Source organism: Polyodon spathula, chromosome 24 (genome assembly GCF_017654505.1).
Source record: "Polyodon spathula isolate WHYD16114869_AA chromosome 24, ASM1765450v1, whole genome shotgun sequence".
NCBI lineage: Eukaryota > Metazoa > Chordata > Actinopteri > Acipenseriformes > Polyodontidae > Polyodon > Polyodon spathula.
This window is the reverse complement of record NC_054557.1, coordinates 2,445,189-2,517,277: the sequence shown is the minus strand read 5'-3', so window position 1 is coordinate 2,517,277 and position 72,089 is coordinate 2,445,189. Positions and strand designations below refer to the sequence as shown.

The window sequence follows — 72,089 nt, the reverse complement described above, 5'->3', positions numbered from 1 at the left end:
GGGCAGACACATGGCAAATGACATTTAATAGAGAAAAGTGTAAGGTACTGCACGCAGGAAATAAAAATGTACATTATAAATATCATATGGGAGATATTGAAATTGGAGAAGGAATCTATGAAAAAGGCCTAGGAGTTTTTGTTGACTCAGAAATGTCTTCATCTAGACAATGTGGGGAAGCTATAAAAAAGGCTAACAAGATGCTCGGATACATTGTGAAAAGTGTTGAATTTAAATCAAGGGAAGTAATGTTAAAACTGTACAATGCACTAGTAAAACCTCATCTTGAATATTGTGTTCAGTTCTGGTCACCTCGCTATAAAAAAGATATTGCTGCTCTAGAAAGAGTGCAAAGAAGAGCGACCAGAATTATTCCGGGCTTAAAAAGGCATGTCATATGCAGACAGGCTAAAAGAATTGAATCTGTTCAGTCTTGAACAAAGAAGACTACGTGGCGACCTAATTCAAGCATTCAAAATTCTAAAAGGTATTGACAGTGTCAACCCAAGGGACTTTTTCAGCCTGAAAAAAGAAACAAAGACCAGGGGTCACAAATGGAGTTTAGAAAAAGGGGCATTCAGAACAGAAAATAGGAGACACTTTTTTACACAGAGAATTGTGAGGGTCTGGAATCAACTCCCCAGTAATGTTGTTGAAGCTGACACCCTGGGATCCTTCAAGAAGCTGCTTGATGAGATTTTGGGATCAATAAGCTACTAACAACCAAACGAGCAAGATCGGCCGAATGGCCTCCTCTCGTTTGTAAACTTTCTTATGTTCTTATGTTCTAATCGAGATTCAGCTCACACATTATCCCGGTAAAACTCGTTTAAACAGATCAATGTTTTTCATTGGTAAAGGTTGAGTGATTTTCGGAGTGACGTACACGTACACATTGCTTGTGACCAAATCCCGCGTGGATTGCCCCGTGTAACACCCCTGACAAATCAAGCAATCCTATCTAGCCAGCGCGATGGTATGTCATGTGACTGTGTCTGCGCACTGAAAGGAAGGGTAAAATAGACACTACGACAGCCAAAGTGTATACTTTTATATTGAAGGCTATTGTTTTTTAAACAAAGTTACAGAGTGGAATTACAAGCTCCTGTACTCTGCTCACCATGATTCACATTTTGTTATCTTGTTGTTTTTATTAAGTCATTAAAGTTATTTCCCAACCTAGAGGGGGAAAAAAATAAAATCAAATAGTAGTTATTATCACTGACTCAGAATTGTTTACAACGCTTTCTTTCATTTCTTTAAAGTGATTAATAAATTGTACAGCTAATTTTATTTTAAATGTATGATGCTTGCTTGTAACTTATTGTATCGAGTGCAGCAACAGTCGGGTCCAAACCGTCAGCCCAGTTAGATATACTATTTACATCCTTGATTTATGGCCTTAATTATACGACAAAATACTGATTAAAAAAAAAAAAAATCAAACTGCCTCTGATGTTGGCTCGTACAGATTACACTTGTACTAAAAGATTTGTCAAATCCATCAGACAACCATAATTGTCATAATTAACTTTGTTTTTGTTTTGAATAGGGACTGATCAATAACTACGCGTTTTTTTTTTTTGGGGGGGGGGGGGGGGGGGGGGGGGGGGGGTACTGTGTTCTTCAACAAATAGGATATAGCCAGAATACTGGATGCAGCATGCCACAAATAGGTACTGTACTTGGAATTCTACTTTTATTCACAGTCTCATTGCTATTATTATTATTATTATTATTATTATTATTATTATTATTATTATTATTATTATTATTATTATGTACTATTAGTGACAATACAGTAATAATAAAGAAAATCAAAGAATACAACTGTACTAATATTATGATTAATAAATCAGCTAATGCCTTTATCCACGGTGACATCCTTAACTTACTCCAGCAGTTTATATTGTTCGTTTTGGGTTATCCTTTTACTATAGCGAACAAAAGTCTTTGGACCCAAACAGGGTTGTTATAGCTAGGGTGTACTATATTAAGTTGACATATATGCTTAATAGATGACACTTGCACATTTTAATATATAATGTGTGGACATTTGTTATTTCATTTTTTTGTTATTTTTCACCACCCATAGTGTTCAACATTTAACAGAGGGTATAAAGAAGTTTGGATCAGAATCCAATATCATCCCTTACAAAAAAGTAACATACTAAAAGTATACTTGTGCCAAAATCGTCTGTTTTTAGTATACTATTGGTACCATTATACTATCCTATTTTGGCACAAGTATACTTGCAGTATACAACTTTGTATATTCTTTTTGTAAATAATGCAACGTAGTTCTCAGATATTGGACATTTCTTAGATTGTATCTTACTTCTCTTTTGCATACCTGCATTGTCTCTTGCTAGATCTGCACCTCCAGATTCTGACAAATACTTTTAGAAAGCCAGGAGCAACTTCTGTTTTGGTTCAAAAAGTTTTAATGCTTTGTAGCTGCCCGCCTATGTGGATAACTATCAAAAGTAGAAACTAACTAAAACACAAGTCTGGGAAAAACAAATGGAAATCTGGAAAATGTATGGAATTTTGATGTTGAAAAAGTATATAATAAAATAAGAACACAAGAAAGTTTATAAACGAGAGGAGGCCAATTGGCCCATCTTGCTCGTTTGGTTGTTAGTAGCTTATTGATCTCAGAATCTCATTAAATAGCTTCTTGAAGGATCCCAAGGTGTCAGCTTCAATAACATTACTGGGGAGTTGGTTCTAGACCCTCACAATTCTCTGTGTAAAAAAGCGCCTCCTATTTTCTGTTCTGAATGCCCCTTTGTCTAATCTCCATTAGTGACCCTTGGTCCTTGTTTCTTTTTCCAGGTCGAGAAAGTCCCTTGGGTCGACGTTGTCAATACCTTTTAGAATTTTGAATGCTTGGATTAGGTCCTGCGTAGTGCATATGACATGCCTTTTAAACCCGGAATAATTCTGGTCGCTCTTCTTTGCACTCTTTCTAAAGCAGCAATATGCTTTTTGTAGCGAGGTGACCAGAACTGAACACAATAGTCAAGATGAGGTCTTACTAATGCATTGTACGGTTTTAACATTACTTCCCTTGATTTAAATTCAACACTTTTCATAATATATCCAAGCATCTTGTTAGCCTTTTTTTATAACTTCACCACATTGTCTAGATGAAGATATTTCTGAGTCAACATAAACTCCTAGGTCTTTTTCATAGATTCCTTCTTCAATTTCAGTATCTCCCATATGATATTTATAATGCACTGTGGCAGAGCAGAGCTCTGCCCTATATAGATTGGCAGGGATGGGGTTAAATTCCACTACTTGCCTGGGTTTATTGTGTTCAGGTGGCTGGGGTTGATTGGAGTAATTAACGATCAATCAGCACCCAGCCACCTGACATAAAAGGAGGCCTCCTCTTCCCATTAGGAGAGGAGGGAGCTGAGGAACCTAGCAGAGGATTGTGTTTGCTGTTTTTGGTTTTATGATTTTTGAATTTTCTAATCCAGTAAAGGCATTGCCCAGCCTGGAAACCTTTATTTTTGTAGGTTTTGCTTTGTGTTTTGTTATTTGTGTTTTAATCCCTTTGTTTTTGCCCTTGTGCCCTTTTTTTGTTTATTTATAATTAAAGTATTATTTTTTTGAACTGCAGTCTGTCTCTGGGCCTCTATCCACTCGCTAGCCTGTCACATCCACATTTTTATTGCCTGCATACAGCACCTTACACTTTTCTCTATTAAATGTCATTTGCCATGTGTCTGCCCAGTTCAGAATCTTGTCTAGATCATTTTGAATGGCCTTTGCTGCTGCAACAGTGTTTGCCACTCCTATTTTAACAAGTTTGTTTACTATACCAGAATCTAAATCATTAATGTAGATTAGGAATAGCAGAGGACCTAATACTGATCCCGGTGGTACTCCACTGGTTACCTCAGTCTATTCTGAGGTTTCTGCTCTAATCAGTACTTTCTGTTTTCTACATGTTGTCCACTCCCTAATTCATGTACATGCATTTACTTGGTGTGAGATACCCTGAGATACTGTACCTATATTGAGCACAGTGTACTTTGTACAAATCACAGTCCATAGGTAAATTATGGGCAACTTGACATTATTTTGGACAACCAAATGTCGACAATGGACTGCCCGAATGGCAAGTACCATTACCAAAATTTTGTGAGCCCTGGGGTGGGTCCAGTGGCAGCAGACCGAAGAACAGACAGCGGGAGCAACGGCAACAAAACATCTTTTAACCCCAAAGTCTCTTTTAAAAGGGACCCAAATCTTTTGTGAATCTGAAAGTTTAAGAGATATTTTTAAGAAACTATTTTTTTTCAAAATGGTATAGGGCAGTGTTGTAGTACAGGGAGAAGGAACAGCGATCAGAATGGCAAGTTTTTAATTTATTTGAATACTTTTGCTTTTTTTTCACTAATTAATCATTGGTGTCCGATTCAGATTCATTCACTATCTTATGTATACTTCAGTTTCCCAAAAGTTCAACATTTACATAAATCTTGTCAGTCATGTTACATTGCAATAAATTCCAACGTTTTTGTTTTTAAATTCTAGTGTATGGATATCTGCTGGTGATTTGCCAGTTTCTGGAAAAAAGTGCCGACCCATGGTGATATTCTTTAATAGCAACACCTCCATATGACCTATTTTGACCAATCAACATAGAGTATTTAAAATACCCATTTTATAAGTATACATATACACAAGTGTTGAAAGATCTACCATTGAATAACTAACCAGATAATCTAACTTTCGAATCAACCTTTCACTCATTCAAATCCAACGACAGAATGACAGGGTGAATCGGACTGTTCCAAAGTCCGACTTGTCTCTGTATGAGGCGAATTTCTTTTGGAGCCCCATAACAGGATGTGGCACCCCAAACAAAGAAGAAAATAGTATAGTGCCGCTGGGTGAAGCAATCAAGAAAAATTGTACTGAATGTTGTTTCGTTTACCCGAAGGCTGCACAGGAAGAGGATTTAATTGTGCGGTGATAGGCCTCTAGGCTCTGCAGGTGAGTGTGCCTTGTGGTAATGGTTGCTAGGTAAGAAGGCCTCTAGGATACTAACAGAGCAGCAGAATGTTTCTGCCCCAGCCTCTCAGGGACCTGCTCAGTACCTGGTGGGCTTATTGGACTGGTTACAGCACCTGCCAGTCTAGACTATGTGCTACTGTAGGTTCACCAAGGACTCCAGAAATGCCTCCTCCAATATAGACAATTAGCAGGAGCCTTGAGCGGTGGGACTGGTTAGATGATGCAACAATAGCTAGAAATTAAGGTATGTTTTTACATGTATCTTTAAACACTGCTGTCCCCATAACCTTTATTATATCACCAAAGGGACCCCCCCCCCCCCACACACACACTCATACAAGGTCATAGAAATTGTTGTTGAGCACTATCTCATTAAAACTAGTTTTGCAAACCAGGTTCTCAAAATGGCTTTCAGTCAATCAGCCCATCAATTACACCTACACTGGTCACTTACATGGTTGGGTTGCTCTACCAAGCAGTAACACAGATAAACAAAAGCAGGATCACAACACCACCCCCCTGTCCTGACCCTACATTGACCAGACCTCATGGTAACAAGCTCTGCAACACCCTTGTGAGAGGTGTTATGCAAACCTTCACTCTTTCCTCAAAGTCCATGAGATAAGCAGTGAGAAAAACACCTTAGGAAGTCCTCTCCTCAAGTACTGCATACAGGATTGTGAGCACTATTTATTTCAGTGCATTTTTGTGATGTGCATTAAATTGTTAAATTTAGTGGCCACTAAATTCAAATCTACTGTACCACATACAATATAGCCTTCAAATTTTGTGAATCACTAAAAACAAGAGGCATTTGATATAAATGGGTTTACATTATCTCTTTGAAATCCTTAAAATTTAATATGAAAAGGGTTTTTGATGATATCTTTTTAATAGGATCGGTTCATTTAATATTCCACTTTGAGTTTCTGATAATTTCTTTGCCTATATATATATATATATATGAGCTCTTCTTAATAAAAAGGTATTACTGACAGCAAGAAGCTTTGTATTTAGTCTTGCCATTTTTTATTTGCTATGCAGAGTGTGCTATAAACTGAGCCAGGATGTGCAAAGGAAAGACATGAATAGTACAATCATCCATTGTTGAAAGAAATGCTTTGGACTCTTGCATTCATAAGGTTGGATTCTTGTTGTGAACAAGTGTTTATAGAGATGAAAAGCTGCTTGTGGTATCTTCTCTCTTCTTACACCCAGGGGAAGCATGGGTAAAGCACCGCACAGGTTGCACTGATGTGTGAAATGCTGTTTAGAAGTTTGACTGGAAAGTGATAGCAATGTATTCCCTCAATGACAATAACTGTATATATGCTCTTCAAATTTAGCTGAAAATCAAGCCTGTTTCAAAGTGCTATGCATACAAAAGGAGAATTATAAGTCATAACTGTTAACTCAGGCCAATCTGCATCATTTTATTCAACCTACCAGATAACATTATGATATGTTTAATGTATATTTCTTTTGGTCTACAATAATTAAAACGTTTTGGAAGTTGCATAATACTAAACGGAAAATGCATAGCCCTGAATCTGTTTATTTTGGTATTATTTATGTTTTTAATCATCTATTGCCATTTCTGAACTCTTCTGGTTAAGCATCCAGGGCAACAAACTGATCAATTGCAATGAACTGGAATTTAGTTCTTAGTTCTACACTAAGTACCAGCTAGTATGATAGTGTTGGATTTTGTTTTTAGTTTACATTTTCATTACATGAGAGTAGCTGTTATCTGCTTCATGCTAATATTGGACTCGGCTTTCGCCAAAATAAAATGAGATAGTAGTGGTGGGGATCAGCCAAGACGTAGCTTGTCTATAATATATAAGGCTTCAGTGTTTTTCCTCCAGGTAATGTGGATTTTCTATTGGTTCGGTGTTGATGGCTGAATTGTAATGCTGGCTTTAGCAATTTGTGGCTTCCCTTGTGCTGGCTCCAGGGATCAACCAAGGTGTGGCCTCCCTAGCGTCTAAGCATGGCAATTGTCTGAAATGGGCTGTGGAGTACTTTGCAGAGGTTATCAGATGGGCACCTCCCATCTTCAGTGTTTCATCGAGTAGCCCACGACACCTCAGAAAGTTTAAAGAGTAGTAGCGGGGTTCCGAAAAATGTAGTGTTACACAACCCCCCTGTGTTGCTACAAATGATGTACCTGTAATTTCCAGACAACTTTTTACACTTATAACTTTAAACTCTGTTTCAAAGCTCTTTCCAAAATGGCCACTCTAGTGCACTCAGCGGTCCAGATAAGCTGCGTTCCTGCCATTTTTATGAATTCAAAAATCTGAAGTATGCATTCAATTTAAATTTAATGCATAAAAATATACATAGCAATTTTGCTGCACAGCTGGTCTGCCTCCCCTCCCACCTCCTCTAAAACTTCCACTAACAACTACACCTCCCAGAATACAATGTCTTCAGTTACTAGGAAACTGTACACACAAAAAAAAAAAAAAAAAAAAACAAAACAAACATTATGCAATCTCTGGCTAGCCCTGTTGCCTTTGCAGCCAATCATAGTAAGAATAAAAAAAATTAGAAGCTACACAGGTTGAACCGTAAACACCCAATTTGAACCATCAAAAATGTGCCTATAATATTAAATTAACTGTTTTATAACCTATTAATACATGTTCTTATTTTATTTATCTGTATGGCTTCATATTGAAGTTTTAACATGTTCACTGAGTTTAAGAATTTAATGTTAAAATATAAGTTACGTAATTAATTAGCACAGTCAGCATGATACCACAAACAAAATACGCTGAGATGATAAGGAGCCTTGTAGAACACATGAAGATTGTACAGGATTATCCAGATTACTCAGGACCTTGTAGAACACATGAAGATTGTACAGGATTATCCAGATTACTCAGGACCTTGTAGAACACATGAAGATTGTACAGGATTATCCAGATTACTCAGGACCTTGTAGAACACATGAAGATTGTACAGGATTATCCAGATTACTCAGGACCTTGTAGAACACATGAAGATTGTACAGGATTATCCAGATTACTCAGGACCTTGTAGAACACATGAAGATTGTACAGGATTATCCAGATTACTCAGGACCTTGTAGAACACATGAAGATTGTACAGGATTATCCAGATTACTCAGGACCTTGTAGAACACATGAAGATTGTACAGGATTATCCAGATTACTCGGGACCTTGTAGAACACATGAAGATTGTACAGGATTATCCAGATTACTCAGGACCTTGTAGAACACATGAAGATTGTACAGGATTATCCAGATTACTCAGGACCTTGTAGAACACATGAAGATTGTACAGGATTATCCAGATTACTCAGGACCTTGTAGAACACATGAAGATTGTACAGGTTTATCCAGATTACTCAGGACCTTGTAGAACACATGAAGATTGTACAGGATTATCCAGATTACTCGGGACCTTGTAGAACACATGAAGATTGTACAGGTTTATCCAGATTACTCAGGACCTTGTAGAACACATGAAGATTGTACAGGATTATCCAGATTACTCGGGACCTTGTAGAACACAAGATTGTACAGGATTATCCAGATTACTCAGGACCTTGTAGAACACATGAAGATTGTACAGGATTATCCAGATTACTCGGGACCTTGTAGAACACAAGATTGTACAGGATTATCCAGATTACTCAGGACCTTGTAGAACACATGAAGATTGTACAGGATTATCCAGATTACTCGGGACCTTGTAGAACACATGAAGATTGTACAGGTTTATCCAGATTACTCAGGACCTTGTAGAACACATGAAGATTGTACAGGATTATCCAGATTACTCAGGACCTTGTAGAACACATGAAGATTGTACAGGTTTATCCAGATTACTCAGGACCTTGTAGAACACATGAAGATTGTACAGGATTATCCAGATTACTCAGGACCTTGTAGAACACATGAAGATTGTACAGGATTATCCAGATTACTCGGGACCTTGTAGAACACAAGATTGTACAGTATTTATTGAAATTACTCAGGACTTCAAGATAATATTGCGTTTTACCCCCCTGAAAATTCATTTTACTCTCTATGTTAAAATTACAGGGTAAGTTACTCCAAGACTGAAACCCTTATCTGGCCCACATTATCAAACAAGTAACAGCTATATTTTTCAGAACCCTGCTACTTACTCTTTAAATTTAACTACTTTAATTCAGAGTTCTTATAATTCCTGGGAATAAAATAACACAGCCATGTAAACACTTATTTAATCCCAACACCGTGGTTTACAGGACTGCAGTGTACAGAAAGAAAACACAAACAGTTTATTTTATGCAATGACACAGAATATAAATGTATCAGTGGAGAGCGGAGACAGAGGAGACTGGAACCAACCTGGAACCAATCGCCCTTGCATTGCTTTTACCTTTGCCCCTTTTAAACTGCTACCCACTTTCTTATTGCTTCTTATATACCTTATCACGACTACTTTTCAGCTTACTTTATGACTTACTACATCTTATTTTTACAGCCTACTGTACAACCCTCCACCCTTTTCCCCCAGGAAACTGTTAATAGTTTATGTCATTAGCGATTCATTTTCCTGATGGTGCAATTGTTTCATATCCCACTCTAGCTATACTTACATTCCTTTATAGGGCGTTGGTTACAAGGCATTGTAATATCTACCTCATTTTGAGAACAGAGAACATAAGTGCAATAATATTAACCCATAACTTTTAACACCTTAAATTCACTATCTGCAGATACCAATTGCAATGAAAAAATACAGGCAGCAAAGTTCAGGATCAGCTGATCCCCAGCTTCAGTACAGACCTCAGGTTTAAACTGATAATTTGTACTTTGTGGCTGTACAGAGAAAACAGGAAGGGTCTCAGGACTGAGCCTTGGGGGACACCTGTCGATAGAGAGCAAGAGGCAGAGGGTGAGCCATGGCAGGACACCCAGTACGTGTGATAGGAGAGGTAGGAGAACTAGGCAAGAGCAGTGCTGGAGATTCCCAGATCAGCGAGGGCGGACACGAGAATAGAGTGGTTGATTGTGTCAGGCAGGTCGAGGAGAATTAGGACAGAGAAGAGGAAAGCGGCACAGGCAGAGAGTAGAATTAGTGATGGAGAGAACAGCAGTTTTAGTGGAGTGTGCCATGTGAAAACCAGATTGGAGGGGGTCGAGCAGAGAATGTGTTGAAAGGAACGCAGAGAGCTGGCGATGTACCGCTCGTGCAAGGGTTTTAGATAGGAACGGGAGAAGGGAGAGGACAGTAGTTCTGGAGGGATGAGGGAACCAGGAGGGTTTTATATATATATATATATATATATATATATATATATATATATATATATATATATATATATATATATATAATAGAGAGAGAGAGAATGTATGCATGTTTCCAGTAATATGCGGTTTTCACGATCACATCGCCTTCTTGCCAAAATTGTGCCATAACATTATGTTTTCGCATATTGTCGCTGATTTTCCCCATTTTATGCATCCAGGGCAGACCAAACAAATCCAAATTGTGCATCCCTTCCAGTGATTTAAATTGGGCGTTATGTGATGCCCAAGGGCGGCACAGTGGCGTGGTGGTTAGCGCTGCTGCCTCACAGCTCCAGGGTCCTGGGTTTAATTCTAACCTAGGGGTCTGTCTGTGAGGTGTTTGCATGTTCTCCCTGTGTCTGAGTGGGTTTTCTCCAGGTACTCTGGTTTCCTCCCACAGTCCAAAGACATGCTGTTCAGGTTGACTGGTCATTCTAAATTGCCCTAATAGGCTCCAGCTCACCACGACCCTGCAAAGGATTTAGCCATTAGTGATAATGGATGAATGGATTAAGTGATGCCCACTCGCAAAGATTTTTTTAGATCTCCTCCATTGTGATGTGACAGTCGCATCTGGCAGTGTTTTCCAGGGTTAATTCTTGATTTTTTTTTAAGCGTATTTCATGTCTGAAATGAAAAAGATGTTATCCCAAAGATGATTGGCTACTCTTGTAATTACACTGCATGCCTGGAAAATGCCCAGCCTCTATTTCCTGCAGGAAATAAAAATGTGCATTATAAATATCATATGGGAGATACTGAAATTGGAGAAGGAATCTATGAAAAAGACCTAGGAGTTTTTGTTGACTCAGAAATGTCTTCATCTAGACAATGTGGGGAAGCTATAAAAAAGGCTAACAAGATGCTCGGATACATTGTGAAAAGTGTTGAATTTAAATCAAGGGAAGTAATGTTAAAACCGTACAATACATTAGTAAGACCTCATCTTGAATATTGTGTTCTGTTCTGGTCACCTCGCTATAAAAAAGATATTGCTGCTCTAGAAAGAGTACAAAGAAAAGCGACCAGAATTATTCCGGGTTTAAAAGGTATGTCATATGCAGACAGGCTAAAAGAATTGAATCTGTTTAGTCTTGAACAAAGAAGACTACGTGGCAATCTAATTCAAGCATTCAAAATTCTAAAAGGTATTGACAATGTCGACCCAAGGGACTTTTTCGACCTGAAAAAAGAAACAAGGACCAGGGGTCACAAATGGAGATTAGACAAAGGGGCAACAGAAAATAGGAGGCACTTTTTTACACAGAGAATTGTGAAGGTCTGGAATCAACTCCCAGCAGTGTTGTTGAAGCTGACACCCTGGGATCCTTCAAGAAGTTGCTTGATGAGATTCTGGGATCAATAAGCTACTAACAACCAAACGAGCAAGATGGGCCGAATGGCCTCCTCTCGCTTGTAAACTTTCTTATGTTCTTATGTACATAGGTACTACTGTAAAATGGCCAGCCCCTATGTAGGTACTACTGCAAAATGACCAGTCCCTATGTAGAAAATGTGTAATTAATTTACATTTATTTAGAATGCATAGTTTTTTATGTATTCTGATTGGTTGATATATTTATACTAAATTATGTGTTTTTGGCCTGGATGGCCTTCCATACACTATCCCCTTTTGCTCTGTACACAAATAACATGTGCTCTCCCACTAAAGGTTTTTGAAATGACTTTATGTGTCAACAACTAATACACAAGCTTTACGCAATCTTCTCAATGCCAAAGGAATTAGTCACCAGAAACCACCTCAGAAGAACCTGTTGTTGTTTCTGTTGGGATTGTGTATGTTTAGCAGCGGTTGTGTGGTAACGGAACATAAATATCAGAGTGGGCTGAACTGCCCTGTACTGCAAGTTAGGGCACTTTAAAATATGTACATTCTATGCTAGGGTTATTCTTGAGGCAAAAATACACATCCTACAAGGTTATGTTATCAAGGAGGTTATGTGCAATTACTTTTCCTGAGTGTTTTTTATTTATTTTATAATTTATTTAGAAGCGTAGCTTGCTATTATTAGAAGCGTAGCTTGCTATTGCCTTTTAGTTATCGAGAAAAATAATATAAAACATGTTTAATAACAACAATAACTACATTTGCATGGTGATCTATTTTTACCAGAGGCTTTCCAACAGTTTTGTAGTTTGTGTATTTTATCTACCCCACTGTAAATTGGACAAATCACACCTTGACTGGGTGTTTATATAAAATCTGGGGTGAAATGTATACTATACACACTTTATGTATTTTGGTTTTACTTGTATTGTGGGAGTGGCTGCTTCTTAACGAATGTGGCACTATCAATATTAAGGGGTGGATTTGCTCAACCAACACACTGCTGGGAAAAACCACCCTGGATTCTGTTTACAGCATTGGACAATCACCCTAGATTTCATTAACCACCTGTCTGTGGTTTTTCTGGCATTCAACCCTAAAATAGGTAGTTGACAACCAGTGCTGTAAAATTCTCTAATAAAATATGGTATATGAATATACTGTATTAAACCTTAAATCAGTACAATTGTAAAATTAATCCATTAAAATACATGAAAGGCAAGCAACAGTGTAGAGTATAAGTGAATTTGCATTTTTCCATTGCAGAGAAAAAGCAAAAGGAATACATACAGTGCCTGCCCACTTTATTAGGTTTTTTACCCATTTGCATTGGACCCCATCCACCATTGCATATGCAAACTGGGCTTGGTCCTAGTTCAGCGCCCCATGTGTACATGAACATGTATCTGCTGATCAACCCCTCAATGCGGGATTTCCTGACTGGCAGGGCACCTGAGAAGATGACTGTGCCAAAATTCACAGGGCTGGTATTGATATTGCCACACAGACTCCAGGGCATCATTGCAGCAAAATGCAGATGAAGCCTATATTAGGCTGATCCGTCTTTCCACAAACTTGCTTGTATGGAGCAGAGAAGGCGGCCAGGGTCCCTGGTGAACCCGGCTAGCATTTGGCAGTGACTTTATGGATGGTCGGTTTTACAACTCTCAAACCTGCCAGCATTTATATTGCAGGAAATGTTACAAATTGAAGAGAAGAAAAAAAAGTGCGGTTACAGCTTCAGTAAGTAGATTGTTATAGATTTTTTTATGAATTCATTTTTTTGTTTTACAAATGAGTGGACCAAACTACTAACAGCTACTTGATAAACTCAATAAGTTAGTTTGAAAGAGTTTAATTGGCTTGCGAAAGTATTGACCCCCCCCTTGGCATTTTTCCTATTTTGTTGCCTTACAACGTGGAATTAAAATGGATTTTTATTTGGATTTCATGTAATGGACATACACAAAATAGTCCAAATTGATGAAGTGAAATGAAAAAAATAACTTGTTTCAAAAAATTCTAAAAAACAAATAACGGAAATGTGGTGCGTGTATATGTATTCACCCCCTTTGCTATTAAGCCTCTAAATAAGATCTGGTGCAACCAATTACCTTCAGAAGTCACATAATTAGTTAAATAAAGTCCACCTGTGTGCAATCTAAGTGTCACATGATCTCAGTATATATACACCTGTTCTGAAAGGCCCCAGAGTCTGCAACATCACTAAGCAAGGGGCACCACCAAGCAAACGGCACCATGAAGACCAAGGAGCTCTCCAAACAGGTCAGGGACAAAGTTGTGGAGAAGTACAGATCAGGGTTGTTTTATAAAAAAATATTCAAAACTTTGAACATCCCACAGAGCACCATTAAAGCCATTATTAAAAAATGGAAAGAATATGGCACCACAACAAACCTGGCAAGAGAGGGCCGCCCATCAAAACTCATGGACCAGGCAAGGAGGGAATTAATCAGAGAGGCAACAAAGAGACCAAAGATAACCCTGAAGGAGCTGCAAAGCTCCACAGTGGAGATTGGAGTATCTGTCCATAGACCACTTTAAGCCGTACACTCCACAGAGCTGGGCTTTATGGAAGAGTGGCCAGAAAAAAGCCATTGCTTAAAGAAAAAAATAAGCAAACATGTTTGGTGTTCGCCAAAAGGCATTTGGGAGACTCCTCAAACATATGGAAGCAAAACCCAACACCTCTCATCACCCCGAGAACACCATCAACACAGTGAAGCATGGTGGTGGCAGCATCATGCTGTGGTGATGTTTTTCATCAGCAGGGACTGGGAAACTGGTCAGAATTGAAGGAATGATGGATGGCGCTAAATACAGGGAAATTCTTGAGGGAAACCTGTTTCAGTCTTCCAGAGATTTGAGACTGGGACGGAGGTTTACCTTCCAGCAGGACAATGACCCTAAACATACTGCTAAAGCAACATTTGAGTGGTTTAAGGGGAAACATTTAAATGTCTTGGTTGGAATGGCCTAGTCAAAGCCCAGACCTCAATCCCATTGAGAATCTGTGGTATGACTTAAAGATTGCTGTACACCAGAGGAACCCATCCAACTTGAAGGAGCTGGAGCAGTTTTGCCTTGAAGAATGGGCAAAAATCCCAGTGGCTAGATGTGCCAAGCTTATAGATACATACCCCAAGAGACTTGCAGCTGTAATTGCTGCAAAAGGTGGCTCTATAAAGTATTAATTTTGTGGGTTGAATACTTATGCACACTCAAGTTTTCTGGGGTTTTTTTGTCTTATTTCTTGTTTGTTTCACAATAAAAAATATTTTGCATCTTCAAAGTGGTAGGCATGTTGTGTAAATCAAATGATACAACCCCCCCCCCAAAAATCCATTTTAATTCCAGGTTGTAAGGCAACAAAACAGGAAAAATGCCAAGGGGGGTCAATACTTTCGCAAGCCACTGTATATGTATATATATATATATATATATATATATATATATATATATATATATATATATATATATATAGTGTAAAGACGATATTAATTAAAATCTAATTAATTTAATTATATATATATATATATATATAATATAATTAAATAGGAACTGCTAGACTTAAAAATTTTGATTAACACATATACATGGTCCAGTTTTACAAATAACTTCTAGTAGTAGCTGGGAAATATTTCAGCTACTACATTTTCTTTTTCACAAAACAATAGTTCAAGACATAACAACCGTTTGGCAGGCGTTAGTTTTTCTAATCTAAAGAATTCAAATATATTTTTCTTTCAAAGCATGTTTTTCTTCTATACAATGTAAAATTTAGCAAGACTGTTCTCTAGAAGTGGTGTGTGAAACTGGCACCAGGTTTGCTGCATTGTACTTCCTAAACCATGCATAGTCATCAAACATTGCTGTCTGTCTTAAAGTGTGTTTAGGAATAAAGTGAAACAATTCCTTCTCAAAATGGCACTTATTAAAACGAGTTGGTTCATGTTCTGTATTTGGTATATCAACTTATTTCTACAAACACTAATTACGTATGGTGCAATGCCTTACCTTCTAAATATTACAAACAAACCAGGATATGACTAAATACAGCACTGTGTCTAAGAACCAGCTAAGCAAGCTACATAGTTTAGAAGCCATTTTTTCAGAGGCAGTGTGGCAGGCTGGTGAGTGGATAGAGGCCCAGAGACAGACTGCAGTTCAAACAAATATACTTTTATTATAAATAAACACAAAATAAACATGCACAAGGGCAAAATAAAGGGATTTAAACACAAATAAAGCAATACAAAAACAAAACTTGCAAAATTAAGGTTTCCAGGCTGGACAATGCCTTCACTGGATTCACAAATACAAAAAAACCCCACAAACACCAACCTGCTTCCTCAGCTCCCTCTTCCCAAATGAAAAGCAGAGGCCTCCTTTTATGTCAGGTGGCTGGGCGCTGATTGAGCATTAATTAACCTAATCAACCCCAGCCACCTGAACATAATAAACCCAGGCAGCTAGGGGAAATTAACCCCATCCCTGCCAATTTAAAAAGGGCAGAGCTTTGCTCTGCCACAGGCAGATTTTTGTAACTGTTCATGGGGTCTATTCACTATATCTAGAGGGTGACAAAAATACTGCTACTATTTAAATCATGAAAAATTAGTCCTTCTTGGTTCATACACAATACATTAAAGAGACTCAAACTGCTAGAGATTTTTTGTTTTCTTAACCATGATCTGAATGGAAACTAACGTTTTCTGGTATTTATTTCGTATATATATATATATATATATATATATATATATATATATATATATATATATACATATACATACATACACACACACACAGTGCCTTGCAAAAGTATTCAGACCCCTGATCAATTCTCTCATATTACCGAATTACAAATGGTATATTGAAATTTCGTTCTGTTTGATGTTTTATTTTTAAACTCTGAAACTCAGAATCAATTATTGTAAGGTGACATTGGTTTTATGTTCGGAAATATTTTTAAGAAAAATAAAATACTGAAATATCTTGCTTGCATTGTGTATGAACCAAAAAGTATTCAACACCTGTGCTGTGGAAGCTCCCAGTTTGCACTGATGAAAGAAATTGCCCTAACGAGGACACAATTACCTTACCATTGGCCTCCACCTGTGAACCATTAAAGTTGCTGTCTCATTTTCTGGATAAGAACCCCATTGTTGAAGGATCATTGGTAAGGCTGTGAATCTGAAGGAAAATGAAGACCAAAGAGCATTCTACAGAAATTAGAGATAAAGTAATACAAATGCATAGATTAGGGAAAGGGTACAAAATAATATCCAAGTGTTTGGATATCCCAGTGAGCACAGTTGGATCAATAATCAGGAAGTTGAAGCTGCATCACACCACCCAGGCACTGCCAAGAAAAGGCCGTCCCTCAAAACTCAGCACTCAAACAAGGAGACTTGTGAGAGAAGCCACAGAGAGGCCAACAATCACTTTGAAGGAGCTACAGAGTTCAATGGCTGGGAGTGGAGTAATGGTGTACCAGTCAACCATATCAAGAGTCCTGCATAACACTGGCCTGTATGGGAGGGTGGCAAGAAAGAAGCCGTTACTCAAAACGTACCATCTGAAAGCACGTCTGGAGTTTGCCAGAAAGCATGAGAGTGACCCAGCTGCGATGTGGGAAAAGGTTTTGTGGTCAGATGAGACCAAGATAAAGCGTTTTGGCCAAAACTCAAAACGCTATGTGTGGCGCAAACCTACCACTGCCCATGCCTCAAGACACACCATCCCTACAGTGAAGTATGGTGGTGGCAGCATCATGCTGTGGGGATGCTTCTCATCAGCAGGGACTGGGCATCTTGTTACAATTGAAGGAAGAGTGGATGGAGCAAAATACAGGAAAATACTGCAAGAGAATCTGCTTCAGTCCGCTAAAAAACTGAAGCTTGGGAGGAAATTCACCTTTCAGCAGGACAATGATCCCAAGCACAAGGCCAAAGCAACATTGGAGTGGCTCAAGAACAAAAAGGTGAATGTCCTACAGTGGCCCAGTCAAAGTCCTGATCTCAATCCCATTGAGAATCTGTGGCACTATTTGAAAATTGCGGTCCACAAGCGTCGTCCAACCAACCTGAACAACCTGGATCAAATCTGCCAAGAAGAATGGGCCAAAATCACCTCGACACTGTGTGCAAAGCTGGTACATACTTACCCCAAAAGACTTAAAGCTGTTATTGTAGCAAAAGGTGGCTCTACCAAATATTAATGTGTGGGGGTTGAATACTTATGCAAGCAAGATATTTCAGTTTTTTATTTTTCTTAAAAATATTTCCCAACCTAAAACCAATGTCACCTTACAATAATTGATAATTGATAATTGTGTGTGTGTGTGTGTGTGTCTATATATCCAAAAATATGTCCAAAAATAACCCTATAAACTTTTCAAGGAGATATCTTTATAATGCAGTGCAATGCAACTCATCATCTCAGATACTGTAGTGGATTCTGTAACTTGTTCTATTCTTGTATGAACAGCAAGCTGTTTTTTTTTTTTCTTAGAACTAGCAGGACAATGTGTGTGGGTTACTCCATAAACAAGACCAAGTGCCGGGGAGGAAGTACCCCATTAATCAAGACTTCATGTAAACCCACAAGAATTAAGGTTAATGCAAGACCTTACTTAATGGAAATGTTATGGCCCAGCAGTAAACAGAGATCTTTTTAGTGAGGTGCAGTAAGAGGATCTGGCAGACTTTTCAGTGGAGGAGAGTATGTTACTTCATGGAGAGGAACATAAACTGGCAATATCCTGCATGATTAATGTGAGTCCTGTGATCTGGACAATGTCAACATTGTGTAAAAAAAGAATAGGAGGCTTCACTTGGGTTGACGGAAGTGGATGGCTCTGTTCCCCTTCAAGCAAAGTCAGCTCAAAAGTTGCTAAGTTAATTTAATGAGCTAAAAGTTCCCCTTTAACTCTGTATTAATGACGTTGAGGTTTTCCTTCAGGGGGAATTTCTTGAACCACGTATTAACATAAAAATGAACTCTTGAACTCTCCTTGCATACAATGTGACCAGATAAGATAATTAAGCAATATAGCACAACAGGATGTGTGTTGTTGTGGGGTATCGCCAAGCCTCAGGGTCCGTTCTGAGGCACACTCCTTGGAGTGCCAAATTGCCATTATACAATGACTATGAGGTTATTTAAAATTATAATCATAAACAAAAAATACAGAGAACCATAGCGATGTCCTGAGATATCGCCATGGCTATGACATCACCCACTGAAACTAATAAGCGGACAATCCTTGCTATTGAACAATAACTTATAGTTTCTGTAAATTGACACTACTTATTACTTGAACATAAATACAATTATATAAGAATTATGAACATTTCTAAAACCCAGTAACAACTATACATGTAGGTGTGGCAGGGCACAAGCTCTGCACGTGTACATATTGTGGTTTGTTTAAAATACATAAATAAATTTTAATTAAAATCCCATTCCTGCCAAATACATGTGTGGAATGTGTCTGGGTCTTGATTGAATAATTGACATGATATATAAAGGGAGCCAGATGCTGATGCTTTGTTTGCGGAGGAGCGTTCAGTGAGGCAAATGCCCAGCCTGAACAGTGGGAGCAAATTTGATTTGAGTTTTGATTGGTTTATTTAAACCTTTTGTTTTGGTCCCTGAACATTGTTTATTTGTTCCTGTTTTTATTGGTTTTTGTGAATAAAACTGCAACTGCAGGTTTCAATCTCTGGGTCTACTTCCTGCCGGTAACCAGCCTTGATCACAATGCTACCTTTCATAGTAGTACATTCTAAAATGGATTCTAAAACTGATCAGTGAAAGTATATTAATACAATGTAAACTAAAATGTGGCAGGTTAAATAACTTGTAAACTTTGTTCCAACAATCTTGCGACGGTAATGAGATGATTGAAGATCATAGCTGAAGAATCAAAGCCTGATTTAAGGTAAACAAAGAGCACAGAGTGTGCGTTGGTTTAACTGATGTGACACATTTGAACTTGGTTCTTGGTTTTATGTTAACAAACACCCACAGTGTATTCATATAAGATAATAAAATTGGTCTGTCTGAAGGTGTGGCAGTGGCAGGGTGATAGCCTTGCCAGTGCATGGGTGTGTGTGGAATATTGGGTAGCAGGGAGGGAGTTAAATTCCTCCCTGCAAAAAACACATAGAATAATGAAATGATTAATTAGGCTCCAGCCACAGCTGTATTTAAAGGGTGATCATGGGTAGTAGGAGAATAATAGCGATGGCGAAGGTGCTGTGCGGTATGGTTTGTTGTTTGTGTGTATTTGTAAATGCAAATAAATGCGTGTGAGCGATTAAACTGTACGCTTTCTGGTCTCTTGGTATCCTTGCTGACACGACCCACGATATAATATTATGGTCCATTTAAAAAAATAAAAGGGTAATTAAGTAGTGTGTGGTTCCAAATACCTTTGCAAAGGAGTTGAATACATTGTGTGGCAGCAGTATAAAATGACTTTGCCTTCGTGAAAATAGTTAAGGAAATGAAATGAGCTATAGAGAATTGTTAAGGGATTTGTAGGAATGTCTTCTGCTCATGAGGTAATATGATATTTTTTAAAGGCCTGTTTATCCTTTAGAACAAGGGTAATTTAATGTCAATAATGATCATTTAAATAACATCACGATTATAATATTTAACAGATAACCTACCCTAGGCACTGCCTTGTGATTATAGTTTACATACTTTGTTTACATTCAGGAACAGCCATGTGAATATGAAGTACATCTTTTGGGTTGCTTCAAACCCTAAGTAATCTACTTAGCCTCTTTTCTTTAAGGTCTGATTTCTGGGAGGAACATTTGTATACTTTTGGAAAAATTCTGAATTCTGAATGGTTTTAATTGCAATTACTCAAATACTGCAATTTTTTTGTTTGATTCTTTTTATGTGTTAAGATTCAGGATCTTAACACATAAACACATTCCGAGAAGGTGTCGCTACTGGATGCCCCTATTAAACCGGGGCAGACTTTTGGGGCAACCACTGATGTAAGCCTTGAGTGGTCCCACAAGGCCACGGAGGTCGCCTCCAAGTTTTCGCCCCTTCCGGCTTACCGTCAGCGCAAGGTGGAATGGGCAGCCTGCCAGCGTGAAAGGGTCTGAACATCGTGCTCCACCCCAGAATAGACAAGCAGGCAGAGGCAGAGGCAGGCCCAGCGGCAGGGAACACCGCAGGCCAAGGGTAAACGGTTCTCCTGCTGGAGACCGAAGCCAGGGCCTAAGAAAGACCCACTCCCTCCCAAGCCCAAGGGACACCGCCGCAGAGGGGCCCTGGCTGCCACCAAACCCCCCCAGCACAGCGTATCCTCTAGTCCGTCCAACCGGGTGACTAGTTCACATCAATCGACCTGCAAGACGCCTACTTTCACATCCCAATCCGTGCTGCGTACAGAAAATATCTGCTCTTCGTCTTTCAAGGCAACGCGTACAAATTCTGCATACTGCCATTTGACCTCTCGCTGGCGCCCCGCACATTTTCAAAGTGCATGGATGCAGCACTGGCTCCACTCTGGCTGCGGGGTATTCAGATCCTAAACTATCTGGACGACTGGTTGATTTGCGCAGTCAAAAGCACGTGCAGAGGCGCATATAAAACAGGTCATAGATCATGTAGAGAAGTTAGGGCTCTCAATACATCAACAGAAGAGTAACTTTGTACCGTCTCAGCCCACAGTGTCCCTGGGGATCAAACTGAACTCTATCAGCATGCTTGCCTCACTGTCGGAAGACAGGATTCAGTCATTGGAGACCACACTCTCCCTATTCAGAAAGGACGCTCTCCTACATGTCAAACTATATCAAAGGTTGTTGGGGCTGATGGCAGCCGCCTCGAGAATCCTTCCACTAGGGCTGCTGAGAATGCGCCCGCTTCAAGCCTGGGTGAATACACTCAATGTGCACCCGGTCCGAGGTTGGTACAAGCTGGTGCGAGTGTCCAGACAATGGCAGAAGACACTGGAGTGGTGGCTCCGTCCCGGCAATCTGCATCTCGGGTCTCCTCTCGGATCCCCTCACAGAAGGGAAGTGATCACTACATATGCCTCCAGGGGAGCGGTCTGGAACGGGAGAGGAATAAGAGGTCAATGGAACGGACATTGGCAGCAAGCGCACATAAATACGCAAGAGCTGCAAGCAGTCAGCCTGGCGTTATTACATTTTCGCCAGCAATTAGCGCAAAAACATGTGCTGGTCCAGACGGACAACACCACAGTGGTAGCCTACATAAATCACCAAGGCAGCCTACGCTCACTGGACCTTCACCACGTAGCGCAGACTCCTGTCCTGGACACATAGAAATATACGTTCCATTAGGGCAGTTCACCGTCCCGATGTGGACAACAGGGCAGCAGACCTCCTGCTTTCTCATTCGTTAATGGTCGTCAATCGAATTAAAAGGGAATGTTAGGTTATTACCATAACCCTGGTTCCCTGAAAGAGAATGACAACCATTACCCTTCAATGTCGTGTCCCCAGCTGACTGCTGATTTTGAAAGAAAATGGCGAAGTGCTACTGTGAGGATGTCCCTCTTCAACAGGAGGTGGGCGGGACTTCCCCCTCACAGCAGGGCCCTGATAGGGCAGCTTTTGTATATTTGCTCAGAGATTGACGGTCAGAGAGGCCTCATTCTCCTTCAGGGAACCAGGGTTATGGTAATAACCTAACAAAACACTGTAACAGTCACTTTAAGGATATACGAAAGCCAGATATGATCTTTGAGTTTTAAAGTGGTCCTCTTTGTGGGTCGCTTCAAACTCTTAAGCAATGTTTTTACCCCCCCCCCCCCCCCCCCCCCCCCACCCCGTTATCTTTAGATGCACACTAAGACCACAGTTTATAATGCACTTCTGCTTCATGTCAAGGTCTCTCACCTGATTATCTCCAACACACATGCTGTGACCTACACTGGGGCCCCTTTGTGCTGTCTCAGCTAAACCTGTTAAGGAAATATTTGTTTAGCTTTATGCTTTGTGATACTTCTACAACTAAAGTTTAAAACTCCAATTGCTTACTTATAGTATAATTTACACACACACACACACATATATATATATATATATATATATATATATGTGTGTGTGTGTGTGTGTGTGTGTGTGTGTGTGTGTGTGTGTGTGTGTATATACAGTGTATTCCATCTACTGTCCCTACCTCCAATCTGTGTAAAAGACTGACTTGCAGACTGATGAAACTTCCACATAACACCACATTCATATATTCTCAATAGTTTATGCCAAAAAATATCCTTGGATAGCATGGCTCTCTTCATGGTGTGGGTCAATTACTGTATCCAGAAAACCAGTTATCTGGACTTTTATCCCCAAATTAGTCTTGTTACCTGACATTGTACTTTTATAAAAGTCGCACGATACTGACAACTAATACTGAACATCTAAAAAAAAAAAAAAAGCTTCGATATAACATTGGTTGCAGAAATTACAGTACATGCCCCCACCTTAATGAATTTTAAGGGCAATTAAAACAGTAAACGTTGAATGTGTAATAAGCATGAACACTCACATAAGGGCAACCTCATCACGACAGTAACAAACAAAAAACACACAGGAAGAATACACAACTGGGTCGCCGCCATCAGAACCTGAGCCCCTGATTCAAAAAAGGAGGCCTCATTTTTTTTTTTTTTTTTTTTTTTTTCTTTACTTGGCTGATTCTAATTGGTTGCTTTGATTCCAAAGTATCATGAGACTTCACTCAGTCCCGGCAAAACACTTGCTAGCTCGCACACACTGAACAGACACGTTACAGGCAAGCAGTTTCATATCTGCAAAGGGACAACAGTGCTGTGGATGTGTAATTAATAACAGTTTGTGGACACCAATCCCTGATATTATTCATCCGTTTCATTAATATATCCTGATATTAACCTCTAAAGATGTGTTTTATGGATACAAGAAGACGCAGGTGTTTGGGTAAAACTAGTGATCATCCTATTCGTAGCAATACAAAGGTACGGTCTTTTCTTACAGTTGTAGTGTTCGATTTGAAATTGCGTAAATGCTGTAAAATGTTTAGTTTTGATGTCATTAAACCGGCAGTCGAGTAGAACATCTTGCAGCGTAGTTATCCGGTTGCACTTATAGTTTAAGGTTTCGTTTTAAACTTTGTTAATGCTTAATTTGGGTACGCCCAGAATATGTTTCATATATATATATATATATATATATATATATATATATATATATATATATATATATATATATATATATATATATGAATGAAATGCGTTACCGCGGTCTGATAGCTGACGTGACCGTGAATCCTGTTTTTAGTGTTTGCACTATGCTCTAACTATCATAGGCTGCTTTTGTAATTTGGCACTGTACAAATACGGTAAGTAGCTAACATTTGAACGTGTTTAACAGCACAGAGCTGAAGAATTCAGTTAAGTGGGTAATGATTTATGTTAACCTAGCCGTAAACCCTATATAAACAGGACATTGTTTCAATAGTGGAAGGGAGCTTAGCTGAAGAAAAAAGAAGCGTGGTAATGCATAGTCTCTAGCATTTTGTAATTGGTAACCGGAGTAAGACTTGAGATAACAGTACCTGTAATAACTATCTAGCCAAAATGATGCACGTGCATTGCGCTAAATTTACATTATTCGCTTAAGTGTGGAGAATTCATTGCGCTTTGGCTAGTGTGTGGTCTTTTATACATTTCTTCTTGGTAAACGTGCATTGGCCTCGCGTATTTTTGGCTAATAATTGATTGTATGTGAGCGGGGTGAACGACATGTCTCAACCTCGATCTGGCTACGAAGAACGGTGTTTTTTTACTCACGTCAATGGTTATGTTTACAACGAAAAATAGGAAGCACGCTGTGTTCCTGAACATAATTTAATCTGACCCTGTCTTGGTTTAAAAAAACAAACAAACAGAAAAAAGCGCTTTGGGATTACAGCAAACTTTAAAGTGCAGTGCAAACGGGTGGGTGTCGGTCTTGTATGGAGAGCTATGGTAATTATTTTCGAAGGTCAGGCATCGTTACTAACGTAAAACGTGTGTTGTTTTGAAAGTGTTGTTTAACAACGTTGTAAAAGTTTAGAATGGTATTAAAAAAACGTTTTTGGATTATTTAAGAAGTTTTGTGTGTGTATGTGAAATGCCTAAGTAAATTAGTTTGACAGCTGTGGCCAGAGACTGATGCTCTTCTGTTTATGGCTGGGATTTATTTTGATTTTTTTATCGAAGTGTCATTTCATTGTGCGTTGTTTGGTTTGAGTCATAAGCGTTTCTTAAACGAGAGCTGCAGTGCAGTAACAGAAGCCAGGATTTGTATTATTTTGTGTAAGTGACATGTTTAATCGAGTCAAAATTGAACTGGCCTACCCCTGCAGACATAATGCACTCAAAACAACACCCGTCTGTACACTTCACGATACAGTAAATTACGTAGGGAAAGTGGCGCAATTATTGCTCAATTTGATAGTGGAAGTGTTCGTAGTAAAACATGGTTTGATTTGTGGTGTGATTTAATATTAAATAAATAAATAAAATAAGTTCTCTCCAGTAAATTGAGATTCGTTTTAAACCAAGTGCTTTAGTGCCGCCCTCTCGTTTTACATACCGGTATAGTTCAAGAATTGATTCAGTAATATATCAATTCAAGGACTGGTAAGCAGTATCTTCCTTGGTTCTAAAGTATGAATACATTAGTTTTCCACAATACTGTAGGGACACAAATGAAATGCACTAGGGAGTGGTCGTGTTTTTAGCGCACACAGATGCTTAAGATAGTTTTGAATGATGCAATGTTTTCACTGTAGGTTATAAATACGGAGTAGTTGACGTTACCACACCTGCATTGGCTCTGACGTTCCGTCGTAAGATGCAAAGTATCCTAAACTATTGTCCTGTCGGTCTGATGAGGTTTCTTGTATTCCCTGAGTACTACTGTCAAACAGAGTCACACAATGGTAACAGTGAAGTGATAATGTGCAATATATTGTGTAACTATTGATTTGGTCATTGTTTTACGTTCTTTGTTTTTGAAGAGAACATTGCACTGATTAGTGCATTTTCTACTGTAGCGGAGCAGAATACTGTGCCCGTTTAACATAAAATCATGTGCTGAGAATGCAAACTAAGTTCTTACTGACACTTCAAAATGGTGTATTAAAATAGATTTTATGTTATATAATGTAGTTCTATGTTATATCCTTAATTGTTGTAAGAACCTGTTCATAAATATATATATATATATATATATATATATATATATATATATATATATATATATATATATATATATAGATATATATAGATATATATATATATAGATAGATAGATATATATATATATATATATATATATATATATATATATATATATATATATATATATATATATTAATTAAATGAACAGGTTCTTACAACAATTAAGGATGCACTGAATACGTTTGGAGCAAAACCATTGAAACACATTTTCAGACAAGATTCCAAGATGGCGGAAAAAAATTTGACTACAAATGCAACACACTATTTGGCATAACAATGTACTTGATTCGTGCTTCACAGTTTAGACTTAGCAACATGACTCTTAGCAAGAATGAGTAAAATATGTAAATCCATTAAGGCCAAACTGTTGATGCTGACTTTCTCCCCCATGAGAATTAGCCTAAAATAAAATTCACAAGGTTGAGCATTAGGCTGTGACACCGGCATACATATCCAATTTCGCTGTGTTGCTTTCCATCGTTAAATTAACTGTGATGGTCAACAATAATGCGCCTCCACTTAGCTCTCCGATTCATGTCCAGCAGGCTTGACAAACATCCTCTACACACTGTGATTGAAACATTGGGGTGAAGCTGCTAAATTACTTAGTAATAAATTCAGTGCAGACACTCAATCTATGGATGAACATTATTGTTTGCAAGCAACTGCATTTTTTTGGCATGCAGTCTCACATTAAACTTTAAATAAAATAAGGAAAATATGCTTCATCATGTCATACCATAAAATATAATATGGTATTGTTTTCATACATTTATTTTATAAACATATAAGTGCAAAAAAAAAAAAAAGCTTGCCATTCTAGTTTAAAGGAATCTCTTAAACTTGCTAGTCCTTTATAGAAGTGTCACATTCAGAAACTCCTTTGTACCCACAGTCAAGATGGTTGAGGCTGCTTCCCTGAGAGGTAGTGCACACTTTACATGCCACTCCAGCCACCTCGCATTGTTCTGTCTTGGTTCAAGGGGGTCGATTCCACATTTGTATTTATGTAAAATCTTCATTTAAATTTTGGTCCCATACGCAGGGTGCATGCAAACCCACAATCGGGTGACGTCTGGGTATAACATTATTTATGAGACCTATTTGACTTTGGCATTTGCTCACCCAGAAAACCAGCCATGTATATAGAAAGTGAAATACTCATTGTCATTGTGTTTAGCTTTAAAATGGGTGACCTAAAATGCTAACTGGAAGTTTAAGGTCCACTGTAGTTTAATCTGAGAGCATTAATTTATAGCATAAAGTACATTGATATATATATATATATATATATATATATATATATATATATATATATATATATATATATATATATATATATATATAAAATAACACACACAAAAACATTAATTTAAAAGAAAAAAAAAAAGTCATACCACCCATAACTCAGCTGCGTCCAGGTTAGGTTTGTAGTATAGGTACTGAGATGTGGCAGGCAAGGCAGCATTAAATGTAAAGGGGAGCAGTGAAGGAAATTGGTTTTAAAACTTCAGTAACAACACCTTTTTAAGAAAGAAAAGTTCTGCTAAACAATGATTAGGGGAGCAGTGGAAATCTTTTTGAAACAGTTAGCAGCACAGTAAAAAGTTAAGGTAAGCAATATGAGCAGGTATCCATGTCAAAAATGTAAATAACACATCACAGGTATGGGTATAATGAACAAGTAGGTCCCCATGATGCACATCCTCAGCACTGGGAGCCTGCTGGCCAAAATGAGTTCCAGGAAATTGCCCTCAGAGAGCTATTCCCCTGCTAATTGGGAATGGTTCCAACATTAGCAGTGCAGAGAGCCAAACGTTCGTATGGGATAACCGTGTCGACTCAATCTGAAGACTCTGAAGTCGGCAATATAGAAATTAAAATGTACTTGAAAGGCACTGAGTGAATGGCTGAGTTGCAACTAAAAGCATACTGCTAATATTCTTTTCCGGTTCCATTTAGTACTTGGTTAGATACTATTATATACCCATATCCTTCTCGATTTAAATTATTACTTTTAGTGCATATTAAAGCTAAACGGCAGTTAAGTTCATGTGTATTCACAGCAGCTCCACATACCTGTTTTTGATCCCCAAATTGAATGCATGCAAGCAGTTTTGTAAAGAGGGCAGAAGTTAATGAGCTTTGATCTCATACACAGGGAAAACCATGGAAATTTTCGCATTAAGAAACTGCTTTGAGGCACACAAGTATGGTGTCTTTACTGGAGGGAAAATGTGCTTGACTGTTGTCAAAGGTCATCTCTCGCTTTCTACAATTTACTCATCACATACAAATGAGTCATTTGTTTTCTTTTTAAAGTTCCATAGATAATATGATGTGCTGATTAGATTTTGCAGAGAAGACCAGATCAAAATATTTAAATAACATCTTGCAATTTTGAATTGTTGAGGATTCATTCAGCAAATAGAGGTTTCTAGTGCAGGGTTTTCAAAATGAGCTGGTGAATGGCACAATCTACTGCTGATATACAAATCTTGCAAGTGCAGAGGGGTGCTGTGTTAACACAGAATGGGAACCCCAGTTTGTGATGGTGACCAAACGTGTGTGAGTACTGCTATTTAAAAATGTAGCTTAAAATGAACATTTGCACTGGAAGACATTTAGAACAAGAAGAGCGAAAAATAAAAGTACACTTAAGGTTTGTGTGTTAACAAATGCTGTGAAAATAAATAATTATTTGAGTGAAGGGCTGTAATGCAGCAAAAAGCTAAACAAACAAAAAAAGGAAGGTTACCATGTCAAGCTGTTTTTTTTTTTTTTTTTTTTTTGCGAACTCCTATAAACCAACATTGCCTTTCGCCTGTCAAGACCATGAATTCTGTTTTCTGACAACTAAGAAATTGGCTCAAAACTATTTTTGTAGCTATACAATCCTTAAAGGAAATTGATCATTGTACTGTGTAAAGGATGTATAGTCACTACGCTACACGCAGTTTGTTTCATAAAAGACATTCTGTCTGGTGATACTCCTCTCTTTAATTCTTGCAAATAACACTACAGAATTAGAAACGAAACAATTGAGAGGATTAATTATGTGTTTACATTAAAAGGAGCACTATTTAAATTATAATCGAGTAAAACGTAGAAGTAAACCTGTTTTGGAGCAGTGAGTCGGTCAACGTGCTTTAACAATGTTTTATATTTTCTCCTGGTTATTACTATAATGCCAGTAAAACGCTAAACTTAATTTGTGGAGTACTGTACATAAGATTACTCACATGACATTGCTGGACTGTTACTGAACTGTTTCATATTCTTTATTGTTATTGTAAATGTCAGCAATAAGTCTTTTCAAAATACCTTTTTTTGTATACTGAACTACTGTGTTAGTAGAAGACTGTAAAAATGATTCTCACAACTGTACTAGACATTTGGTTTTCTGAACTGTTGTAATTAAATTCTTAGGTTTTCCTGCTTATTTTAATGCCAGCAATGAGCCAAGTGATGTTTATAAACATTATGAGAGGTTTGAAGTGTCTTCAGGTGCTTTACTTACTATTACAGCAACAAAAGTGATTGAAAATAATATTTGTGGTAATATTTATTAGATGTACTTATTTTAACTAGCAACATTATATTTATGTTCAAATGCCATATTTAATTATTAATATGTTGATAAAAAGTGGGAACAAATGGAATTGGCCATTTTTGTAAAACAGAATTTGGTATTCCCAAGAATGGAGCAGTTAGTAGCCCTAAAGATGGTTACAGTTGAAGGCTGTGCAGATGCCAGTGTTTTATGCAGTAGTATAAAGCCATTTGATGCAGGCCACCAGTTAAGCATGCATTCTATATCTATCATAACAACTGACAGGGCTGCATAGGATCAGAGGATGATTCAAAATTGAGGCAGAGCCACAATAAATGTCTTGTTTAAATTTAAAGTAAATTATAAAAATGTTGAGATACTTGTGTTGGAATGTTGTTTGAAATTGTATAATGCAACAAAAATATATTAAAAGGGTTAATGTGTGGCCATGTGTGGTTTGTCGCTGATAATTGACCCTTTTCAGTCAAAACAGCAAGTTTCTCAGTATCTTAAAAGCTTAGAGGGAATGCTGGTACTGAAATAAAACTCCTTCGTTGAACTAATGGATTACTTTGTCAGACACTACAAGCAGATCACTACTAGTCTAGCACATGCTTAAACTTAAATTAAAATTGCACCAGTTTCCCACTGGGAACCTCACAATCCTTTTTTTTTTTTTTTTTTAATCTTCTTTTAGAGAAAAGATGTCATTTTACCAGTGTAAAAGTTTCTATGCTTCAGGCTTAAAGCCAGTACTGCACCTTGAGAATGAAAAAAAGTATTTAAAATATTGTGTTAAAAAAAGTACCTTTCTGACCTGGATTTCAACTTCAGGCTGTATTCGAACTGCAAGGCTAATGCCTAAGGGAAATATTTTAGTATTGCTAAACCAGCCCCAAAAGGTCCTGGAGTGGCTCACCTGGTTAAAGCATAGCCATGTGGCGTGTAGGACAGGTCTGACAGTCAGTGGCGTACAGGTTAGTATCCTGGCTGTGCAAAATTGATGGTCTTCCAGAGGGTGGATCACATTGACTCTGGCGGTCCAGCATGTTAGGTAGGCAAAACCATCAGGGACTGTTTCTCCTCATCACACAAGTGGACACCATTAGCCTGGGGTCTGGTGAGTTCAAGTGGACACTCCCAGGGCTGGCTTAGTTGTTGGAATCGGAGGATGCCCACTGACCGCCTTTTCTCCTGAGCTGTTGGGAATTTCTGTGGTGAAGGAATGTAATTGGACATTCTTTAAAATAAATAAATAAATAAATAAATAGTATGCACAACAGTCTTCTGTTGCTGGGTTCCTTTATTTTCAATAGTTTCCACTAGATAATTTTAGTTCCATTTCTCATATGCTTCTGGTTAGCATGATATTTATTTTATGTGTTTCTCTTTCTCTGCAGTCCCCCTTCCTTCTGCCAAGAAATCCTCAAAGAATAAACAAACTATGATGGCCAGCAAGCGAACTCTAGGCTATGTGGACCCTCTGGTCCTCAGCAAGGTCCCCCGTCTGGAGACAAGAGCTGACCATGGGATAGCTGCCGGCTTGTGCAATCCTGGAACTTTGCGTGGTTACCCTCCTGAATACGGTGGGACCTACTTCACCTACTGCCTAAAAGGCCAAGATGGAGCTGACCTTCCTTTGCAATGGAGTCCTCCAGGGGCTTACCTGCAGAATGGAAGGAACTCCATTGTTCACCCCTTGGCTGCTGAGAGGCCTCTTACCAACGGACTAGTATTCAGGTCAGAGCCGGAGATTGTTGGCCAGGCATTCCATATTGAGAAGAGTTCACCTGTTTTGGTTCAAGACCGAATTGCAAATGAGAAATGGGCAGATTTTGTTGGAAGGCACGAGAACCTTACACACAGTCCCAATGCCCCTGGACTCCATGCTCCAATGGCTGTAAGGAAATTGGCCACTGGGACCCCACAATCTGAGCATTCTGCAGTTCTAGCTGTCCCAAAGCCTGTCTACAGCAGCAGGGTTTGCTGCACAGACCCTGGGTGCAAATCCAGAATGTGCTTCAACATAGATTCTGGGGCTGACCGGGTTCCCGGGAGACCTTACGAGGGCGAATGGAGATCGGGGTCGGGTCTCTGCTTTGCACGTCTGTCGCCCATGGAAAAGAGGAATGGCTTGTTTGAACCAGGGGTTCTCCAGCTGGAGCAGAGCAGTGGCAGCAGACCACATCCCAAGGATGTTGGTCATGGAGGTTACCCAAGTTCTAGGCAGCCAGGGGCAATGAAGCTGCCCACTTTTGCAGAGCGAGACTATAACAGCCTGCCATATGATGGCCCCTCGCGACCTTTGCCCATTCCCCCCACCAAGAGTTATAGCAGCATACAGCCTGATTCCAAAGTCTGTCATGACATGTCACTGTCGCCTCCAAAGAACTACCATGAAATGCAGAGGGTGACAGTCTCTCACTCACACATGCCTCCCCCAGTCTGCCAACCGAGATCTCTTGTTTCCAAGTACCCCCAGCTGCATCAGAGGCAACTGTATCTCTTTCCGCAGGGAGGTCTGGACATTGAGAAAGCTGCAAGCTACAAAGATTTGGGACTGCAGCTTATGGGGGATGCTCCTCCCAACCAGCCCAGTGTAAGAAACGCCTATCCTGCAGCCTCAGAGCAATATCATTTTCACACACCCCCACCTCCATATAGCGCAGTTTCAATGCCCTATTCAGTGGTTTCAGCAGGTGTTCGGAGTGCACCATCACAAAGGGACTATGAACTTCCTTATTCAGGATACAAAGTGCCGCTAAGCCCAGGGCATAAGGGGAGTCTTTCTGAACGATGTGGCACACACATTCAAATGGATTTAGCTGATCTTACTGTGGATTGCACTTCCCAAAATCTCCAGGTAATGCCACCACACAATGATCTTGTCAGGTACCGGCCAGCAACCAGTGCATTCCAACCTTTTCGTACATCTTACAGGCTTGAAAATCCAGCGCATATTGTCCTGAAGGATGCTTCTGTAGCACGGTCGTCCTTGCAAGAAAAAACATCAAATAATCTCCTGGAAGATCCATCTTCCTGCCGAATTGGCTTTCACAAGGAAAAGAGTATTGCTGCAGTGGGGAAATATAGAGGGGTCGTAGCAGAGCATGGAGGCCAGAAGACTAATAATAATAATAATAATAACAATAATAATAACAATAATTCTAATAGTAATAATAATCATAACAAACATAATTACAAACTAAGTTGTAAAGGGGGTGCAGGCAGTCCAATTTTAATTGACTCGCCCCCCAGAAGGGAACAAGATAACAGCAGTGACCTCTATGAAGTCACAGTCTCCAACATGAGAAACGAAGAAAAAAGGTCTGGGAAGGAAGACCAGAAAGCACAAGATAGTGACAATACAGATATATCTCACTCTCCCTCCTCCCCCCTCATGCCTGTTATCAATAACGTATTTAGCTTGGCTCCATACAAGGACTACCTGGAAGCATCAGGAATATTGCCTTTTCCAGATGGTGAAAAAGAGGAATCCTCTCCATGTTCAAGGCAAAAAACCGAAAGGCAAGCAAGTGAAAGTTACTCAAAACAGGAAACTGAGAGGCCTGCTTTTAGGTCGTCCCCAATAACTGGTAGTGAAGACTCATGCAAAAGAGAGACAGAGGCCAAAAATGAGGCTGCCGAGTGGAGAAAGAGAGAGAGCAAACAAACAGTCTGTGATACCAGGCAGCCAGCAGCCCACTTTGATTTAAAGGCTGACAAAAGCAACTTAATGCAGCTAAACCTGGATGGCCATGTGGTGGAGGGAGAAATGGTTGGTGGTGTCAGGATGAATAGTCAGGATACTGTGCTGGATCTCAGTGTCAAAAAACCTGGCAGCCAGAGCAAACCTTTAGCAGACAACATTAGTGACTACAAAACCGTGGATAGAGCAATCGTCCATGAGAAGAGGGAGACACTATTTAACTTGGAACGAATTGAAAAGAGAGATTTCCAAACTTTAGTTTCGACTTGCACATCTGAGAGCCCAGTGAGCAGCAGTACAGCCACTTTCATGCACAAAAAATTCCAAGTCCTTAAACCAGCCCCCACAAAGGTGGTTGTGACTCCACCTCCGGTGCAGAATACGAACAATAAACTGTCACCAACTGTCGAAAAACACCTTTCTGTCCAGTCCCTTAAGCTGCCCACTTTCAAGCTCATCCTACCAGATATTATAAAAACGGTTTCCCCTCGTGCACCGGAGGTGTCCCCTTCCTTGAGTGAGACCGACAGCAGTGTAAAGACAAACAAGCATTCTCACCGATATTTTATGGAACTCCACCAGTCCCTCAACAGATTGATTGCCAACTCCATATCCCACACTCCTGAGGAAGAACTGAAAGACCTACTGGCCAAAATGGAGGAGGACCATGAATCAAAATCCTTACCATCCAAGACGAAGAACATCTCCCGTATTCTGGAGGTCCTCAAAGCCCCCCGGGGTAAGGAAGTGTGGTTAAAGTCTGGGGAGATCGCATCAGCCCTCAGCTGCATCTTGTCCCAACTGGAGATCTACCTTTACACAAAGAACTGCCCCTTCCCCCATGTGATTCGGGCAGGGACGATTTTCATCCCCATGGTGGTGGTGAAGGAGACGCTGTTCCCACAGCTCCAGGGCTGCTCCATCGACCAGGTCCTGCAGGAGCACCGTGTGGAGCTTCGGCCCACCACCCTCTCCGAGGAAAGGCTGCTTACTCAGCTGCAGCAGCGATGCTGCTCCTCCAAACTGAGGAGGCTACTCTCCCTCAAGCAGCTTCCCACCATCTACCCTGACTTGCTCAGCCTGTACTACCACGACTGTCTCCACAAACACTTAGGTAAGGGAAAGTCATGATAATATATACTACCACCTGGTTTCCCATCTTAACTATCTCATAGAATTTTCTTATGATATATAATGTGTCAAGTCTGGGATGCTACTGTTCTAGAATACTTATTACAGTGTGCAATCCCCTCAACGCCAATTTGAGTACAAACCTGCAACTGTTTTTCTAAAAAGTTAAGCCTTCACTGCTATAAATCATTGTCTGCTTTAATTTACCTCTTAATGCCTACTGCAGTTTTAATTAAAAATCAAACAAACAAAAAAAAAAAAATACAAGCTTAGTCAGCGGTATCATTTTAAACCAGGCGTGTCAAACTAAATTTTACCAAGGGCCAGATCTTAATTTAACATTTGATTTGCGGGCCACAAAATGCACACCTTTCACATGTACACATGCGTTTTAATAGGGGATATAGAAAATGCATGTTTATATTCACAGTTTTTAATACATACACATGTATTTTATATATGACTTGTTAATGTAAAACACATGTTATTTATCTTACCTAGTTGCTGCCCTGTGCGTTCTCATTTACTGAAGAAATCTGACAATGTAGGAATTCATGTTTTATGCTGAAACGATCTTTAGCAAGGTGGTGTAGATGCTTGTCATTCAGGTGAGATCTTTGAGCGGATTTATTTATCTTCACCAGTGGAAGTAGCTGTTCACAGAAGTACGTACTGCCAAACACTGACATGATGCGTGCAGCCTGAACATCGGATCTGTGGGAATGTGGCTGGAAGGAATGAGTAAAACTGCTCAGCCGAGACAGAATCAAATTTTGCCTTCACACATGGGAGGCACTCCGTCAGTTGTTGTCAATCCAACTAATTTATCCCACTGTAATTTTTGTTGTGCGCACACTTCTCAAGCTGTTGAAATATATTGTTTGCTGTAGTAGTAGTAGTGAGGTGCATAGCTGCAACATCCAAAAGCTCTTTGATAATAGTGAAGTCTGCATCAACACCCTGGATAAAAATAGATAATGCAGTGGTACCTCAGTAATATCTGTGCTCTCGCCAACAGCAAGAGAAAAGGCTATAAAATCGCTTGCTTTTTCAGTGAGCTCTCTTGAAGATTGGTAGCCAGGTCATCCACTTTTTCAGCCATGGTATTTCTTGAAAGACTGACATTGGAAAACACACGCTTTTTGTCTCAGGAGACTTTGTGACTTTAAGCATGCAGGCTTTTACAAAAGCACCCTCAAAAAAGTGATTTGACAACTTTGCGATTAGCTCTGACACAAGGTAACTTGCCTTTACTGCTGCATCACATTCACTTTTTGCCTTTTTAAACGTTCTGCTGTAAATCAAGGGTTCTTTAATTCGGCCAGCTTTTCTTGCCTTTGCTTTCCTTCAAACCATATTTTTCTTTGTTTCGGTTCATAGTGGCGCTTTAAGTTGAAATATTTCATCACTGCAGTACTTCTCTTACATACCAAGCACATAGGGTTTTCTTGCTGCTTTACAAATAAATATTCAAACTCCCACCTTTCCTGAAACAATCTGTCTTCCTTATCGAGCTTTCTTTTCTTGGACATTTTGGGAGTTATATTATCGTTTTTGACAGCCAGTAGGTTACATTGTCTAACGGAAAACATGCCTTAAGCACCAAGCACGAGATATGATTGGCTGTCTCTCTCTGTCTTCTGTTTCTTTAGCTCTGAGCTTCCCGCTACTTTTCTGACGGCTGATGGGATTTGGAGTTCTTGCGTGTAATAACCCAATCGACTCAAATTACACTGAAATGAATGAACTTTGCGGGGGGGCTAGATAAAGTACCTCCAAGGGCCGTATTAAGCCTGAGGGCCTTGAGTTTGACACCCCTGTTTTAAGTGTTATGTTGCTACACGCTATTTGATATACAGTAAAGGCCGCGATACAGCAGATGCGATGCGACCAGTGAAAATGTGCAGCAATGCAAGAAAATGAATAGAACCTCAGGCTTCTCCCCAGGCATTTTCAGCATGTCTTGCAGGTGCTACTGTGCCTTTTAACAATACGGATTGATTGCGCTTCTAGCAGAATAGATCACTTGCGCTTTGCTGGGTGAAAATAAAAATCTTGGAACCACATGACTGTTGTGTTATGACTTGACACAACATTTAACCAATCAGAGGGTTGAAGGGGCGGGTTTTCTGTGTTAAGCACTTCGAGAGGCTAAAATGTTAAAATGACTGCTAAAAAATAACCGATTATTTTCAAAGCAGAAGTAGTGACAATGAATGCAGGGTTTTCAAAATAAGCTGTCGATCTGCGCAATCCACCGCCTAATGCTATATTTGCGCCGGCTATTTTATTAAAATTAAGATTATTTTCTTTCAGTCCATTTTTTGTTGTATTATTGTACTGTGTGGTGATAGTACATACTAGCTGTACATATGCACCAAAACAAAGCATATTCCTTTTTTTGTGACATCTTAAAAAATATGTACCAAGGTGCTTGTGAGATATTGTGGGTTCATGTATAGACGCTGTATGCTTTTAAGAAAGGTGTGATAGGATGCCAGCTGAACATTTGTCAGCTGATACACAAATGTAGTGCTGTTGTGTTTTTTTTTAAAAAAAAAAAGTTAAAATAAACAGTTATATTCATAAAATGTAGAACACGGGAAAAAGTAAAGTAGACGTGCATTAGCAAAATGCCCTGAAAACAAAGAAAACAATTTAAATGAAGCAATACGCTCAATAGTTAAGCTAAAAAGGAAGTGAAAAGGTTACCAATTTTTTGTGTGAACTCCAATAAATCTACATTCTCTTTCCCTAACCAAATTGTAATGCCTAAATAAGCACGGTAATTTACCATAATAAAAAATAGTAATGAAAATGTAGAACTTAAAAAAGAGCAACCAGATACAGCCAACAAAAGACAACACATTATTCAAATTCTTTGTAGTATTATATATTTAAGGTAAGGCAAGTTTTGTTTTTCCATTAAGTGCTCCTGGCTATAATGTTCAGAATTCCTGGGGAGAACCCCAAACCTATAGTTATGAGAAGTATCTTTCCCACCATAGATGACATGACCAACGAAATAAACAGGATTTAATCCTATTTTCTGCAGTTTGTTGTGAGGAATTGACTAGGAATTGACCAATCAGTGGACATCTTCAATGCACGTGATTGAGCAGGGTGACACAGTATCCAAAATGATGGAAAAAATAATACTTGCTGTGGAAAAATAAGATCATCGCAATTACAAAAGTACAGATTTGAAACCGTAATATGTGGAAGTCCATTTCAAAGGAACTAGTAAGCCTGGTGTGTGTGATTTATTGCCATATGTGTTGAAATAACTTCAAAGAAGACACTCATAATTTCCAAATCATGGCAAATGTGTATATATGTCTTGATCATAGTTTTGGCAACAGCAAGGTGGCCCTTCAGGTGTGTGTGGCCATGTCACTGCGAAAGTATCTTGTTGCATCTGGTGTGTAGTGGCCTTAAGAGGGCATCTTTAGCACCTTGAATTCTTCAGGATAACAGATAAGTCCAGATTCAAGACTGGAGTGTAAGCTGATCCACATTTTATATCGTTCCAACCCTTTCAATTAGAATAGGAACGTACATTGTGTATTCCTCATGGTTCTGTACAAAGTCAGACCTGGCCAGAATGTTTGGCCCTGCATATTTGGGCCTGGCTGATGAATCTACTAAGCTTTCTGTTGGTTTCTGGTTATTAGTCCAGTGATGATTTGGGATAACAGGTTCAAGGTGGGCCTGAACGGTTGCTTATTGTAGCACTTTGAAGGGATTTTTAAAATCCATCAGCCTGAGATTGTGAAGTAGGTGGGCTCAGTTGTGGCATAGGTCCTTCTCTATTGTGGGTTTAGTTTACAACTTATTGCTAGTAACTGGTCAGTAAGAATTTTGTATTGTTTTCCTGCAACACAACGCTGCTAGTAGACTCTTGAACACCGTGTAATCAAATGTTTATTTGTCAGTCACTTTTACAAGAAGCTAACATTAATATATTGGACTTTGAGGTGGATGAATCAGTTTTAAGGTACTGTATGTATTTCAATAATTCTTTAACAAACAAAGTCCTGCACTGGGAAAAGACTCAGATGAGCAGCACTGCAGACGATGTGTATTCTGGGTTATGCTACTTATTCCAGTGCCTTGATTTTTTTCTTTATGGTAGTTTTGTCAATGGTGAAAATGTAAAAGGCAAGTAAGATGGATTGGTGGAAACAGGGAAGCATTACATTATAGAAGGCTCATGATTTTCCATTCTTGGGAATGACAAATTCCTTTTTTCAAAATGAGCAATTCAGTTTTTTACCATTTTATTAAGAATTAACAATGTAATTAACAAATACATTTTTACATTAAAAAGCTATTAATTTTTTTTTTTTTTTTAAGTCCCTGACATACTGTATTTTTCAGGAAAAACATTTCTTAAAGCAGTCCACTAGTAGCAATGTACTGTAGGTCAGTCAACAAATAAAGGTGTTTTGAAAAAAAACTGCTTATTGCTGGCATTATAATATATAGACTCTTTGAAAAACGAGGGGCATTATAACAAAAATATGCAATTTTCATAAATTGTAAATTAAATGCAATGTTCAAGACACTTCTCTCCCATCTGTAGTTTCATCTGCAACAATGCAGACTGGTTTATGCTGTGCTTGCTGTAAAACTGCATGCATGTGTTTCTCTTATACACTGGGCAGGTAGAGCTGCCTTAGTTAGAGCAGGACTCTTCAACTAGTTTTTTTGTTTTTGTTTTATTATTTAAGGGGGCCAGACTGGAAAAAAGTTAGGAGTAGGCAGGCCAGAGTATTTTCCTCTGCACATATTACATAACTTATTATTCATGTACTGAACAAGACATTTTACCATATAAATAGTTCTTTAATAATAGAACAGTGGTAGAATTTAATGGAGTACCATTACAAACATTTTAAAATGTATGTGACATATCAATAGTATAATTGTTAAGAAGAGATCAGCGCTTCTACTTTTGCGCTTCTAACTACTGTGCTCTCTGGATACATATTTCCAAAAGCTCCTTGTTTGGTTTCAAAATGCCTTTTCATATTGCATTCCTTAACCACTGACACACATTCATTGCACAATAAACACACTGGCTTTGCGTTCGGTACAGTTGGTAAAGTAAATAAGTATTTATTGGTCCACTCGTTGTTGAATCTACAATTTTCATCATTTTCTGTTCTTACTACAGCAGGAGCCATGTTATAGCACAAGTAAAAAAAACTAAAAATCACTGAGTATGTGGCAGCTTTTCCTCTAAGGCTAAATGTGTGCATTTTTCGCTATAACTGGCATCAACCAGTTTACTAACTTTCGCAAGTTATCATAAATATCAAGACTCCAGCGAGACTCCAGCCTCTCTATGGTAAACCTATTATTTTGAGACCATTCTTACAAGTATTAACATAAGCCTATTTGTGTCTGTCTTGCAGCTGATTCTCTGATTTCCCTCTGTGAAAATACACGTCACATTAGTGCAGACCTTGCCCGGGCACCAGCGAATCTACTGGTACAGGGTGGGTGAAGCAGGCATCTGATTGATTCTGCCTCTATAGAGAGTGCTGCTCGGTGCTGCTCATGAACTGCACAGTTTTTAACTGTGAATAATTGAATACTAAAATCAGTGAAGCACTATCTTCCTGCATTATTTTGAAGTATAAATACTCAAGTAAACATAAATAAAAATAGCAATACTCACACTTTGACGCTTTTCTTTAATTTCCCTTTTAAAAATGACCATGCCATAACTCATTTCAAGTGTTTTGAAACTGGTAAAAATGTAGTCAACACATTAGTCGAAAATACATTAAGTGTATAGTAATTGAAGAAGACATACCATGTCCCCTTTTTTTTTTTGCGAGTTTATTCATCATATGACTTCACTCCACGTCTCTGCTGAAACTCAACATGGTGGCTGCGCCAATGAAGAAAAAAAGCAATGTTTCAGTAAGACAGAGCTAAAAGAAATCTGATTATCTATATGAGGATGGTGCGATAGTATTCTTAGTTTTGCTATAATTTGCATTCATGTACAAGTAAGTACCATTAAATATAATAATGCCAGTCCCGTAAACACGTAGAGATTAAGAAAGCAAATAAGAAGGCAACAATGGCAAAGCAATGCTAAAAGCGGAGCTTTCCCGAAGTAAACTATATTAATTGCGTATTTCATTATTCTTTAGTTTCTTTCCACGCTAACTGCTTTTAATGAAACTATAATTAGCAATTTAAACCATGTCTGTTTCTTAATTCAATTATATTTTCTGACGACTAAGAAAAACTATTTTTCTAGCTATACAATCCTTAAAGGAAATTGATCACTGTACTGTGTAAAGGATGTAGTCACTACACTTCAACGTTGGTTTCATAAAAAGACATTCTGTCTGGAGACATGCCTCTTTAAATCTTGCAAATAACACTGCAGAATTAGGAACTAGGCAACTGAGAGGATTAATTTTGTGTTTACATTAAAAGGGGCGCTATTTAAATTACAATCGGGTAATACATAGCAGTAAATCAGTTTTATAGCAACGAGTCAGTCAACACCCCATTATCAGTGTGTCATATTTTATCCTGGTTATTACTATAATGCCAGTAAAACGCTAAATTTAATTTGTGGAGTACTGTACATAGGATTACTCTCACATGACATTGCTGGACTGTTACTAAACTATTTCATTTTCTTTATTGTTATTGTAAATATCAGCAATAAGTTTCTTCAAAACACCTTTATTTGTAGACTGAACTAATGTGTCAGTGGAAGACTGTAAAAATGAATCTCACAACTGTGCTAGACATTTGATTCTAAAAACTGTTGTAATTAAATTATTAGGTTTTCTTGCTTATTTTAATGCCAGCAATGAGCCAAGTGATGTCTATAAACATTATGAGAGGTTTGAAGTGTCTTCAGGTGCTTTACTTACTATTACAGCAACAAGATTCTGATTTGAAAGTAATAATACTTGTGGTAATATTTATTAAATGTACTTATTTTAACTAGCAACATTATATTTATGTTCAAATGCCATATTTAATTATTAATACGTTGATAAAAAGTGGGAACAAATGGAATTGGCCATTTTTGTATAACAGAATTTGGTATTCCCAAGAATGGAACAGTTAGTAGCCCTAAAGATGGTTACAGTTGAAGGCTGTGCAGACGCCAGTGTTTTATGCAGTAGTATAAAGCCATTTTAGTTAAGCATGCTTTCTATCTCTATGATAGCAACTGACAGGGCTGCATAGGATCAGAGGATGATTCAAAATCAGAGGCAGAACCACAATAAATGTCTTGTTTAAATATAAAGTAAATTGTAAAAATGTTGAGATACTTGTGTTGGAATATTGTTTCGAAATTGTATAATGCAACAATATATTAAAAGGGTTAACGAGTGGCCGAAAGTTTCTCGCTGATAATTGACCATTTCTCAGTCAAAACGGCAAATTTTTCAGTATCAAAGAAGCTTAGAGGGAATGCTGGTACGTAGTGTTAAGGAGTTAATGATAAATTATTTTGTTGACGATAGTTTTTTTTCAGGCACCTTTCTGTATATACAACTCCAAAATTATTTCACAGAATAGAACTCTCACAAAACAGTAGTTGCTTTTTTAAACAACTCGACTCGCACAGCTCACAGGCATCGCCGCAGCGGAGACAGACAGTCCATCAGCGTAATGCCCACAAAACCATCTGTTTTCTCGTTATCCAATGATCCAAATAAACATACAAAAACGTTTTATGTCGGTGTCACCTCTGGGCTTCTGGGTAGTGTAGTTTTCAAAGCAATCCATTATTTTTTATAGGAGAATAACAGTGGTAAAAACTGTTTGCGCAGTTTATTATTATTTTTTTTTAAAAGGTTTAGTTGAAAAAGCAGAATTCCGTTCCCAATGCGTGATTCCGTCCTTCATCTTGGAAAATCAGTAGCCCCAAGTATACATTGTAATGCAAATCTGATGTACGTTTTGACATTCTACATTAAACTAACTGTCTTATCATAGTGTACATATATTAGTGTACTATAAAAAAAATAAATTTAATTCATTATAAATCCCATTTATTTCTTGCAGGTTCGAGTTCACCTGCTGGCCTTCAAAACTCAGCTCAGGTATCTCCTATTTTCACCAACTGACTCAGGGCGGGATACATCCAGTCATAGTTGTGGGTGACACTGGACAAGTTGAGGTAATTGAAAGCACAAGTTGACTTATGGCTTCAATCATTATCAAGATTTAGTGGTCCAGCACAGGATCAGAAAACCTACTCCGTTAAAGCTGGAATCTGTACGCTGTGTGCTTTTGTATGTACACTTTTAGCAGTGCTAGTTTACGAGGGGAGGGGAGGCGAAGCTTGATGTTGTGATGTTAATCACCAGCACTGGAACTCCTGAGCATGGAATGCGTTTCTTGTCATTTCTTGTGCTAGGTGTGTTGTTCCTCAACAGGGTTTGTTTTCATGGTGCTGATCTGCTGCCCTCTGAAGTTTGAACTGTTCTGTACCTACAGTATGCTCAGTTTTCTTCTTCCCTCCCCTGCAGTCCATAAAGACAGTCATCCTAACCCTTATGACTGGAATTATTTTCAACCCCATATTTTTCGTTAACTCAAAAGACCACACAAGTAACTTTTGTGGACGGCCACGAGACAGAGTCTTTTGTTGCCAGTGTGTTGCCTTGTAAATACCGTGGTCACAAGAGAGACAAGCCTGCTGTCAACAAGGTGCCAACATTCTGGCAACAAAATAACGTAAACCAATCATCATTCGTTTTATATGTGTCCTGAATTAAACTAACCATGTCAAAGGGAAGAAAGGTAGCTGCCACTGATGTAATAATGGAAATTTTAGACAGAAAGGAGGAAATGAGAATAAAGTCATAGTTCTATAATCATACCTGGATTATGAGATGCGATTTATATTTACTATATTCGCATATACAGGTATTAATAATAAAGAATACATTTGTACAGCATTAAACATAAATGTATTATAAACTTAAGGGGGGGGGGGGGGGGGGGGGGGGGGGGGGGGGGGGGGGGAAACACAAGTCTTCCTCGTCCGCGTTGACAAAAGTTGCTCCTTGACCAGGCGTTGAGGGAGGGAGTGGGGGATGACACAACACCCTAGGGTGCAATGATATGATGTCAGAATAACATAATGCACCCACTGACCGGACTGAAAGGGGTCGATAGGAATGGAAGCTGGGTTTCCGGTGGTTACGTCTCCGTTGCTGCACTGCAGTGTTTTCTTTTTTAGAAACATCCATTCATTCCATTGAATGTATTTTCTCCACCTGGCTGAAGACTTGACTGAAGAGTGATGTTTATTAGAGATAACGTAGGAACTGCAGGCGGATCATAGAAGGAAGTGGGGGACAGTAGATCAGTCTTGCTGTTGAGTGTAGAGGTAAATGGCTGACAGACTTCTGATACTGAACAGAGACCAACAGCTCTCCTTGTCATCCACAGATTCGACTTCCAAATATTGACCTTTCTCCATATAAAACATTTCATACCTTGAGCCAAAACAAACCGTAAAATGTTGTCCCATCAATTGCAACCAGCATTATTTGCTCTAGTCCAGCTTAATGTTTAACATGACATTTTTCAGTTTACTTTTTTTCAAAAGTCCAACACCACATTTAGCTTGACTTGTGGTTATTATGCTCTTAAAAGATTGTTGCTTATGGAATGAAAGACTGAAGCGCTATCTGTTTATTACAACCCTGAGAAGCATGCTATTTATTATTGTTTCTAATATAAACCAACCCCAGGAGTTTGTCGGTGCCAGTGCTCCAGATAAGGTTTTGGGTCATTGAGTAATTCTCCAGTTAAGACACTGAATAAAGTGCAGAATTACCTTGAAGTCGTGAGTATGTTAAATACATACTGTACTTTTAATGCTAACTGGGGTAACTACAGCCTTGCATTTAATCTTTAACTGTAATGTTACTTTGAACCACTGTACAAAAATGCCCCTTTTCCTTATTTTTCACCAGAAAGAAAAATCTAACTAGCTTTCACAGCCATGTAATTCTGCTTTAATAATGTCATAGTCCGGGAAGCTGTTACTCTTGCTGCAGTTATTGACTGTGTTCTTTGTCTCCTCCCACTAGTAATAGGCTGTTGGTAGCTTTCTGCAAATCCTCCTTTCTTAGTCTCTGTCCCTTTGCTGTCCTTTTTAAACTGTACCTATACTGCACTAATACAAATAAAGAAATGATAATATTGTATTCCTTATTGATCACCTTGCTATAGCAATATAAAGAATCCAGACTCTCTCCAAACACAGAATTTATATTTATTATATAGATTTACCTTACAAAAATTCAGTTGACAGATAGGTAAATTGGTAGGCTGAGGGGGATAAAGACTGCAAGAAAGAATGCATTCACTTGTTCATCATTCACAAACATGCATTACAAGGAAGTGGATTCAAACACGCTTTGTTTAAGTTATTGAAAACCCAGACTTACTGGTCGGTCACATGTTTCTGGCAGTTCCCAGACAGGCTACAATTAGCTGCCGACCGTATCTATGATCCGTTCTCTAGCTACCGCATGCAGTATGTTCACAATTGACCATTGATACTCTGGGAACAAATGAAGTACAAGAAGCTGATAACATGTGAACTCCAGCTGTGAAATTGCTATGTGTATTCTTTACACATTCAATTTAAATATCATATGTAATTCATATTTTATCAACATCCAGTACGCAGCTTATCTTGAGCTCTGGTTGATGCTTGTCTGTTCTATGTAAGCACAGTTCTGAACTGAGTGCAGTCATATTTAATGATTTTTACCTTGGTAGGCTGCAGAATTTAGAAGAGCGAGTAAAGGAGGGTCAATTTAAAAGGACATTCCTGTAACTTCCATTTGCAGTTATATATACAAAATATACTAGACCACCTCTTGGTAATTTTTATAGTGCTTTCAAAGTTTTCAGCCCAGTGTGATTCAATACTACTTAATTTGATATTCAACGGCCCACCCCACTTTCCAAAACTTCTTAAACTCCTCACTGATTAATAACAATCTTGCTTTCCATCTTCAAATGAACAGTATAATGAAGCTGGCAGTAATCATTGTGTTGTCTAATTGAGCTGGGATATAGCTGAATATAATTCATATGATTTGTTTGTTTGCTCAGTGAAGAATATGTTTAACCCACAATATTTGCTAGTTCTGGGGAATCATGGCTACCCACTATCCGCTTATGTCTCTTGTGATTATTTGGAAAGGGTTTACTTTTGAAAAACGTTCTCTGATGGGTCTTTCAGTTATCAGAACTTGTCCAGATTGCTTTCTTGGTTGTGTCCTTGAAAAGATTTCTTCAGCAGAGTTGCATGGACTTTATTTTGTGTGAGTGCAATTGGATGTCTTGTACTGACAGGGTGGTTCTACTATCTTTCAGGTGCAGAATTCCACAGTGGATTGAAGGAAGAGTGGGGAAAACCTCCAGCAGAAAACACGTTTGACCAAACAATGAAGAGAGAGCATTCACAAACTGTGCATCAACTGCCTAACAAGATAACCCCAAGGGGATTAAAGAGCAGAGAGAGAGGAAATATTCACTTCAAAAGGAAAAAGGGCAGAAGAAAAAATGGCTTAAACAGAACTTTTGTGGGGCAGGGAAATGGGCTTGATTTGAATAAGGAGGTGAAGAGTGATCCTGAAAACTCGACCAATGCAGAAGAGTCTTGTCACAAGTGGGACAAGTCAGAAATGTTAGAGGTCAAATTTGAGGAGGTGGAGATGCAGGAGGGCAAAACAGGAATATCTTCCTGTATGGAGCCAGAGGTGCCTGATGTTAAACCACCAAGAACAGATCAGGAGGTCAAGAAATCCCCAATGAGAGTACAGAAGAGCTGCAGTAGCCTGGTGCTAAAGTTGAAACGGGTACTATTTAAAAGCAAACCTGGGAAGAGAGGCCAAAAGAATTGCCCAGAGCCAGACTCTGGAGTAAAGGGGCAGCTTAGTTCAAGAGGAAAGGTGCAAGAACACCAGGATCCTCCCAACCCAGAGGAACCTCGGGGGAAAGTCCAGCCTGACGTCCCCCAGCAGAAGAAACGAGCAGCTGGTGCCTCAGAAACTCTGCGGCCCACACGCAGCACCTCCAAGGTATTGCGCCTTCGCAGCTCTGTGGTGCAAATCAAATTCCACCGTCTCTTGACAGTGCACCGTAACTCGCTACACCACAGTGCCCGCCGGAGGAGAGGAGTGCTGCGACCGGCGGTCCAGAGGGTCAGGCCAGCCACGGAAATGAACTACCCTGCCCTGGTGGGCAAGCGGATCCGACACCTCTATGAAGAGAAAGACAAGTCTGAGGTTTGGTACCATGGGGTAGTGGTGCGAGTGCACGAGGAGCACAGCAACCCCTTAAAGACAGTCTATGAGGTGCAATATGACAGTGAGCCAGAGTGGCAGTACTATTTGGAGCTCCTTCAGGATTATAAGAAGGGGTGGCTGAAAGTGGAGGACTAAAGGATTATTTGTGTGTATTTTGTATGTGTGTGTGTGTGTGTGAGTGAGTTAAGAGTTGGGACCCAACTTACCATATATGTTGCAAAGTTCAGTTTAGGTTTTTTTTTTTTTTTTTTTATCTGCATGCTGTGTTTGCAAAGATGCTTATAGTGCTGTGATTGCTTTGCTCTTGTGCAGCAGTGGAGGACCCAGGGGGTAGTAAAGACGGACAGAACTGAAGCAGTGGGAACTTAAGGCTCACACTGCTACACCAGCAAACCCACTGCACAAAAGCAAAGCAATTCTGACACTCTAAGAATTAATTGTAGGGTATTGGAAACAACTAATGTGGGTTTGTGCATTGGGATACAGTCTTGTTTTTAAATGTTTGCCTGTAGTGTACAGTAGGGGTGAATCTAGTAAAGGAGATGCTAAAAATGTCAACTGGAGAAGTTCCCCATAATGGCCTTTTTTGCCCTTGAAACACCATTACAAGATTTCTTCAGATTGGGTGTGTTGTAATGTACAAATCCGTTTCTATGGGTCTAAAAAAAAAAAAAAAAATCCTTTGAATTGATGGCTATCACTGTCATGGTTTTAAATGCTTATAAAGAGTATGCAGGGTGTAGTACTGAAGAAAGAAATGTCACTGTGACCTGAAAGTTTTGAAAAATCATTCCTCCACCATGGAGGCAAAACAGAGCTTGGTGATCCTTTCCCTTCTGATCAGCGCCGATAACAACTAGCAGTTTGGCTTGCAGTTGCTCTGGTTTTAACGGTGAGGCGCTGAAGAGCAGCTTTTCTGTTCTTTTTAGCATAAGTTTAAAAAAAAAAAAAAAAAAAAAAAAACTTTAATCCACCTGTTTATAGTTATTCAATGTGTGTGTAGTTTTTTTATTATTATTTTTTTTATCATTTATTATTATTTGTTTATTTAGCAGACGTCTTTATCCAAGGCGCATTACAGAGGTTAGGGTGTATGAGCTATGCATCAGCTGCAGAGTCACTTGCGATGACATCTCATCTGAAAGGGGACCTCCTGGTTACAAGCACTTTCCTTTAACCACCAGACCCCGCAGTCTTGTGAAGAAAGAAGCTTCTGCAGATGTTTCTCCAATCCTGACATTAAAGATTATTGTTGTGCTGCTGTTTGCTAGACTGAAATGTTGGTTTATGATTGACGACTGGTTTCACAGACTCCGATAAGCATTAGGGAAGGGCACGTGTACTTATTTATTCGAAGAATTGATTAGAAAATTGTTAATTGTTTAGAAAATTACTGATTGTATAATCTGTCTTGTATTGCAACAAATATGTGTTCTGAACAAACCCATGATCTATGCTAAGCCTGTCGCTGCACCACAAGTTAATGTAAATGCATATTACATAAATTATCATTTCTGTAAATTCTCTAAATTTATCAACGTCCTGATAGATAAAGGCATTCTTAGAATTGCAGGGTGATACCAATACTGTAGCTAATTAATACAAGGGACTACAAAACAGGTGTTTTGTAATGTATTATTGCAAGGCTCGAAGTTAGTGTATTTGGTAACATTTTGCTACCCAAAACTCTTAATTTGCTACTATTGTTTTTTATTTATTTATTTTTTTAAATGCAGTAGCATTTTTCTGATATCTTACGCTGCAGTTTATATGACGACCCTTGGTGAACATAATTATCTGTATTAGTTTTATTACTATCTTGCTCAATGTAGATACATGCAAGGCCCACAATGCAAATCATATTGTACAGTGGAGTACCAGAGCAACGTGTTTAGAATTTCAAGGTATGAAGTTTATTTTATAGACCAAGAGTACAATTAAATAACTGTTAAAAACATTACGATTTTATAGATAACGGACAGTGTGCATAAAATGCTAATTTAATCTGTCATGGTGCCTCTGGTTTTGTTAGAATGTTAACCCTGGCTTCACCCACGCTAAAAATGAACACATAATAGGTAGATAATTTATTACTTTATCAAAATTCTGACTACAAATTAAAAACTAAACAAGCATAATTAGCAAGCTATACCGTTACCAAGATCCAAGCAATGGCTTCCTTGTTTTATCAGTACAAAGTAGACGAAATACAATCTTGGTGATTTACGAAATACAATCTTGGTGCATTAATTTATGTTTTTTTTTTCATTTTATAGTAGATTATCACTACCTTGCTTCTCCTGTTTAACTAGTGAAACGTGTGCTTTAACAAATGAGAGAGAGGGAGAGAGATTGCACTGTAAAACTATTACTTACACCTAGCTAACTAACGTCACCGTTTAATAAAACAAACCCAGCATGTGTTTTTTTTTTTTTTTTAAATCTTGGTTGATATCCCTTATTCTGTTGTTACTACAGTACTTGGTTAATTTCTTCAAAATTGTACAGCATTTAAAATGCAGTTAGAAGGCAGGGTGTGAGCATACATATTTATGAACATACCAGTGGTACTGTACAGGAATTAACTTTCATTTTCAGAACAGCCCAGTTGTACATGTAACCTTATCATTTATAAGGTCATACAGAAAGGCAGGATTCAACGATAATGTGGCACACATTACTTTTTTTTTTTTTTTAATCGCTCCTTATAAGTGTGTATGATTTATTAGTTGCCGAAATCTCAGTCAACAGCTGAAGGCAGCTAAGAGGATCATTTCGTACCACTTAATTTGCACTGATGAAACATAACCTGGTAAACAGTACTGATGGCAAATCAAATGCTTAGATGCAAATGTGGTTGCATTTTTGTAAAACTTCAGGATAAAGCAAAATGCATTTAAACAAGGAATTGCATTAGTTTTATTACTTCGTTGAGCACAAGGTGGTTTCCGTAAATACTTTCTGATTTAAATATAGGTCTACTGCTATGCGATAGTTTGAGATATTCAGTATTTAAAACAGTAGACAGGTAATTATTTTTTATTTTTATTTATATATATATATATAATATATATATATATATATATATATATAATATAAACAAATAAACCACTCCAGATGAGACTATTTCACTACCTGCTTCCCAGACAGGTAGCAAATCCTCACTACTGCCTTAAAAAGTTAACTTTTAGCCCTGGGTATTGTTGCCAGTCATGGTATAGTTATTTATACTTTAAACTACTGTGGTTAATATCTATAAGCAAGTCGATACCAAACAGACAATGAACGAGATTGCAGCCAGTAACTTCAGAAATTCCAGTCTAATGTTGAAAAAATTCACACTTTGCAAAAAAAGACTGATTCACATGAACAGCATTGGGACACTTGGTATATGACATTCAATGATTTAGCACTGACTCTACAACATTCATGTAGCAAAACGTAGACTGGGACCGGGAGGTATGAGCTATTTTTAATTTTATGTTGCTTCATGTTAATATGTATGCATACTGTACTTGTGTTATGAAGAGCTACTTATTGCACTGTCATAGTTCTGCGATTTCTGTCATTTTTTTTTTTACATATTCAATGTTGGTATTATGTAAGCGTTGGTTTTAGCCAGTGAAACCTTGATGTAAAGTAGAATGGTGTCATTGTTCAATCGTTTATTATGTGTATTTGATTATTCAAATATACAGGAATGCCAGTCCCTACTAAGCACTAGTCTTGGACTACCATGCCAAGGGTAACATTAAGTAGTTCAAGGTTAGTGCAAGTCGAAGTACGTGAAACCAGCCAAGAATGCTTTAACCTGTAGCGCTTCTAAAACTGCTGGAATGATAAACCGTAAAACATGTAATATATGCAAAGTAATTTCAGATTAATCAATTACTTTACCTCAAAGTTTAATCTGCTCCATTTTCAACTACATACTGTTGATTCCCACTGATTGAGCTCCCTTTACCAATAGCTTTTAGTGCGTATGCTGTCATTGCCTTCAAAACACACTTCCTCCTACCTTATGACACTTCAGACATAAGTCTCTTTACTAATATTTCTCATTTGAGTAGCCTTGAATGGTTTATGTTTTTATTGGAAATAAATGTGTTCATATGGAGTTATTTTTTTGTTTGTTTTTTCTTGGTAAATTTCACTGTCCAATTTTTATAATTTTTTTTTTTTTTTCCGTTTTAATGTGTTGGAAACATCACAAAATGCTCAGCATAGTCTGACTGGACAGATGTTTCCTGGAATACTCAAAAAAACTGAAACGTTTATATGCTGTAAAGTCCTTATTTTTGTACTTTTAACAATAGTGTTGATGATTTTTTTAAATGGTTTTATTTAAATCCAGATTCTGTGAATTTAAAAACGCTTCACACCCCATGGTGAGGCTGTGGTTCTAGGATCCGTACTGCTAGACCAGTGTTGTGTTTAAATTGTTTGTACATTAAGCTCTCCAAGTACAGTATGTTCACTTTAATGTTTTGTACTTTAATAAACCTTTGCCACATACACAAACTGTTTTGTTTAATTATTTGAAATCTTAAGATGGAATATATGTAACTAATTACAGAACTACTCCCCCCACCCCCCCACCCCCAAGGGGACAATAATACCATAAAGTCAATATATTATGTCTGTTTGAAAGGAATGCATTTTTAAACTTTATCTGACTAGTGACTGATAAAGCAAGTATTTGCTCTTTATCTATCTATTTATGATTACCAGTGGTGTTGCAGTTAAAAGGGGCCCCTTTGTTTCATTTTTGTCTTTAGTTTGATAGGGAACAGAGGACCCTTTTTGACTGCTGCACCCTGACACTACCCTGAAACCAAATGCTATATCAGTGCTGTAAGTGCTTAACATGCCCACTATGGTTGGACTTCCATCACAGAGAGAGCTTTCCCAGAATGCACACCACATTTATTGATGGATAGAGATATTTGTTTCCATAGCAGCAGTGCAGTGCTTTACACTTTCACCAATGAGGCACAGTTCACATGTCCAATGGTTATTTTTAATGGGCGTTCTACCTTGGGCTAGATTCTCCAAAATGTAGGTAGCACAAGTATTTCCAGATGAAGTTTCTTCGGGAACAAGTTGGACATTGATTCGAGTGGCTTATGAGTAGTTGAAGTTCGTAATCGCTGAGGAATAGTCGGACATGTCTGTCAAACCTGTCGCTGGTTACCTGTGATAGGTTCCCTAAATCCCTTTGAGTGTTAGGAAGTCATACTATACTATGGTTCAGATATTGCAATCCAATGCAAGCAGTGTTTTATTGTGGGAAGCATAAGTAGCAAGATGTCACAGATCTCTAAGGAGGTATTTTCCAAAATGGACATAAATTAAAGAGTTGGTGACTTGATCAAAATAAATGGGAACACTTCTAAGTAATCCAGCAGGGGGTGCTATATAGTTGAATATCAATGGCTTTCTTTACAATACAAAAAGGATAAGGGTCTCTAAGATGGGGATTTTCCATAAATGGAAGTTACCATAGAGGGTATAATTGCAAAAGTGAACTTGTCTCCAACCTGTGGTAGTCCCGTTAAAGCTAAAGCCACTTCCATTGTAAATAACCCATGTATGCAAATTCCCATTCTCAAGACCCAGGTCCTTTTTGTAAATAAATACATTAATATTTAAGCTTGTAGCACCCCCTAGGGGATGATTTACAAGGGTTCCCACCAGGGAAATCAGTTGTGTATTTTTTTTAAATATCCATATTAGGATTTCAGTAAAATAAACAAGCACTTTAGATAGTGTTGCAAGGGGTGATAATGTGGCTCCTGCTGTTACGCTGCAGACTCTGTGCTCTGCTCTGGAGAGGTTTTGGTTCTGTGCCTGTTTATGTGCTCGGTGTACTAGGCAGGCTCTTTATTTTTGTGTGTGTATTTGTTATTTTATTTTAACATTCCTTTTGCCAGCTTTATTTTTATTGTTGATTTTTTACAAATAAAGCAATGCACGTGAGAAAAATAATACACAGTAAATTATAAATACAGAAAATAAACAAGACGGTTACACCCAGTGTTTAATCCCTCCTGTCAGCCATGCTGTTCTAGGTTCAAAACATGCAGTGTTATTCTTTCCATTCATTCTTTGAGGAAACATTTGAACCTTTTCAAAACTTTATAGCAAGATGCTTGAGCACCTAGGAAAACTATAAAGAAACCCAGGTCACATGATGGTGTTTATACACTGGTGCAAAATTACAAAAATCCAGTAGACAGAACCCTGGATGGATGATATGAGCACAGGAATATGCAACTGGAATATGATCACATTTATTATACTAGGTTCGATTTGTCTTTCTGTAGGACCAGAAGGTATGTACCGGTTTGTGGCATTTTCACGTATGGGAGAAGCATATGATAATAATATCTATTTAACAGTCAGGTTAGAGTTTGAGATAATGTTAGTGTAGTCCATCCATAGCCCTGCCCCCTCATCATATGTAATATGTATACCTCATATTTATATATCTAAGTCAGGATTCTTAAGTGAACCATCAGTAAAATGTGTAGATTTCGATTTGGAAGCACCTGCCAACCAAGCACCTAATATGAAAATCTTATTGGGTCTGCTGTCTGGCCATCCTGACAGAAACTGAATTCTGTATGTTACAGAATAGGCAAAACCTAAGGCAAGTGCATCAAACATTTGTATATCAGCGTTTTGTTAAAAGTCAGTCCGTTCTGCAACAGTACTGCGATTCAGCAGTTCTACACAGAAGGTGGATAAAGCAATATACTGTTTAATTTATTTGGAATTTACAGTTGACAGGGGCATTGGGTAGATCTAAAAGGTGGTATTTGTGATTGTACATTTATTGAAATTATAAAGATAGTTATTAAAAACATTTGTTTTATAATATTTAAATAGAGGGGAAAAAATGAATACATGTTTTCAATAAAACTTTTGTCTTAAAGTTTCAGTAATTTGGAAAATCAGATCTACAGGCACTAGTATTCTATTGTATTTGCTGCTGGAAATGTTGAAAACCCCCAGTTTAACTGTGTCTGAGGGATTATTTTTTTCTTCAAAGTGGAAGAATATACAATAAAATTGTTATTTAAAAATACATATTTTAAAAAGCTTATTTTTCTATGTATTATTGTATCAATTTTATAAGCAGGATAACACACTTGTAGGTTGTGTTGCAATGTCTACCCTCCCATTTAAGGGATGGGGTAAAAATGTGCCCCTCCCCAGGTTCACTGAAATGAAACAATAAAACTTGGAAAATATTCCCCACATGTAGCTGTATTATTCTTGCTTTTATTATTTGTCTATCAGGTTATTTCCTCCCTCAGCATCAAATGTAATTTTTCAACTTGAGCAAAAAATCCTGGACTATTGTCGATAGCTGATTTGCATGGCTCCTGTATAGGCCTTTGAAGGGCACAAGACTATAGTAGATCTTTGTACTTGGCTTTTATAAGAGAGGTACAGTAATACATGTCTACAGGCTGTAGTTGAGGCAAGAATGCTTCTGGTAGTGGTTGGCCATTCATTGCTGGACACCAAAGAGGGGAGAAAGTGCACAAACCTATCCAACCCACCCTCTCTAATTTAGAGGGAATAACTCACACTGTGGTATATCCCTCGATTCCTTGATTATCAAGTACTTGCAATTCAGGTCTGTTTCCCTGTACTGTTTCACAGTACAGTATTACAGTACGGTATGAAATGAAAGGTTGATGTAGGTGACCCCACAAGAGACTTGATTGTTGGTGCACGTTCCTTTGGTGAACCGCTGAAGGCAACAGCAGAATTGGCAAATATGTACATTCGGTCTCAAAGGTTTATAGGCAGTGGTTGACAGAAAAAAAAAAAAAAAAAAAAAACCCTCACCAACAAGAAGCTCAATTCAGGTCAAAAGTAGTCACTGGACCAAAGGAACAAATAGCAAATTTCATGCAATGAAAGGAAATAGGCAGTTAAATCTGGAAAAACACACCTCAGACAATAATGACAAATATTGGACAATTGAAGACTGGAAGCATCTAATGTAGTCAGACAAATCATGTTTTATGGTGCTCAGCACTAATAAAGAACCAGGATATGGAGGAGAGTCCATGAAGCACTAGACCAATATTGCAGTGTCCAATGTTCAGGCCACTGGTGGGGCTGTCATGGTCTGGGGTATGTTCTGCTGGAATGGGACAGCACCAATGTAGATCACTCTGGATAGTATGCTCTGGGATAACATCTTCACTGACCAGGTTCATTCAGGAATGGTCACCATCTATCCACATACATTCCAGGTTTCCCAGGATGCACATCACACATCAGCGTAATCTGGCAAAAAATTCAATCAGCAAAAAATGATATAGACCTCAGGCTCTCCCCTTTCTACCATAGCCCCAGGATCTCAACCCCTCTGAGTACATATAGGATGTTTTGAAATGCTGCATTAGACATAGTTCACCACTACCCACGTTTCTTGTAGAAATATACCAAAAGAAAAAGATTATACAAGCATCAGTTAGTTTCGTCCTATTTCCCTATTAAACATAGAAGGCAAGATTTTCTTCAGCATTATTGCGCAGAGATTGTCAACCTACCTATTAAAGAACTGACATTGACACTTCAGTACAAAAAGCAGGCATTCCAGGCTTCCCAGGATGCTTAGAACACATCAGCATAAACTGGCAACAAATTCAATCAGCAAAAAAGGAGAGGAAGGAGCTCCATGTGACATTCCTGGATTTGGCTAATGCATATGGTTCAGTACCACATGAACTTCTTAGGGCAGCATTTGATTTTTTCAGTGTACCGATGACAATAACAAATTTAGTGAAAGCATACTTTGGAGATTTGCAATTTAGATACATACATGGATGGATGACATGACAACAATAACTACAACAGTAGCCTGCACTAATCGGTTATTGGGCAAATTAACCAATAACATTGAATGGGCACGAATGCAATTCAAGCCCACTAAATCAAGAAGCATCTCTATAATTAAAGGTAAAGTAGTAGATAAAAGGTTTTACATTAATGGTGAGGCAATACCAACAGTGTCCGAGAAGCCAGTGAAAAGTCTAAGGAGATAGTACGACAGGGATCTAAAGGACACAGTTTATGTGGGAGAAGTTAGACAACAAGCAGTGGAAGGGTTGAAGAGTATAAACAGCAGCGCTTTACCAGGCAAACTGAAACTCTGGTGCTTTCAGTTTGGTCTACTGCCAAGACTGCTGTGGCCACTGATTGTGTACGAGGTTTCCTTGACAACAGTTGAAAAGCTGGAAGCTTTAATCAGTTCATACGTCAGGAAATGGTTGGGAGTTCCATGCTGCCTCATCGGAGTGGGACTTTATGGTAAAGGAATACTGCAGCTACCAGTCTCTGCTCTAACCGAGGAGTTTAAGTGTGCCAAGGTCTGACTGGAAATGGCATTAGTAGATTCACATGACAGATGCGCAAGGGAGGCAGTACCTGTGTTGAAAACTGGAAGAAAATGGACGGCAAAGAAAGCTGTGGAAGATGCTAAGGCTGCCCTTTGAATCGGTGATATTATGGGGCAAGTTCAGCATGGAAGAGGGGGTCTTCATCTCAGTTCAACTCCATCTACAAGACAAAAGGCAACTCCAGCTCAATGGAGGAAGCTGGTAGTCAACAAGGTGCAAAAGCAGGAGAAGAGGATCAAATGTGTAAAGGCCGTTTCCCAGGCCAAGCAGGGAGAATGGATGAGATCGGAAAGTGTGGAACAACGCAGGATCGGCTGGCAAGACCTACGGACAATGGAACAGAGCAGGATCAGTTTCCTCGTCAGATCAGCATATGATGTTCTCCCATCACCACATAACCTAAACCTCTGGGTGGGTGAGGATTCCTCGTGTCCTTTGTGTTCATTACCTACAACATTAAGGTTCAGTGGCCAAGAGTTGCGTCGCCCAGTGAAGAACTTATCTGAAGCAGCAGAAAGGAGCAGCAACTGGCTGTGGTTGAAACAGAAAGATTCTGGATGGTGAGCTCAAGCACAATAGAAAGAAAGCACTGCTGATGTACAGGTAAGTAAGCTGGGCTGAGCTGAGTGGGGGATGGAGGGAGGTGATGCTGGGACGCCAGAATCACTGCTGAGCCCTCTTGAGGTGTCGTGGGCTAGTCAATAAAACACCGAGGATGGAAGGTGCCCACTTGAAGACCCCAGAGATATACCCTACTTAGCTCAATCCAGATGGTTGTCATGTTGATGCGCTGGGGAGGCAAAATGAGCTGATCCCTGGAGCCAATATTACACTTCAGCAATCAACACCAGACAGAAGGATATCTACATCATCAGATGGAAAACAACGCAAATGGATGGAGATGCAGATGGATCACATTAGTTTACAGCAAAGCTATGTCTTAGTTGGTGCTTATCTTGGCGAGGGCCGAGTTCAAATCAATATGAAGTTCAACATCTACTCTCATGTAATGGAAATCAGTCAACTGCTGTTATATGAGTGGTGAAATATTTCCACAGATATGTGTAAACATGTAGTGGATGATTTGGGCACTGTATTTTGATGCATTTCAGTTTTATATAAATAAATTAACATTATTTAGTATGACACATAGCATACCTTTACTCATTTATTACTGTATATTCAAAAAGTACAGAGATCTGCTGTTTTCTTGAGTCCTATAAAAGAGCCACACCCATCAGCTATTAACAATATACAAGTTTTGAGTTAGGCACAACAAATATTTAACCAGATATAACAAGTATTGCACCAAACACAAAAATCATAACAAAATCAGTACTACGTTACCATAGAAAAAAAAACTGTACCCATCTGTGCCTGGTGTCCCATATATGGGACGCAAAAGAAAATATGATTAAAAAAAAAAAAAAAAAAAAAAAAAGCTAAAGCTAACTTAAAAAAAGAAAACACTGGAAATATTCACCTCTGCACACAAGTCAAGCAAAGGAAAATTATTTCACAAAATTTAGGCTTGAATGGCGTATGGTTTTGTTGGTATGAAGTGAGGCTCCCGACTCAGCTTCGCTTCGTGCCTCTAACCCAATCATAGCCGTATGTTAATGCAGCACAACCCACGTTATCCCTTATTTATCACACGAATCTGTGACTGTAGTTAAAATCAACGATCACACACAGACACATATATATATATATATATATATATATATATATATATATATATATATATATATATATATATATATATATATTACAGTAGCGATCTAGGTTCCCGCAGGCAGGCGCATCACACAGGGCGAGGCAATCTACACACAAGCGGAGGGTGGGTGCGAACCCTGAAGAACTGAAGCATAGTGCCGATACCGCTGTACAAAAGAGTCGTCACCTACCAGCCCTGCTGCTGCTGCCTTCCCCCATATATGTTTATAAAAACACCCACCCACCTTCTACAGCAGGGCTTCTCAAACTCGGTCCTGGGGACCCCCTGTGTCTGCTGGTTTTCATTCCAACCAAGCTTTCAATTGCTTAACTAGACCCTTAATTGAACCAATAATGTGATTAATTAGACCTTTTTACTTGTTTTCAGCTCTTGAACATTTGCAGTTCAAATTACTTATCAAATGTTAAAGCTAACTTGAAATATGCAAATGTTCAAGAGCTGAAAACAAGTAAAAAGGTCTAATTAAGTAAATTATCAGTTCAATTAAGGGTCTAGTTAAGTAATTGAGAACTCGGTTGGAATGAAAACCAGCAGCCACAGGGGTTCCCTATGACCGAATCTAAGAAGCCCTGTTCTACAGGGTCCCGCGGCAATGGTATAAACCTTCGTTTCCGAGGAATCTAACTTTTAACAAGTTGCGTTCTTTATCTCTATTGGATAATTAAAGGCACTTTATTCAGTCAAGGTTAATTAGCTAAGATTGACAAAGCTCTGAATCTACTTAGCAGGGAGCAAAAGCAAAGCCGGCTGCGGAAAGAACTTTGAAGATGCAATCGTTCTTTCCTGTTTAACGGTAAGAAAAGGTAATTTTTCTTTCTGCTAAAATAAATGAAGAAATAATAATGCTTAACTAAATTGTCAAATATTAAACTGTTATTAAAACATTCTGTGGTTATCCAGATATAGCTGTAAGTGTTAAAATATAAGGCATATGTAGGTAAATAACGTATTACTTTGTCACTGTAAACTGTCAAGAAAGTTTATAGCAATGTTCCTTACCGTATGGGCATATTTTATTTGGTTGTATATATGAATAGAAATTCCAGAAATGGCGTGGGCCATTTTAAACCCTTTTTATAGAAGAAAAAAAAAATGAATACAAAACGTTCATATCTTCGGTTCATATCATTCGGCAGGAGTCTCATGTGTGTATGTTTTTTTTTTTTTTTTTTTTTTTTTTTTTTTGGAGGGATTGTAATACTGTTACAGAAAACGCTCACTTTATCGTCTGTTTTGTAAACTATTTTTTTTTTTTAATATTTTGTAATCAGTACATACATCAAGTATGTGTGAACAAATAATTAAAATAGGGCAAGCGAAAATTAGAGCAAATGTATCGTGTACCTTTGAGCTAAATGATATAAACCCAATGGATGTGGAAATTATAACGTTACACAATGAGATCCTCAAACTTTAATACCTCGTTCATACACTACTTCATAGTGTTTTGACTGTACCTATTTCCCTCAACCACAAATGTTTTAACGTATTTGGAACGACCCACTTAATTGTTTAAACCCACTGGTGTGAATGCCCACTGGGGGTACTTGGATGTTGTTAAACAGTCAACAGTTTTGTTAGATACAGAAGAATGATGGTCTTCCAACACGTGGCAATACAAGCAAAGTGGTCCCTTTTCTATAGTTCTTCTCTACCCTGGTCAAACTTGAGTCTATAGTCCCAGCATTGAACCAATGTTAATACATAAACATAAGATGACAAATATATTAGGAGGGTGGATTTGTAAAATTTATTAAAGTGTGATTTGAGAGGGTCTCTTTGATTTGCATCCGCTCTTTCTATTCTATATTGTTTATTTCTTAAGCAGCACAGTGTTGTATATCCCAGGTACTTATATCGTCAGTTAGAGCAGAAATACGGAAAGGGAAATGGAAATTCTCTAAACGAGAGGTTTAGAACTACAAATTGAGCTGTGTAGGGATGGCAATAAGACTCCCATTGCATAGCGGTTTGATCCATTCCTGGCTTTACTGGGAGTTTAATAGCAAACACAAGCTTGTTACCTATATACGTGTAATAAAACCTGAAATGGGTGGAAGTGCTATATAATAGGAGTTGTATTGTAACACCTGTTAGAGAAATAAGACTGTCACAAGACCTGTAACAATTCTGTTTTAAAATGACCATATATGGCCTTCTATTTGGCAGCAATAAACCTTTTTTGTTCAACTGCATGTCAAACATACTGTTCTGTAGTAAAATAGTGTTTTGATTAGAAGGGAATATTAACATTTACAAAATGACCAGCACAGCCTCTTTCTCTGTTTCTAGAAAGCCTTCTCTTTTGAAGCAGTTCTGGGTCTGAAAATGGTGCAGATTTGCCTTCTGAAATTCACTTTGCTTTTAGTTTCATTTCTGACAGGTAAGTTGATCTCTATCTCTGTCACTGTCTCGGAACACTGTCTCTAGCTGGTAGCCCGTTTTATGCCAGTTCAAAAAAACGTCTCATTTTGTTCACAAATGCGCAAAAGATTCCACTAGGAATTATTCTACTGCATTAACCCATACCCAGTCTCCTCAATTTGGATGGAAAATGAAAAAAATGTTTGTTTTATTTAATTAGCAAAGTATGTGAGAGATGTTTTGCATTTTCTAACTTTAAATATTTTTTAAATATTTAAGGTTTTAAAGAGAAAGCATGGTCTTTTGAAGGAGAACATTCAACCATTTGGGGAAAACAAAGAAGTAACAGCCCAAATGCTCAAATGAAGTCAGCCATAGCTGCGCATCACTTGCCACCTCTGACAAGAAAAACGGAACCACTGTACCTTCACTTTCCACATGTTCAGCAAGCATCTTCAAAAATATCAGCTGAGGCTCAAAATAAACCAAGAACTGCAAAACTATCTGACTATCTACCTAACAGCAGATTCAGACGGGAGCCAGACTTTATCCCACCAGTTGCAGATGGTGCTCCCTCTTTTAGAGGCTTGATTACTGAAACACGTTTGGACAAGCTGGCCGCATCACAGCCCAGACGGGCTGGAATGGTTGACAGTGTAGAAATGAGAGCCTCAGGAGAACACCCTCTTTCAGGTTGGTTGGCAGATTTATCCTATTCAAAACTGGCTAAAGTTGATCACACAAGTCAACTTTGCACAGGTATCCATTGTCCACAAAATGACAACAATGTGCCATCTCTGCCTGCAGAAATAAAGTATGTAAGCAGTGCTTTTACAGGAGAAATTGCTCCAGCACCAGCTTTTTCTCCAGACCTGGATCGACATCTTCCTGTATACCAGGACACTTCAGTGTCGGATATACCTAATGCCAAAACAGAGGCTGGACCTTTAAGTTCACACAGTAACAATCAAAAGATTCATAAAACCACAATATATATGCCCCATAAACTGTTTAAAAGCGAAAACGTTTACTTTGGACCCAAACTTGAAAACAATGTGTTGATATCTATGTTCCCATTAGCAGTGAATATTGAGAAAGTCAGTGAAGTGTCCAGCACTGTGAAGTCAGGCAACTATCATGATCTGTCCTGTAAGAAAGCCACAATCCAAGGGACCCCTTCAGGGTACACTGCCAGTTTGCTGGAAGCCTTGGGCAAGTCTGCTGCGGGTCTGTCTTTGAATCAAAATCTAGTTGATCCCAAGGATGCAAAGTCTAAAGATCTAAAATATAGAAGAGCAGTTGCAGCTGTCACTTGTACCTCAAACCCTCCTCCTTTAAGCCCAAATACTTCTCATAAAACACCCAGCACACAAAGAACATTAAACAACAGCACTGGTACTTCATCTATATTGGGGTCACTGAATATTGCTGGCCATACGGCAACAGTGGGCAGCCCCACTGAATCTATTACAATTCCCACTTTACCTTCAAACTTTGAAGGATCAATAGCCACCTCTCGGCAGGCTGAAAAACAATCAACTTCAGAGCAGCACAATGTTGGGGGTCAAATACCCACGTCCAAAAGAAATGAGGAAACAGGTTCACCTGACACTAAAAGCACCATCTCCAGTGGACGAGCCACAGTGTCTGCAGTGCCTTTCGAGATTGCTGCTACAATATCAACAACTCGTAATGTATCTTATACAACATTTCAGGGACAAGGCAGAAACCCTTCTCCTTCAAGCCAAAGTACTTCTCTTAAGACGTCCATCACCCAAAGAACATTAAATAACGCTACTAGTATTTCATCTATGTTGGGATCACTGAATTTTGCTGGCAATACGGTAACAGTGGGCAGTCCCACTGAGTCTATTATAACTCCCACTTTACCTTCTAACTTTCAAGGATCAATAGCCACCTCTCGGCAGGCTGAAAAACAATCGACTTCAGAACAGCACAATGTCGGGGGTCAAATACCCACGTCCAAAAGAAATGAAGAAACAGGTTCACCTGACACTAAAAGCACCATCTCCAGTGGACGAGCCACAGTGTCTGCAGTGCCTTTCGAGATTGCTGCTACAATATCAGCAATTCATAATGTAGCTTCTACAACATTTCAGGGACAGGGCAGCATTTCAGTCCCTGAAAGTGAGCCTGCTACAGACTCATCTACTGCTAAATCAACCTCTGTATCCAGGTTGCCTCAAAGTTCAACCATTGCAGCATCAACTGAAGCTTATACACAGCTTCCCCTAGTAGATTATTTTGTAAGCACTGCATCAGTGCATTCTGGAACATCTAAGAGTTCAGCTACATTGTCCAGTTCCCCACTAAGCAAACTATTTCCAAGTTTCCAGGGACAGGCTACTACGCAGGAACCCCAGAGTAGATCCTCAAGACCGTTTTCAAGTGCTGCATTCATATTATCTACAGTGTTTCCTACAATGTCAAAGACCACTGGCCATTCTAAAGGACAAACCTTTCCCAGACATTCCACAAGTCAGGTAGCACAGTGGCCGGCTGCTCATGGCTTCCGTGGGACAAGCAATCCGTTGACTGTGGCCCTCCCAGCAACACCCACAACGTGGAAGCCTGGTCTGTCAACCCAGCCATCAATGACCATTCACAAAGTCATGCCTAGTAGTCACTCTGGGACGACTTCCGTTCTCGCTAAAATTACTGGCTCTGTAAGAAATACCTCTGTGCCAAATTCATCTTACTTAGTTTCCCATTCCACCACAAACAATATCCTTTCTCTAACCACTGGCCAGGTATCAACTACTGAAAGAAGCACAGTAACGTCTAGCATACTGGATTCTGGAACAGCAACAGAGTCCACTGAATTTTGGACCAGTAATACTGCTGACTCTATGCCCCCTGAAACCTCCACTGAGCTCAGTTCTCTGGTCCCAACAGTTACATCACCAACAAGCATGTCACACAGTTCTAGTACTGCAGATTCTGTCATTCTAAGGACCTTACCGATACAGTTCATGCTCAGTGTTGCTGGCACCATAGAGACCCTGAATATGACATCTGAAGACCAGACTCTGAAGAGACAAGTTAAAGCTACTGTAAGTATTTTTTATATTAACAATGATACAGCAATAATGAGATTGGGTCTGTACCAAAGTATAATTAAGCCAATACACTAGATACAATTTCTTAAGTTTTGTTAATTCTCTGTGACACATCAAAGCTATTTTCGAAGATTTTAAAGTGGTTATCCTCTTGCAACCAGAAAGATACCTGTTCATTGTTCTATTCCTATTTGAAGTCTATTGGTATTTAAGAAATCAACTCTTAAATTTAGGAAATGGTAATAACTAATAGAAAACGGTACATAATAACATACACAAGGTTGCAAGAGGCAAACAAAAAAAAATCATAAAATATAAAACCTAATAGAAATCTAATTGGGAGGTTTAAGCTTTGAATTAATGTGCTAAAACTTTCATTCCAATATCAGAAATGATCAGTGGTGGTAAGAAGCATTTCTACCATGAGAACTGAAATGCATAGAAGTTATTTAAAATCAATATATTTAGCAAAGTTTAAGATTAGCAATTGATGGGTTTTAGACTCATCATCTGAAAGTACATATTTATAGAACAAATAGATTTATAACAAATAGTTTTTCAATGGGAGGGGGGGCGGCGGCGGCGGCGGCAGTGCTTTTCTTTATATAACAAATAACAAGGAGACTGTATTGTGGAAATTGCATTCCTTTGTTCAGTTGTTGGCATTAGACCGGTATTGTGTAGAGAAACACTACCTTAATCAACTAACTGTAATGAGCAATCTAGGCTGTTCTCACAGTCTCTGTCATCAGAAAATACGTAGTTTGTGATCAATTGGGAGGCTAAGCCATTACTGGGAACAAGTGTGATCTGTGGTAAGGAGTGGAGGATTCTTCTGAAATGATGCATGCTTATAGGGATTGTTATGAATTCTGTTTTATAGATTGACCATCTCCTTTGTGTGTGTTGGTGGGGAGGGCTTATATGGATATATCTGTGACAGCTTGTTGCACTTTGGTAAAAAGGTCAAATAGTAACTTTTTTTTTTTTTTTTAAATGCAAACAGGATCTGTCAATCTCTGCCAGTTAATTACCCTTCATATTGTCTGTTTCTGTTTAATTTTGGTGATTTGGATGATCGGTAGTTAAGACCAGCTTTATTTTGAGAAGTGTGCACCAAGTCATTAAACAATTGTATCTTTGTACATGTATTGCTTATTTCTTTAGTGAATTTGAGGCCATTATTACCTACTTTTAAAAGAGTTACTGCCTTTAATTGCTGGGGAGATTTATATTTATATAGTGGCACCAAAAATAACCAAGTTACTGTTAGTTTTTATAGTCATAGTTCAGTCCAAATTTACACTTGACTTGGAATACCACACTAATGTAGATTGTATACCTGAAACAACTAATTAATGCCAATTGAACAATGTGTATTTTAGGGTGTAAATGATTTCAAATATTGTAAACTACATCCAAAAGGCAGTAACGCTTAAGGCAGAAGGCTGCATCTTCTGTTTCTTACACAATTGTACCCAACTATAGCATACTAAATAAGACTATGGCTATTTAAAGTAACAATCATTTTTGATGTCACAATCTCTAGAAGCTGCCATCAGTTTGAATTTGTTTCCCCAAATCTTTTCTATTGGTAATTTTATAGCATTTTTATGTGGCAGCTGTCATGAAACACTATGTATGAATGTGTTCATTAAATGGAATTGAGGCTAGCAAGCCTCTGAATCTTTATCAGGACAATGCTACAAGTTGTAGTCAATGAAGTGGTCACACCGTCGCTTTGTTTTGTAAAAATTCATCATGCAGGACTCCCGGAGAACTATTCTGGGTGATGCAGTATTCACTTCCTTCAGTGTTTGGGTCATTGTGCAAAAAACAAGTGAAGCAACGGCATCAAGCACCAAATCAAGTACCCGGTCAACAGTATCTGCTATGCCTTGCAAGATTGCTCCTACATCATCAATAATGTGAACTTTTATCTTCTGCAACATTACAGGGGAAAGGTAGCACACTACTCTCTGAAAGTGAGCCTACTACAGAATCCTCTACTGCTAAATCCACCTCTGTCTCTGGAGTGTTTCAAAGTTCAACGATACCAATATCCCGATCTTCAGTTTATCCGAGTACTACACCACTTCCTATAAGACAGTCTGGAACAAAAACGTCAGGTACTCAAGAAATGACTGGCCCTCCAACAAGTACCTCAGTGTTCCATTCATCAACCTCCATATTCAATTTCAACCCAAGTGATGGACTTTCAACACTAGAAATTACAAGTGGAACTAAAACGGTGTCTTCAAGCACTGTATCCACTATATCTAAACTGCTTCCAGAGCTATCAAAGACAACTAACTTTTCCCTAAAGCAACCCTTTCACATAGATCCTACCAGATCTCGAGGTATCAGTGAAATGGGCAATCCAGTAAAAACACAACCAGAGCTTCGAGCAAAATTAACAACATGGCATCAAAGACTGTCAACACATTCCTCACGGATCACTCTTCATTTGATGGCTGGTAGCCAGTCAGGAGATATTTCAATCGCAGAAAAGCATACTGGTACCCCAAGTTCACAATCCAGTTCCGCCACCAATGATGGGCTTTCAACAAAGCCAAGCACGTTATCTGCACTGCAGGGACAAACCCCCAGGAAGACTGTGCCTCTGCGTGTCCATGGATTAAGCAATCCATTGGCAAGAACTGCTAGCCCTATAACAAGGGGGGCAAGTCTGTTATCTCTGATAACTCTCAATGTTGGAGGTAGTACACAGTCAGCTTCTACTTCAGTTGCAGCAAAGGTGATTGGCTCTCTGACAAGTACTCCTATTCCAAGTCTTTCTTGCTCCTCTTCTCATTCCACTGCAAGGGATGAAGTGTCAGCTAAGGAACTCCAAAGTAATGCAAATAAACTGTTCTCAAGCACTGTATCCACTTTATCAGCAGAGCTTCCTAAAATGTTAATAGTGTCAAAGACGACTGACCCTTCTCCAGGACAAGCCTTTCTCACAGATTCCACTAGTGAAATGACTTCTTGGGCTGTTCAGGGAGATGGTGAAATGAGACATGAAAGTTTTCTACCGTTGTTCAGGAAATTGAAGCCGATGCTGTTGACACAGTCATCGCTGACAGATGTTGATGTTGTAGGTACAAGCCAGCCAGTCAAAGTACAGATTACAAGTAGGACTCAACAAACAATTTCATCTTCCTTCACATCCTATTCTGCTGGAAGTAATAGCATTTTAAGCCAGCACACTAAGAGCAGAACTTCTAAACTGTTTTCAATACTGGGATTCACAATATCTACATTGCAAAGACAGACCTTTCCCACAGATCCCAACAGTAAGATGACAACAGACACTGTATCATCAGGAGCTGGTGAGACCAGCAATCCACTGACCAGATCTGCAGGTCGTCTTGGAACATTCACAAGGATGTCAACGCAGTCATCCAAGATTATTGTCAATTTGATGGCTCATAGCCAGCTGGGGTCTACTTCAGTTCTAGCCAAGATTATAGACTCTTCAGAGCATACCCCTCTTCCAAGTTCATCTCACTCCACATCCCATTTCAGCAGCTCTCCCACAGAACCCACCAAGACCATGCATCGCACTGGAACCACCTATCCACTGAAAAGCCATGGAAGACTTCCAGCAACATGGAAGCAAAGACTGTTAGCTCAGCCTTCACAGACACCTCTTGATGTGATTGCAAGTAGCCAGTCAGGGCATACTACAGTCATGGCAACGATAACGGGCTCCCCAATAAGTACCTTGGCGCCGAGTCCATCTTGTTCCATAACACAGGAACCCAGAAGTACAACAGCTACACTTTTCTCAAGCACTGACTATACATTATCAGCACTGTCTCCTAGTGTATTAACTACAGCATTGAAGACTGGCTATTCCCAAGTCGGTGAAACAAGCGAACCATTTACAAGATCTGCAGGCCTGGAGCAAAGAGTGTCAAGCCAGTTCTCACTGACAGATGTCACTGCAAGTAGCCATTTGGGGGCTACTTCAGTCACAGCAAATACTACTGGCTCTCCAAGTGCCCCAGTCCAAAGTTCATTTTACTCCTTGCCCCAATCCAGCACAAGTAATGGACCTTCAACACCACAACCTAGTACACAATTTCTGATTGCTAAAATAATCCCTACATTGCTGTTGCCTACACTGCTTCCAGGGAAGTTCCATTCAGTGTCGCAAACTACTGACCATTTGAAAGGACAAACCGTTCCCACTGATCCCACCAGTAAGGTGCCATCTCTTCCTAATGGGCAAGCAAATCTGACTTCAGCCATAGGCTCTCTAACAAGTACATTGGTGCCCACATCCTCTTACTTGACATCTCATCCCACTACAGGAGATGGTCTTTCAACAGGGGAACCAAGGAGTAAATCTTCCAGCCCTGGATTCATGTTATCTGCTCTGACTATTAAGCATTCTCCAAGACAAACCTTTCCCACAGATGCCTCCAGTGTGGTGACTAGGGCTCAGAGTGTCGGTGGAACAAGCAATCCACTGACGATATCTGCAGGTCTTCAAGCAACATTCATCACTTGGAAGGCAGGACAACCGCCAAGTAGTAGTCTGTCTCTGCCCTTGTTGGCCAAAGCAAAGGCTACTGGAACTCCAACTACCTCTGTGCAAAGTTCAACTCACTTGGTGTGCAATACTGCCACAGCTCCAGTGAAGGCCTTGCCTCTGCAGTTCAGGTTAACTCTGGGTGATGCCAGAGGTACTCGGAAGAAGGCTTATAAGAAAAAGAATCTCGAGAGACAAATCAAAGTAACTGTAAGTAAAAGAAGAACTGGTTATGGCAATCTCTCTCTTTTTTTTTTTTTTTTCTCTCCCAGCTAGTGGCAGGGCAGGAAGTTGTACATCTTGGAATGCCCATTTGTGTATCACTTCTGTTATGACACAGTGCCATGCTGTGCTCTTTGTATTCTGTAGTATGTTGCCAGACAGATCTTTACATTTCGTGTTTGGTACAAGGAAAACCATCTAGTATGGTACTAAGGAATGTCTATACCAAGTTTCATCAAAATTGGTTGAGTGGTTGTAAAGGTTTTCTAAACCATGTAGGGTTGGAGTGTGCCAATACAACTGTGTGGTTATAGGCCTGTACTGTATCTCTGCAGTGCATTACCATGACAACAAACCAGGATCAGCTTAAATGTTATCCATTACAAAAGAAAATGGGTGTACATTTCTGTACGTTCTGCCATTTTATTAAATATAAATGCTCCAATTCTCACTGATTCCAATTGTGATTTTATTGCTATGTAATGTACATTTTTGTATTGAACAAGGCATTTACCCTTGTATTTGTCTCCTACTAGTAGTTTGTAATGGAATTGTTCATTCTCGCTTCCTTTTTTCCCTTTTTAGATGGACTGGGCTTTCGCACGTCAATATGAGGATAGATTTCTGGAAACTAAGATTCACACATTTTTGTGAGTTGTCTTTTTTTTTTATTTAAATATCTTGTCCTAGATCACTGGCTTACTGTAGATTTCAGATTGCTATGTTTTATTATATTGCCTGACTGTCCCGATTGTCTGATCAGCAGAAACATACTACTTTAACTTGTACCTCCTCTCTACTGCCTATGAATAAATCAAAATAATGCAAAGCAGGAAAGCCTTGAAACCAGTTTTAAGTTGGTACGTTTTAATGAATTCTGGTTTTTCAAACAATCGTAACATCTTGAAACATATTTAAAACTAATTGATTAGTCATATTTTGTATAAAGCCCTGTATTTGTTGAATCTGTACATATAATGAAGTATTTCTGCAGCAATACTAATCTTGCTCCTCTCCCTGTTAGTCTGTGGAGGCAAATCTCAACCTGTGCAAATTGGTTAGAAATTTAACCACCAGAAGGAGCCACTGAGTGATTGTGGCTGCACATTTTCTATTCCTGAAACTGAGCTTCATTACACAACACCACAGCTATTTAACAGTAGATGAAGTTTGTTGTTTCCTGTTGCTCACTTATTTATTTTTTTACTACCTGGGTCTGTGGGCCATGATGTATTAACAGAAGTTATCTGAAGCCATTGGTACAGAACTGATGAGACAGTATATTAAACCCCTTGGTACTATTTGGTACAACACACTCTGATAGTTTCCATTTTTCTGTGTATTGTATGTCGGGGGGGGTGTGGCCCTATTAGTTATAGCTTGGTTACTCAACGTAGGGTTCAGGGGTTTCCTGCGGTGTCACAACAGTTTAGGGGGTGTGCAGTTTCTCAGAGGGGCAATATAGTTTTGTTTGGGAGACAGACACTGAACCTATTTGATCTATCAAGGCTTCCCCTTTGTCAAAACACCCTTTGCTCTGGACTGAATGAAATTGTTTTAAATATTTAGTGCTAGTGAAGAAATGAATGCGGCTTTCTCGTTCAAATATTCTTTAATTTAGAATTAGCAACAAAGCAGAAGCATAATTTGTACAAAATGTATAATAAACAGAAATCCCTCTGAAATGAAATAAACCTGGTACCCCTGAATCACCTATGAAAGAAAACAGGGAAATGCTGGTCTGTATAGTAGACCATGTTTACAACAGCATTAATGCATTGCACGATATCTGCTTGATAATTGTTTATGTATGCATTAAGGCCTGACAGGGTGTCTGAATACGGACGCCTCGGGCTGTATATTGGAGGTAAACAGACACCCTGAATTTATAATCCAGATCAGTGGATTCTGAAAAAGGATAAACCATAAATTTATGACTTTGAACTACACAAAGTTAAACTGATTTAATTTGATAGTGTTGAATTGTACATTGCTATTAAAGATCCACCAGGGGGCGAAGTTGAGACAAGTTTGTTTTTAAAGACATTATTTGAAGTGACAATCAAGGGGTGTATGTGTATTGTTTTCATTTAGACAGTGGTTTATCCAGCTCCGAGACTGATGTAGCTTGGAATGTTACATTCTTCTCCATAGGTATTTCTTACATTTCCATAGAAATCCCTTAGTATTTTATAAAAATATTCTTAACAGTTGAATTGTTTTTTTTTTTTTTTTTGCTATCTTCTAGTTCATTTAACTGTTCATCCAGATCGGCATGTCTACTTACTACTTTTAAGATTTTTTTGCTGGTAATTGGTCACTTGGTTTTATTGTTACTGTACATCTGTAACTGTAAACAAGATGGCTATTGGTACTTTAAAATTCTGCGAGGCCATGCAGTGATTTCGAATGTGTGACAAGGCTTTAACTGTCTGCATCCATCCAATATATGGACAGCTGGAACCCTACTTGACCAATCACATTGCTTGTTTCACATTCCATTGCCAGACCTGGATTATAAATTCCGCTATACTGTATTAACCAATGTGAACATGATCATTTGTGGCAAATGTATTTCAAGCATTTGTTCACATATTAGAATATTTGTCCCAGCACTAGTTCTACCTTTTCTAATAGTCTTATTTCATGTTCCACTGTGCAACTTTCTTGCATTTCATTATTTGCATTGATGCTCCTGACCTGGAGAGGGGTCATAGCAGGTGTCAAGCCACTTTAAAAGGGGGTCCCAGCTACTGTAAGCTTGTATGAAGACCCAGGGACCCTGGTGAGGTTTCTCATTGTGGTTTGTTTACCGTGTGATTTCCTTGTGCCCCTTGCATGGCTTTACACCTTCTATACTCTAAATTAGTCTTTAGTGTTGCTGCAGAAAAGAAATTATCTGATCACATCTGCCCACACAAGCCTTGTGTTAAGTTTTTGTGCATCACTCCCTTCTCATTAGAATTTGACACCTAGTCAAGCCCACAAAGCAATTGCACCCCAGCCAAACTCTGTATTTTTTGTTTATCCCCATTGATGGCATGTCCCTTATTTTTACATTTTTAAAGATCTTGAACAGTGAAATATGAACTTGCCTGGTCATTATTAAACACACATCTTTTTGAAACTAGAAGGCTTGGTTAATGCAGAATTTCTTATTTTTTAAATGTGATCATTTTCTGTTTATCTATACTGGAAAATATCCTTCTCATGAACAAGAAGTGATCGGAGCTGGATACTGGCAGCGCAGTACAGAGCTCCCTTGTTATAAGGCAGTCCTTTATACTGTGGAGTTGGGTAGTATGGCTCCCATTTGCCCCATGGTGCACTGGTGCTCCCTTTTATAAGACATGTCTATTGTCTGAGGCTCACAACTAGAGTGTGTTGGGGAGCGCTGAGGTAACACCCACTCCTGTCTTTGCTGGCCTCATGTTCTCTCTGATCGCTCCACAGCAATGACAGTCTGGTCACAGTGCGTGGGGAGGTGGTGTTCCGACAGGAATGCCAGCCCCCCACCAGCTCCGACATTGTCCGAACCATCGTCACATATGCCGAGCGCTTGCTTCCTCGGGGGGCTCAGTGGAAGATTGATATTTGGTCTGTGGAGTCGAATGGTAAGTGACATTTGAGTATTTATTCACTCCTCCAGGAGTTTGTTTTCTACACTAAACCATGGTACTGTACCATTTGTAAGAACTGTATTGTCCTTGTAATTACCTTTTGAATTAAAGAATCTTGTGCCTGTAAGCAGACTGCACATCACCTAACCTGCTTTGTTTGAGGCAAGTTGATCTTAATCTCCAGATGGGGATTCATATGTATATATAGTGAAGTTTGGCGAATGTCCATACTTGCAAAAACTGCTTGTCGAAGTGAGATGAAACTTGCCGTGGTCCACCTTTTTAACAAGTTAATGAGCATTTCCTAGTCTGAGTTTATGGGGGCATCTTTCATGTGCATATAGTGGATGTAGGTCATGGTATATTTACATTTTGTATT

At 38.8% G+C, this 72,089-nt stretch overlaps 1 protein-coding gene across 3 annotated transcripts; it reads left to right on the top strand.

Moving 5' to 3' along the window:
• Positions 1 to 23,476: 23,476 nt before the first annotated feature.
• On the top strand, positions 23,477 to 48,936 carry LOC121299173. Of its 3 annotated transcripts, none has more exons than XM_041226773.1 (3): positions 23,477 to 23,720; positions 30,944 to 34,366; positions 45,784 to 48,936. In XM_041226773.1, the coding sequence occupies exons 2-3, from the start codon at positions 30,988 to 30,990 to the stop codon at positions 46,851 to 46,853; spliced, it is 4,449 nt and encodes a 1,482-aa protein (XP_041082707.1). In that variant the 5' UTR covers positions 23,477 to 23,720; positions 30,944 to 30,987; the 3' UTR covers positions 46,854 to 48,936. The 3 variants fall into 3 exon arrangements, with proteins under 3 accessions (XP_041082707.1, XP_041082706.1, XP_041082705.1); XM_041226772.1 differs by lacking the exon at positions 23,477 to 23,720 and adding an exon at positions 24,609 to 24,731; XM_041226771.1 differs by lacking the exon at positions 23,477 to 23,720 and adding an exon at positions 24,609 to 24,747.
• The last annotated feature ends 23,153 nt before the right edge of the window (positions 48,937 to 72,089 follow it).

Bases quoted from the DNA above. Each gene is read 5' to 3' on its own strand.
- LOC121299173 (XM_041226771.1), top strand. The intron at 34,367-45,783 runs GTAAGGGAAAGT...ACTATCTTTCAG, and splicing joins CTGTCTCCACAAACACTTAG to GTGCAGAATTCCACAGTGGA.